The sequence below is a fragment of the Triticum aestivum genome, chromosome 6B (genome assembly GCF_018294505.1).
Source record: "Triticum aestivum cultivar Chinese Spring chromosome 6B, IWGSC CS RefSeq v2.1, whole genome shotgun sequence".
Taxonomy (NCBI): domain Eukaryota; kingdom Viridiplantae; phylum Streptophyta; class Magnoliopsida; order Poales; family Poaceae; genus Triticum; species Triticum aestivum.
In genome coordinates, this window is record NC_057810.1 from 61,335,386 (window position 1) to 61,407,474 (window position 72,089).

General features: G+C 44.7%; 2 protein-coding genes across 2 annotated transcripts; both read right to left on the reverse strand.

The window, feature by feature from the left end:
* Positions 1–26,565: 26,565 nt before the first annotated feature.
* LOC123135780 (uncharacterized) lies at positions 26,566–31,769 on the reverse strand. The gene is made up of 11 exons (XM_044554990.1): positions 31,302–31,769; positions 30,766–31,126; positions 30,621–30,665; positions 29,955–30,041; positions 29,072–29,122; positions 28,434–28,571; positions 28,229–28,348; positions 27,637–27,698; positions 27,491–27,546; positions 27,311–27,414; positions 26,566–27,198 (listed from the first exon to the last, which is right to left on the reverse strand). The coding sequence occupies exons 1-11, from the start codon at positions 31,673–31,675 to the stop codon at positions 26,839–26,841; spliced, it is 1,758 nt and encodes a 585-aa protein (XP_044410925.1). The 5' UTR covers positions 31,676–31,769; the 3' UTR covers positions 26,566–26,838.
* Positions 31,770–44,503: 12,734 nt separating this feature from the next.
* On the reverse strand, positions 44,504–49,066 carry LOC123135781 (uncharacterized). Its single transcript, XM_044554991.1, has 10 exons — positions 48,313–49,066; positions 48,160–48,204; positions 47,534–47,620; positions 46,676–46,726; positions 46,108–46,245; positions 45,906–46,025; positions 45,284–45,345; positions 45,144–45,199; positions 44,964–45,067; positions 44,504–44,851 (listed from the first exon to the last, which is right to left on the reverse strand). The coding sequence occupies exons 1-10, from the start codon at positions 48,997–48,999 to the stop codon at positions 44,504–44,506; spliced, it is 1,698 nt and encodes a 565-aa protein (XP_044410926.1). The 5' UTR covers positions 49,000–49,066.
* Between the last annotated feature and the right edge of the window lie 23,023 nt (positions 49,067–72,089).

The following is a 72,089-nucleotide window of genomic DNA, read 5'->3' on the forward strand; positions in this document are numbered from 1 at the left end:
TTTCATGTTAATGGCAATGAGCATGTCAGGACCCCGACTCAATGCCACATCGATCTAGCATGTAACACCTCATATCACTTTGCGGCCTCACGCACGGTATTCCCACGGGTGTCGCCTTACCTTTGCCCGGGACCGTTTGCGCCTTTAGGCACACGTATATGACAGTGTCGCTAGCATCCATATGATAAGGAGCCCGGGCTGACATGACTAGTCGTAAACCCAAAGTGGCACAGACTTACAGGGACAGGCATCCATGACCCAGCATCGAACGTGTTGGTCATCAGCGAGTGAATCCAGGCTGTAGCACTGGGCTAGCAGGACTCCGGTGAACCGGGCTGTAGCGGGCTAACAGGACTCCGGTATTCATCGCGTGACATTTCCCCGAAGGGACAGACACAGGAACGAAGAAGGACACATGCCAGCCAGCCTAAGTGTTCCGGAGCAGTAGCAAGCTACCATGGATCAGTGGAAACACTAGGAGACATTTCCCGGTAAGAGAGGCTACTAAAGATAAACAACTAGATGGTCAGATCCCACACATACCAAGCATTTCAATAACATACACACAATATGCTCGATATGTGCAATACAACATGGCATCACAAAATGACTCTACGACTCAAGTAGTTTATTCAATAGGCTCCGAGGAGCGAGATATTACAAACATGGGTCTCATGACCCAACATTCAGAGCATACAAATCAAAGCACACGCGGAAGCTATCATGTCTGAGTACAGACATCTATAAATGAAAAAGGCTGAGAAGCCTGACTATCTATCAGATCCTGCCGAGGGCACAAGATCGTAGCTGAGGTAACAAGCTAAACGTCGAAGACCACGCGGAAATACTAGTGAGACTGAGGTCTCTCTGCAAAACATAAAATAGGCAAACGTGAGTACAAATGTACCCAGCAAGACTTACATCAGAACTATCTACATATGCATCATTATCAACAAAGGGGATGGTGGAGTTTGACTGCAGCAAGCCAGCTTTGACTCGGTGGCTATCCTGAACTACGACTGCAAGTAACTCTTTTGAGGTGGCGCACACGAGTCCACATATTCACCATATCAATACACCACTATGGATCCGCTCCCGTCTCCCTACGAGAACGCCATCCATAGCACTCACGCTTATCTTGCGTATTTTAGGGTATCCACTTTCACTTGCCTATGAACTGATATAAGCAACCCAGAAGTCCTTTTCCGCGGACACGGCTATTCGAATAGATTAGGGTAACCCTGCAGGGGTGTACTTCTTCACACACGCTCTCACCACTTACCGCCGTTTACACGACATGTACTCGGCAACCTTCAAGCGGAAGCCCAACGTGGGTGTCGGCCACGGCCTACCTAAACACTCAAGTCTCTAGTCCAGGTTTATCGCCTATTCGGGTTCCATCCATGAGGAGATCCGGCCGGAGTTTCGCTCACAGCCCCAAACGATGTGTACAAGGTTCCGTGACACCAAACGGGTGCCCGGTTTACCCGGCCACGTGCCTACCGCATCACAGCCCACCCCTACGGTCAGCGCTGTCCACGGCCTCCAGCATACTACAAACACCAGAAACTACTTGCAACTCCTGGACAGAGGACAAGGGTGATCAAGAAGCCGAGAGGGTCCATTGGTTTCGGGCCCAATGCGTGGTAGTAGCTGAATCATGGATCACAAACACAGAACTCAGTTCCTGAGGACGGCTGCAATGAGACAACCCACCATGTACTCCTACATGGCCTCTCACCGCTACCTTTACCAAATCGTGTTCACACACTTAGCTCACACACAGTAGGACATGTTCACACGCCTCTGATTCATCCCCGATGAATCAGACCTGACTCAACTCTAAGCAATAGCAGGCATGACAAACAAACATGAATGAGTAGGCACATCAGGGCTCAAACAACTCCTACTCATGCTAGTGGGTTTCATCTATTTACTGTGGCAATGACAGGTCATGCAAAGGATAAAGGGGTTCAGCTACCGCAGCAAGTAACAGATGAATCGGTGTTGTCCTAATGCAGTAAAAGAGAGCAGGAGCGAGAGAGTAGGCTTGTATCGGAATGAACAAGGGGGTTTTGCTTGCCTGGCACTTCTGAAGATAACATTGAGTCTTCATCAGTGTCAACGATCACATCATCGGTACACGTCTATCGAGAGGGGACAAATACCGGCAAATACAGAAAAGACACGATCAATGCAATGCACAATATGATGCATGCTATGACATGGCAATATGAATGTGTTTTGGGCTAATGCACCTAAAACCAGATTAAATGAAGTTGGTTTGAATATAAAATTCAAATTCAAACTCCATATGTGATTATTCAAATGCCATTCACTTCATTTGCCCTAAACAGTAGTGATAAGTTGTTCTAACATGCATGAAAATGGTACAGATGGATTCCTTGAATTTTTCTGATAATTTTTCATATATAATTTATTTAATTTGGAGTTACGGTTAATTTTCTATGATTTATTGAAGTTTAAACAATTTTCTGGAATTTTCTGATTATTTAGAATTAAAACAATTCCAGAAAATTAATTATGACATCAGCACTGCGTCATGCTTGCGTCAGCAAGTCAACAGGGCTGCCCCGGGTCAAACCTGACCAGTGGGGTCCACTGGTCAGTGACCCAGTCAACTAACCGGGTTAGTTAGCCCTAACTAACTTAGTTAGCCGAGCGGGGCCCGCATGTCAGTGGCTCACCTAATTAACTAAATTAATTAACACTAATTAACCTAATACTAATTAAGAAGGCGCCTGGGCCCACACGTCAGTGAGAGAGAGAGGTCAAACCCCGCCGGTCGGAGCGGTCAACGGGCGCCGGCGTTTAGCCGCCGGCGAGTCCAGACGCGGCGGAGGGCTCGGAAATGGCCTACAGAGCGCCGTTTGGCGCGCGGAGCATGACTACGGGATGCGGACGCTCGTCCGCATCCAACCAGGGTGGTGGCGCGGCCGGGGAGTGGCCGGAGAGTGGTCGGCGACGACCTTTAGCGGCGGCCGGAGTTCGGCAAGGTGCGGCGTTGCGGCTAGGGCTCACAGGCGAGGGGTCTGAGCAAGGCAGCGACGAGGGGAGGCGCTCCGGAGCACGCCTATTGCAGGGGAGTAACGAGCGGAGCACGGGGAGCGCACGAGCTGCGGCCATGGCGGAGCAGAGCTTCGGCCGGAGGTGGAGCCGTGGCTAGGGAGCGTGGAGAGGCCGGGGAAGAGGGGTAATCGACGTAGGAGCTCACAGTGATCACGATGGGATGCTCGGCGAGGTCGGGGACGGCCCGGAGCCGACGAATTCGTCGATGGCGACCGGCGGGTCCGAAGAGGGGAAGAACGGCGGGGCGGCGCCTCGGGGCTTCTCCGGTCGCGTGAGATGGCGGGGAGGGTGAGGATGGAGTGGCGGAGCTGGTGGGCTAGTTGGGGGAGCGAGGGAGGCCCTGTGGCCGAGCGATTGGTGGACGGCGGCGACGGCAGCTGTCGGGCGCGAGAGAGAGAGATCCAGGGGAGAGGGTGAGGACGGGGGAGAGAGTGGCGGGGCGTCGGAGCGATCCAGACGGCTCTCGCGGGTCTGTCCGCGGCGCCACGCAAGCTAGCATGCAGGAGGTGGCACGGGCGCGTGTGTGCACACGGCGAGCACACGCTCGGTGCCCTCTGGCGCGGTGGAGACGACGACTGGCAGCACCAGTCAGCTGGGCCAGTGCAGATGGGCCGCCAGGTAAGTGGCCCAGGTGACCCTCTCTCTCTGTGTCTTTTATTTTAATTACTGTTTTCTATTTTTCTGTAACTGTGAGGCTTTATTAAAAATACTTAGGCATCTCTAAAAATCCAGAAAATAATCAGGGGCTCTGTTTAGATTATTTCCAACAGCCCACACTTATTTTTAGAATTATTTGGGCATTTAAGATATTTACTAGCATTTAAATGCCCAAAAGCAAAGTACATATGATTTTATTCAGTGACCAAATATGTCATGGAAAAAATGTGCAACCCTCTGGTTATGGTTTCAAGCATTTTCCAGAAATGATGAACATTTTTGGAAGCCATTTGGATCACTGAAAATATTTTTGGGTTGAACCTATTTGATTTCCATTTGGTACTAGGGTTTAGGCAATCCCCATTTCAAATTTCATTTGAATTTAAACATGATGCAGCAACCAAGCTAGTCCATGGCCAGGGTAAGGCTAGGGATGTGACAACTCACCCCCACTAAACAAGAATCTCGTCTCGAGATTCAAGTGTAGGGTAGGATGAAGGGGAAATGCAAACTAGTATAATCTTCACGATCCAGGTTGCACTTCATAGGAACGTTGATTCGATCACCATCATCGTCTTGAAGTCTTGCTCTAAGAACTCCAGCTAATCATGACAAGAAGAGGAAAGGAAACTCTAGAACAATCGATCTTCGAGAAGACCGAACAACTTAGGATCAACTCATGGGATGAGACATAGCAACATCTCTTGAGCTGAGAGACGAAGCACAGATCCGAAGAAAAGGAGTGAGACAGATGACGAGAGTTCACTAGGTAGACAACAACTTCACGCTTAAGGTGGTAATCGGTTGTCAACGTAGCGAGGAGTTGAATTGCCATGATACCATAACGATACACCTTAGGGAACGGTGACTCGAAGATACATCCCCTTAAGTGGCAAAAAGAATTACTTTTGATTCAAAGATCATTGAAACTCTTTAAACCAGCCTAAGACAATTCTCGAGCGATCGTTTGGAGGGGGTCGGCAGAATGGCATACTCAAACTTGGATGATGTGGATTACCTTGTTGAAGACAACGTAATGGATGATTTTGCTTATCACCGGAGATGGAAGAGACCCATGGTAGAATGACACATTGGCGGTGCAAGCTAGGAACAGAATGCAAATGCTAGGAATGATTCTGGTAACTGGGGAAGAACCCAACAATAGAGAGTGAATTCACTGTTTGAGTAGGTCATAGCATGTCGAGGAAACGGAGAGGATCCCCAGTTAATGCCGAAGATAACACCTAGCGCTTGAGCGTGCTCTCAAGAACTTGAGCATTTCCATATTCATCAAGGTGTTACCAACATCCATGTCAAGGATCCTGGCAACACAACTTGCTACCATGATGAATGATGATGGATGATGCAGATGCAAAGGAAGATAACACTTTCTCAGATTTCACCTTAGCGAGGCCAAGCAAATAAAATCTGGATGATCGACCGAGAGACATTTAGCACTCCGCTTCTAATGTTCTCCTTGATGTGCTAGTATAACCCATTCATAGATATGGTTTGATATCTAAAACATCAAGTAAAAGGTCGGACTTCGGGAACACAAAAATCCATAGGGGCAACTAGGGAGTAAATCCTACGAAATCCCTAGGGGGGGGGGGGTGGCCAACTTCCTCAAACAAGATACTATAATAATAGGTCTACCGGATGGTGTGTTGGCCACGACATCCACCTTACCGGTTATCGAGAGACCAATATTATAGTTTTTTAGGGAAATGTTCCAAACATCACATCTGCCTAAGATTCAGATCTGGTTGGTGTCAGGATATTTCAGACTCATCGAGTCTAGGAAGAAAAATGAAAGTTTGCAACACAAATCGACGAGATGACGTTGCGAGATTCTCGGGAAATGAACTACGATAGCAAGCTCCAAAACATGAGCTGGTTCTGCTACAAACATGTGAACATGTTGTCCCAGACAAGCATGACCACAAGGTAGTCTTATGATAAAACACTACCGAGTTCTGGTTGGGAACCATCATCGAGGATATCACAGTTCTTGATTAAGCCCGGGTTAGCTCTTAAAAGAACTCCTTCTCCTTGAACAAATCAATCAGTGGCTTGGTGTGCTAGGGATACATATAGATTGAAGGTTGCAAGTCTTCAAACCACAGCATTCTTCGCACGTGTGCATGACTGATTTGGAATGATTCCAAAGAAAGCAACATTGACTTTCTCGAATCCACGGCGGCAACTTGCATCAAATGCACATGGACCGGAGGAAGTCACTTCTTACATCCGAACATTTGCTCCATGATCTAGCATGAACAAATGCTTTCAAAAGTTTCCAACACTAGCTTAATGTTCAGCAAAATTATGGAGAAGACAAGGATGTTGTCAATGGGCACAACAACAATTCATCTGGGTTTCCTTTTAAAAGGAATTCCATAGTTAAGTGAACAAGTGATAGCATTGGTCAGACCCAAAAGATATAATGGTGTATGCTCGAGGGATCAACCACGAGTAAGACAACATTACGAATATCGTTGGTTCTGGTCTGATTGGATGATAGCCCATACTCAATCAAAGGTTTGGGTAAGATAATAGATCCAACAATTGTTCACGAGGACCAATTGATGAAGATATCATCTTTCTTCAGCACACACACACACAAAAAGATATCCCTTACCATGAACCAAGTCAGACAAGCTTTTATCTTCTAACTCTCCAAGTTGTTGTTTAGCTTATCCAACTAGCTCAGGGTATCCAACACGGATTCTTGGAGAAGGGGTGGTTTACAGGAATAAACCAACTTGATCACGAACTCAACATAGCGGTCAGGTGACAACCTGGTAATACTTCTGAGAAGATATTCAGAAAATCACGAACCACCGGTATGTTACTAAGCTCGAGAACAATCTTGCTTTTCAGGGCAAGACGATATGATCAATAGAGCAAGGATTTGAAATAATCCTAACTCATCGATCGAGGAGTGAACCAGGAGAATGGACTAAGTAGCACGATCAATCTTAGAATGATGATTCAGTAACCAACACACTAAGAATGAAATTATTGTCCTTTAACTACCCAGCAACGAGGTTGCTAGGCGTATTGACTTCACACATCACAATTCATTTGTCGGTATTCCGGTTGCATCAACACGAGGACCGAGGAATGACTAATGACGGCGAGAAGTATCACTGTACCAGGAGTTCATAGGATGGGGTGCAATTCCTATAACAATCTCGATATAAAATATGTAATACTCCAAGGTAGAGCAGAACCAAAAGCTGGATTAGCAATTAGATCTGCGGAGCACAACTTCTTTGACCCAATCCTGGATATGGAAGAGGTACTGGAGTTTGTTTCTCCAAGTCATTCAGGACAGAATGGCTTGACGGACCACAAGAGTAATAGGCATCGATAAACGAACGCACGCATACTCTTGACTATCAATTGATAGACGAGGGTCAGAATGCAACTACGGAGAACAACTGAAAGGAACATATAATTTTCTGAGTTGTGGATGCATAGATTAGTATGTCGAACCAAGTTCAACATATTTCTTCCGGATAACCCATGCAGAAAGGTAGAACTGGCAGAGTCACGATTTATGAATGGAGAACTCCTCAAGAGTACTCTAATTGTGATCTTTTGATCCAATAAACATCTGCCATAAGCGGTTCATAGTATTTGGAAGAAGGAAATACCACGGACCTCGAGGACTATCGCAAAGTTACTAATATCCTGAAGGAACTAGCAAACACTATCAACATGAAGTAAGTAGAGTGAATCTCGGGTTCAAAGCCCAAGGAATAGAATACCTACTACTAAATGGCATCACGGGATGCTTTCGATAATGACGGCCAGAATCATCACACTGGGAACACAAATCATGGCTAAATTACTAGATGATCCCCTAAGACACCTAGGGTCATAATAGTAACTCCAACATATATGTCAAGGTAACAGAGTACCTCAACTCAACAATTAGTGTGATTGAGCTGGCATAAAGGAACATCGAAACCAGAGGGAAAGGATTTTGCAAATGCATCAAACTATTTAGAAACCTGGAATGACTCGGACAGCATAACGGCTGTAAATGCTCAGAAAAGATTTGAGACATTCACAAAAATGGTGGCATAACCACTCAGAAGCACAATATCAAGGTCTCGAGATCAATAATTAACATACAGAAGTAGTAGGAACTGAAACGAGGCTTAAGTCCAACAATCTTATAAGTCTACGGATTAGTAACACGTGATCCTGATGGAAAGAAGAGATAGCCTAGTTCTTAATCCCCGCAGGAAAGATAAGATGACTCAGATCAGAAGGCATAAGGTATAAGGAGTAAAAAGAGCCTTACGTTCCATCCCACAATCAATTCCCTTATATAACTAAAGAATTTCTAAACTCAACTTCGACCAGTTTGGCTTGGTAATCCTACAGGCAGTCAAGCTCTGATACCAACGCTGTCAGGACCCCGACTCAATGCCACATCGATCTAGCATGTAACACCTCATATCACTTTGCGGCCTCACGCACGGTATTCCCACGGGTGTCGCCTTACCTTTGCCCGGGACCGTTTGCGCCTTTAGGCACACGTATATGACAGTGTCGCTAGCATCCATATGATAAGGAGCCCGGGCTGACATGACTAGTCGTAAACCCAAAGTGGCACAGACTTACAGGGACAGGCATCCATGACCCAGCATCGAACGTGTCGGTCATCAGCGAGTGAATCCAGGCTGTAGCACTGGGCTAGCAGGACTCCGGTGAACCGGGCTGTAGCGGGCTAACAGGACTCCGATATTCATCGCGTGACATTTCCCCGAAGGGACAGACACAGGAACGAAGAAGGACACATGCCGGCCAGCCTAAGTGTTCCGGAGCAGTAGCAAGCTACCATGGCTCAGTGGAAACACTAGGAGACATTTCCCGGTAAGAGAGGCTACTAAAGATAAACAACTAGATGGTCAGATCCCACACATACCAAGCATTTCAATAACATACACACAATATGCTCGATATGTGCAATACAACATGGCATCACAAAATGACTCTACGACTCAAGTAGTTTATTCAATAGGCTCCGAGGAGCGAGATATTACAAACATGGGTCTCATGACCCAACATTCAGAGCATACAAATCAAAGCACACGCGGAAGCTATCATGTCTGAGTACAGACATCTATAAATGAAAAAGGCTGAGAAGCCTGACTATCTATCAGATCCTGCCGAGGGCACAAGATCGTAGCTGAGGTAACAAGCTAAACGTCGAAGACCACGCGGAAATACTAGTGAGACTGAGGTCTCTCTGCAAAACATAAAATAGGCAAACGTGAGTACAAATGTACCCAGCAAGACTTACATCAGAACTATCTACATATGCATCATTATCAACAAAGGGGATGGTGGAGTTTGACTGCAGCAAGCCAGCTTTGACTCGGTGGCTATCCTGAACTACGACTGCAAGTAACTCTTTTGAGGTGGCGCACACGAGTCCACATATTCACCATATCAATACACCACTATGGATCCGCTCCCGTCTCCCTACGAGAACGCCATCCATAGCACTCACGCTTATCTTGCGTATTTTAGGGTATCCACTTGCACTTGCCTATGAACTGATATAAGCAACCCAGAAGTCCTTTTCCGCGGACACGGCTATTCGAATAGATTAGGGTAACCCTGCAGGGGTGTACTTCTTCACACACGCTCTCACCACTTACCGCCGTTTACACGACATGTACTCGGCAACCTTCAAGCGGAAGCCCAACGTGGGTGTCGGCCACGGCCTACCTAAACACTCAAGTCTCTAGTCCAGGTTTATCGCCTATTCGGGTTCCATCCATGAGGAGATCCGGCCGGAGTTTCGCTCACAGCCCCAAACGATGTGTACAGGGTTCCGTGACACCAAACGGGTGCCCGGTTTACCCGGCCACGTGCCTACCGCATCACAGCCCACCCCTACGGTCAGCGCTGTCCACGGCCTCCAGCATACTACAAACACCAGAAACTACTTGCAACTCCTGGACAGAGGACAAGGGTGATCAAGAAGCCGAGAGGGTCCATTGGTTTCGGGCCCAATGCGTGGTAGTAGCTGAATCATGGATCACAAACACAGAACTCAGTTCCTGAGGACGGCTGCAATGAGACAACCCACCATGTACTCCTACATGGCCTCTCACCGCTACCTTTACCAAATCGTGTTCACACACTTAGCTCACACACAGTAGGACATGTTCACACGCCTCTGATTCATCCCCGATGAATCAGACCTGACTCAACTCTAAGCAATAGCAGGCATGACAAACAAACATGAATGAGTAGGCACATCAGGGCTCAAACAACTCCTACTCATGCTAGTGGGTTTCATCTATTTACTGTGGCAATGACAGGTCATGCAAAGGATAAAGGGGTTCAGCTACCGCAGCAAGTAACAGATGAATCGGTGTTGTCCTAATGCAGTAAAAGAGAGCAGGAGCGAGAGAGTAGGCTTGTATCGGAATGAACAAGGGGGTTTTGCTTGCCTGGCACTTCTGAAGATAACATTGAGTCTTCATCAGTGTCAACGATCACATCATCGGTACACGTCTATCGAGAGGGGACAAATACCGGCAAATACAGAAAAGACACGATCAATGCAATGCACAATATGATGCATGCTATGACATGGCAATATGAATGTGTTTTGGGCTAATGCACCTAAAACCAGATTAAATGAAGTTGGTTTGAATATAAAATTCAAATTCAAACTCCATATGTGATTATTCAAATGCCATTCACTTCATTTGCCCTAAACAGTAGTGATAAGTTGTTCTAACATGCATGAAAATGGTACAGATGGATTCCTTGAATTTTTCTGATAATTTTTCATATATAATTTATTTAATTTGGAGTTACGGTTAATTTTCTATGATTTATTGAAGTTTAAACAATTTTCTGGAATTTTCTGATTATTTAGAATTAAAACAATTCCAGAAAATTAATTATGACATCAGCACTGCGTCATGCTTGCGTCAGCAAGTCAACAGGGCTGCCCCGGGTCAAACCTGACCAGTGGGGTCCACTGGTCAGTGACCCAGTCAACTAACCGGGTTAGTTAGCCCTAACTAACTTAGTTAGCCGAGCGGGGCCCGCATGTCAGTGGCTCACCTAATTAACTAAATTAATTAACACTAATTAACCTAATACTAATTAAGCAGGCACCTGGGCCCACACGTCAGTGAGAGAGAGAGGTCAAACCCCGCCGGTCGGAGCGGTCAACGGGCGCCGGCGTTTAGCCGCCGGCGAGTCCAGACGCGGCGGAGGGCTCGGAAATGGCCTACAGAGCGCCGTTTGGCGCGCGGAGCATGACTACGGGATGCGGACGCTCGTCCGCATCCAACCAGGGTGGTGGCGCGGCCGGGGAGTGGCCGGAGAGTGGTCGGCGACGACCTTTAGCGGCGGCCGGAGTTCGGCAAGGTGCGGCGTTGCGGCTAGGGCTCACAAGCGAGGGGTCTGAGCAAGGCAGCGACGAGGGGAGGCGCTCCGGAGCACGCCTATTACAGGGGAGTAACGAGCGGAGCACGGGGAGCGCGCGAGCTGCGGCCATGGCGGAGCAGAGCTTCGGCCGGAGGTGGAGCCGTGGCTAGGGAGCGTGGAGAGGCCGGGGAAGAGGGGTAATCGACGTAGGAGCTCACAGTGATCACGATGGGATGCTCGGCGAGGTCGGGGACGGCCCGGAGCCGACGAATTCGTCGATGGCGACCGGCGGGTCCGAAGAGGGGAAGAACGGCGGGGCGGCGCCTCGGGGCTTCTCCGGTCGCGTGAGATGGCGGGGAGGGTGAGGATGGAGTGGCGGAGCTGGTGGGCTAGTTGGGGGAGCGAGGGAGGCCCTGTGGCCGAGCGATTGGTGGACGGCGGCGACGGCAGCTGTCGGGCGCGAGAGAGAGAGATCCAGGGGAGAGGGTGAGGACGGGGGAGAGAGTGGCGGGGCGTCGGAGCGATCCAGACGGCTCTCGCGGGTCTGTCCGCGGCGCCACGCAAGCTAGCAGGCAGGAGGTGGCACGGGCGCGTGTGTGCACACGGCGAGCACACGCTCGGTGCCCTCTGGCGCGGTGGAGACGACGACTGGCAGCGCCAGTCAGCTGGGCCAGTGCAGATGGGCCGCCAGGTAAGTGGCCCAGGTGACCCTCTCTCTCTGTGTCTTTTATTTTAATTACTGTTTTCTATTTTTCTGTAACTGTGAGGCTTTATTAAAAATACTTAGGCATCTCTAAAAATCCAGAAAATAATCAGGGGCTCTGTTTAGATTATTTCCAACAGCCCACACTTATTTTTAGAATTATTTGGGCATTTAAGATATTTACTAGCATTTAAATGCCCAAAAGCAAAGTACATATGATTTTATTCAGTGACCAAATATGTCATGGAAAAAATGTGCAACCCTCTGGTTATGGTTTCAAGCATTTTCCAGAAATGATGAACATTTTTGGAAGCCATTTGGATCACTGAAAATATTTTTGGGTTGAACCTATTTGATTTCCATTTGGTACTAGGGTTTAGGCAATCCCCATTTCAAATTTCATTTGAATTTAAACATGATGCAGCAACCAAGCTAGTCCATGGCCAGGGTAAGGCTAGGGATGTGACAGAGCACACAGTACATTTTCCGAGCAAACAACCTCAAGTTTATAGTATCAACTCTATTGGAAAAGTTCCATCGATTATATTTGGAGGTTTCGAATTTCCTCTCCTTACTGTCAAGAAAAAGTATGATATTCTTATTGTTGGGGATTTTCATATCCCCGTTGAGGTAACTTAGTGTCATTCGAAATTTCTCCGGTTCCGGGATCATTCGGAATGAGTTTGTTAACAAGACTTGATCAACCTTGTTAGTGGGTTCATTTTGATGATCACGAGATGGATGAAACCAGAAGCACAACTTTCTGTACCCTCTTTATATTTTCTATTATTTAGTAGAAATAAAGTAAAATAATATTTTTCTGCCTGTTTCCTGACTTATCCGTGCAATATAAAAATACCCCGAAAATAAAAGTCCTCAGAATGCAATGCCAATTTAATATGATTTTTTCGGGAATATTTGAGAATTTACTGTGCAAAAATTACCACGGGGGAAGCTGCCACCTGGCCACGAGGGTGGAGGGCGCGCCCTACCCCCTGGGCGCCCCCCTGCCTCGTGGGCCCATGGTGGCCCTCCTCCACTTATCCCTGCACCCATATTCTTCCTCTGCCTCACACAAACACGAAAAACCAACTCAAGCACGAGTTCCAGCCCCCGTTGTTGTGATTTTCGATCTCCTTGCTCAAAGCACCTCTCACAAAACTGCTTGGGGAGATTGTTCCTTGGTATGTGACTCCTCCATCAGTCCAATTAGTTTTTGTTCTAGTGCTTTATTCATTGCAAATTTGTGCTGCATAGGTGACCATGTTCTTGAGCTTGCATGTCAAATTTATATGGTTCCAAGTAGTTCTAATGCTTCGTGTAGGCTCTAGGCACTTGTGGGAGTTGTTACTATCAATTTTATTGAAGTTGGTTCACTTTTATTTGAAGTTACTAAAAATTTCAGAAATCTTTCAGAGAAAATAATATGCTTAGGAGGATGTTCCAAGGTGGTCCTTCAAGGAAGCAAGGTCCCAGGCTTGCAATACGTGATGCTGACGAGGAACCACCAAGAGACGCTCCTGTGAGGCCCTGTGAATGGCCGTCGGAAAATTTTATGAATCAAGTGGGAATCAAAGAAGAATTTAGTGCATATTTGAGTAACGCCGGTCTTGAGGACTTTGAAGCTGACAAATGCCCCAAGTATCATGATCTCACAAGTTCATTTGTGAGGAGGTTTTAGTTTTCAACTTCGCGAAATTCTCCTTCAGTCATGTTTGACCTTTATGACAAATCTTATACCATGGACTTAGAGGATTTTACTTCTGCTTGCAAACTTCCATCTTGGGGTAATGTCAGGGATCCCCCTAAATCCGAATACAGAGACTTTCTTGCTAGAATAACTGTGGGGGAATCTAGAGATATAACACAAGCCACTATAGGGAGCATTCACTTTCCTGCTATACATTATTTTGCTCTCTTCATAGGAAGATGTATAAATGCTAAGGATGAAGCATGTCACATGTGTGTCCCTGATCTCAGTATTCTCAGGAGTGCTGTGTTAGGAGACCAATCTTATCATTTGGGAGACATTGTAGCTCGCAGGTTGCATCAGAATAGACATAGTGGAGATTTCTTTGGAGGAATTTATGCAACCCGTTTAGCTAATTTTCTTGAGGTAGACATTCGTGAGGGTGACATGGAGTTACCCCCTTCTTATTTAGATTTTGATTCTATGGTTTCCCACCAGTTTGTTGAGAGGACTGAACCACCTCTCCAGTATCGACTAATCTTTGACAGACGTCGTGTAGTCCATATTGCTCTTCCTGCTCCTGCTTTCTTTGATTCATAGGCAAAAAGAAGATATATTATAACCAGAGAGGAGGCAGATGAGTATAAAAGGAGAGTGGAGGCTGCTCGACTCCACGCTACAGCTCAGGCGGTGATAGCCGCTGCGTCACGGTACGACCCCAGCTTCACCTACGGATATCCGCCAGGCCATCCCTGGCAATAGACCAACTTAGGCCAAAAGCCTAAGCTTGGGGGAGTACGTATTTCCCACCGACATTACATTTATGTTCACACACACTCATTGCTAGATGTCGGTGCTCATACTCTTTCATTGTATTATCCATGCTAGTTTAAATTTCCTCTTCTAGCTTTCTTCTTTTGTGTTTGATAAACTTTAAGAAAAACCGAAAAATTAGTCAGTTTACTTTTCATGTTTGTAGTAGAATTAAAAAGAAAACCCCAAAAATATTTCCCGTTCTTCTTTTTGCTTGTTGGGAGCTTTCCCGTGTAAATAGTTTTTATTTCGTTTCCTTTCTTTGGGGGTCGAGAAGACTCTATTGAAAATGCTTAGTGGTTCTTACATGCATGATTGATTATTTAAACTTAGAGCCCATATTACTTGTCTTCTCTCTTGAGATGAATGCTTGCAGATTCTAGCTTAGTCCAATGCACGTGCACTCTTATTATTATACACACCGTTCGGTCGTGCAAGTGAAAGGCAATAATGATGACATATGATGGACTTATTAGGAAGAGAAGAGTTGGTATGAAATCGACCTCTCTTGTTTTTGTAAATATGATGATTCATCGTTCTTGATTCAGCTATTATGAAGTAAACATATTTGCAATGACATTTAGAGATTATAGTTGCTTGTGCCATGCTTGATTATCTATGAGTTATAATAGTTTACCTTGCGTGCCAACATGCTATTAGAATGATTATGATGTGGTATGATGGGGTGGTATCCTCCTTTAAATGTATTGAGTGACTCGACTTGGCACATGCTCATGCATGTAGTTGAATCCAATCAACATAGCCTTCATGATATTTATGTTCATGGTGGATTATATCCTACTCATGCTTGTACTCGGTGTGAATTAATTTTAATGCATGTTTACGACTGTTGTCACTCTCTCAGTTGGTCGCTTCCCAGTCTTTTGCTAGCCTTCACCTGTACTAAGCGGGAATACTGCTTGTGCATCCAAACTCCTTAAACCCCAAAGTTATTCCATATGAGTCCACTATACCTACCTATATGCGGTATTGACCTGCCGTTCCAAGTAAATTTGTATGTGCCAAACTGTAAACCTTCAAATAAACATTCTGTTTTGCATGCTCGAATAGCTCATATGTCAACTAGAGCTGCCCTTATCTTCCGTGTTAGGCGGGTTATTCTCAAGAGGAGTGGACTCCGCTCCTCATTCATGAGAAAATGGCGGGTATCCGGGATGCCCAGTCCCATGCTTTGTGCAAACTAAATCAAAATAACTGCAAACAAAACTCCCCTTGGGACCCGTTGAATGTTGGAGGCACTCGTTGTTTCGAGCAAGCCATGGATTGATCCTTGCGGAGGAAGGGGAGTATAAACTTTACCATTCTGTTTGGGAACCGTCTATAATCTGTTTAGCATGGAAGATATCGTCGTCTTTTAGTTGTTATGTTAACAATGAAAGTATGCCGCTCAAAATATGATTTATCTCTATTTCAAAACTGAGCTCTGGCACCTCAACAAATCCCTACTTCCCTCTGCGAAGGGCCTATCTATTTACTTTTATGTTGAGTCATCACCCTTCTTATTAAAAAGCACTCGCTGGAGAGCACACTGCCGTTTGCATTCATTATTATTGGTTTATATTGGGTATGACTTGACTGGATCTCTTTTACCATGAATTACAATGTTTAGTCAGTCCTTGATCTTTAAAGGTGCTCTGCATTTATGTTTTGCAGTCTCAGAAAGGGCTAGCGAGATACCATTTTGTTATATCATGTTATGATTATTTTGAGAAAGTGTTGTCATCCGAGTTTTGCTATTATGGCTCGCTAGCTGATTATGCTATTGATATGAGTAATTGTGAGACCTACGTGTCATTGTGAGTATGGTTAGTTCATAATAATTGCTGAGACTTGAATGCTGGCTTTTCATGTTTACAACAACAAGAGCAAACAGAGTTTGTAAAAGTTTTTCCTTTTCTCTTTCAGTTTGTCAACTGAATATCTTGAGGACAAGCAAGGGTTTAAGCTTGGGGGAGTTGATACGTCTCCGTCGTATCTACTTTTCCAAACACTTTTGCCCTTGTTTTGGACTCTAACTTGTATGATTTGAATGGAACTAACCCGGACTGACACTGTTTTCAGCAGAACTGCCATGGTGTTGTTTTTTGTGCAGAAAATATAAATTCTCGGAATGTCCTGAAACTCCACGGAACACCTTAGAAAAAATAAAGAAAAATCCTCGCAAAAGATGAAGACCAGGGGGCCCACACCCTGCTCACGAGGGTGCCCCCCCCCCGGGCGCGCCCCCTACCTCGTGGGCCCCCTGGTGGCCCTCCGGCGCCAACTCCAACTCCATATATTGGCTTTTGGGGAGAAAAAATCAGAAAGAAGAAATCATCACGTTTTGCGATACGGAGCCACCGCCAAGCCCTAATCTCTCTCGGGAGGGCTGATCTGGAGTCCGTTCGGGGCTCTGGAGTGGGGGATTCATCGCCGTCGTCATCATCAACCATCCTCCATCACCAATTTCATGATGCTCACCGCCGTGCGTGAGTAATTGCATCGTAGGCTTGCTGGACGGTGATGGGTTGGATGAGATTTATCATGTAATCGAGTTAGTTTTGTTAGGGTTTGATCCCTAGTATCCATTATGTTCTGAGATTGATGTTGCTATGACTTTTGCTATGCTTAATGCTTGTCACTAGGGCCCGAGTGCCATGATTTCAGATCTGAACCTATTATGTTTTCATGAATATATGTGTGCTCTAGATCCTATCTTGCAAGTCTATAGTCACCTACTATGTGTTATGATCCGGCAACCCCGAAGTGACAATAATCGGGACCACTCCCGGTGATGACCATAGTTTGAGGAGTTCATGTATTCATTGTGTGCTAATGCTTTGTTCCAGTTCTCTATTAAAAGGAGGCCTTAATATCCCTTAGTTTCCAATAGGACCTCGCTGCCACGGGAAGGTAGGACAAAAGATGTCATGCAAGTTCTTTTCCATAAGCATGTATGACTATATACGGAATACATGCCTACATTACATTGATGAACTGGAGCTAGTTCTGTGTCACCCTATGTTATGACTGTTACATGATGAACCACATCCGGCATAATTATCCATCGCTAATCCGGTGCCTACGAGTTTTCCATATACTGGTTCTCGCTTATTTACTTTTCTGTTGCTACTGTTACAATCACTACAAAATACCAAAAACATTACTTTTGTTGTCTTTACTTTTGTTACCGTTACCACCATTATCATATTACCTTGCTACTAAATACCTTGCTGCAGATACTAAGTTTCTAGGTGTGGTTGAATTGACAACTTAGCTGCTAATACTTGAGAATACTCTTTGGCTCCCCTTGTGTCGAATCAATAAATTTGGGTTGAATACTCTACCCTCGAAAACTGTTGCGATCCCCTATACTTGTGGGTTATCAACTCTCCCCTCTGGTTGCTACGCATCACCATGATCTTGCGTGTGCGTAAGAATTGTTTTTGAAATTACTACGTTCCCCAACAGTGGCATCCAAGCCAGGTTTATGCGTAGATGTGATATGCACGAGTAGAACACAAGTGACTTGTGGGCGATAGAAGTCATACTTCTTACCAGCATGTCATACTTTGATTCAGCGGTTTGTTGGATGAAGCGGCCCGGACCGACATTACGCGTATGCTTACGCGAGACTGGTTCTACCGACGTGCTTCGCACACAGGTGGCTGGCAGGTGTCAGTTTCTCCAACTTTAGTTGAATCAAGTATGGCTATGCCCGGTCCTTGTGAAGGTTAAAACAACACATACTTGACGAAATATCGTTGTGGTTTTGATGCGTAGGTAAGAACGGTTCTTGTTCATCCCGTAGCAGCCACGTAAAACTTGCAACAACAAAGTAGAGGACGTCTAACTTGTTTTTCCAGAGCATGTTGTGATGTGATATGGTCAAGATATGATGCTAAATTTTATTGTATGAGATGATCATGTTTTGTAACCGAGTTATCGGCAACTGGCAGGAGCCATATGGTTGTCGCTTTATTGTATGAAATACAATCGCCATGTAATTGCTTTACTTTATCACTAAGCGGTAGCAATAGTTATAGAAGCAATAGTTGGCGAGACGACAACGATGCTACAATGGAGGTCAAGGTGTCGCACCGGTGACGATGGTGATCATGACGGTGCTTTGGAGATGGAGATCATAGGCACAAGATGATGATGGCCATATCATATCACTTATATTGATTGCATGTGATGTTTATCTTTTATGCATCTTATTTTGCTTAGATCGACAGTAGCATTATAAGATGATCTCTCACTAAATTTCAAGGTATAAGTGTTCTCCCTGAGTATGCACCGTTGCTACAGTTCTTCGTGCTGAGACACCACGTGATGATCGGGTGTGATAAGCTCTACGTTCACATACAATGGGTGCAAGCCAGTTTTGCACACGCAGAATACTCGGGTTAAACTTGACGAGCCTAACATATGTAGATATGGCCTCGGAACACTTGAGACCGAAAGGTCGAGCGTGAATCATAGAGTAGATATGATCAACATATTGATGTTCACCATTGAAAACTACTCCATCTCATGTGATGATCGGACATGGTTTAGTTGATTTGGATCAAGTGATCACTTAGATGATTAGGGGGATGTCTATCTAAGTGGGAGTTCTTAAGTAACATGATTAATTGAACTTTAATTTATCATGAACTTAGTACCTGATAGTATTTTGCATCTCTATGTTGTTGTAGATAGATGGCCCGTGCTGTTGTTCCGTTGAATTTTAATGCATTCATTGAGAAAGCAAAGTTGAAAGATGATGGTAGCAATTACACGGACTGGGTCCGTAACTTGAGGATTATCCTCATTGTTGCACAAAAGAATTATGTCCTGGAAGCACCGCTGGGTGCCAGGCCTGCTGCAGATGCAACTGACGACGTTAAGAACGCCTGGCAGAGCAAAGCTGATGACTACTCGATAGTTCAGTGTGCCATGCTTTATGGCTTAGAACCGAGACTTCAACCACGTTTTGAACGTCATGGAGCATATGAGATGTTCCAGGAGTTGAAGTTAATATTTCAAGCAAATTCCTGGATTGAGAGATATGAAGTCTCCAATAAGTTCTACAGCTGCAAGATGGAGGAGAATAGTTCTGTTAGTGGACATATACTCAAAATGTCTGGGTATAAAAATCACTTGATTCAACTGGGAGTTAATGTTCCTCATGATAGTGTCATTGACAGAATTCTTCAATCACTGCCACCAATCTACAAGAGCTTCGTGATGAACTATAACATGCAAGGGATGGATAAGACAATTCCCGAGCTCTTTGCGATGCTAAAGGCTGCGGAGGTAGAAATCAAGAAGGAGCATCAAGTGTTGATGGTCAACAAGACCACCAGTTTCAAGAAAAAGGGTAAAGGGAAGAAGGGGAACTTCAAGAAGAACGGCAAGCAAGTTGCTGCTCAAGTGAAGAAGCCCAAGTCTGGACCTAAGCCTGAGACTGAGTGCTTCTACTACAAACAGACTGGTCACTGGAAGCGGAACTGCCCCAAGTATTTGGCGGATAAGAAGGATGGCAAGGTGAACAAAGGTATATGTAATATACATGTTATTGATGTGTACCTTACTAATGCTCACAGTAGCACCTGGGTATTTGATACTGGTTCTGTTGCTAATATTTGCAACTCGAAACAGGGGCTACGGATTAAGCGAAGATTGGCTAAGGACGAGGTGATGATGCGCGTGGGAAATGGTTCCAGAGTCGATGTGATCGCCGTCGGCATGCTGCCTCTACATCTACCTTTGGGATTAATTTTAGACTTGAATAATTGTTATTTGGTGCCAGCGTTGAGCATGAACATTATATCTCGATCTTGTTTAATGCGAGATGGTTATTCATTTAAATCAGAGAATAATGGTTGTTCTATTTATATGAGTAATATCTTTTATGGTCATGCACCCTTGAAGAGTGGTCTATTTATATTGAATCTCGGTAGTAGTGATACACATATTCATAATATTGAAGCCAAAAGATGCAGAGTTGATAATTATAGTGCAACTTATTTGTGGCACTGTCTTTTAGGTCATATTGGTGTAAAGCGCATGAAGAAACAACATTCTGATGGACTTTTGGAATCACTTGATTGTGAATCACTTGGTACTTGCGAACAATGACTCATGGGCAAGATGACTAAAACTCCGTTCTCCGGAATAATGGAGCGAGCAATAGATTTGTTGGAAATCATACATACTGATGTATGTGGTATGATGAATATTGAGGCTCGCGGCGGGTATCGTTATTTTCCCACCTTCATAGATGATTTGAGCAGATATGGGTATATCTACTTGATGAAGCATAAGTCTGAAACATTTGAAAAGTTCAAATAATTTCAGAGTGAAGTGGAAAATCATCGTAACAAGAAAATAAAGTTTCTACGATCCGATCATGGAGGAAAATATTTGAGTTACGAGTTTGGTCTTCATTTGAAACAATGCGAAATAGTTTCCCAACTCACGCCACCCAGAACACCACAGCGTAATTATTGGTGTGTCCGAATGTCGTAATCGTACTTTACTAGATATAGTGCGATCTATGATGTCTCTTACTGATTTACCGCTATCGTTTTGGGGTTATGCTTTAGAGATGGATGCATTAACGTTAAATAGGGCACCATCTAAATCCGTTGAGACGACGCCTTATGAACTGTGGTTTGGCAAGAAACCAAAAAAGTTGTCGTTTCTTAAAGTTTGGGGTTGCGATTATGTGAAAAGCTTCAACCTGATAAGCTCGAACCCAAATCGGAGAAATGTGTCTTCATAGGATACCCAAAGGAGACTGTCGGGTGCACCTTCTATCACAGATCCGATGGCAAGACACTCATTGCTAAGAATGGATCCTTTCTAGAGAAGGAGTTTCTCTCGAAAGAAGGGAGTGGGAGGAAAGTAGAATTTGATGAGGTAACTGTACCTGCTCCCTTATTGGAGAGTAGTTCATCACAGAAATCTGTTCCTGTGACTTCTACATCAATTAGTGAGGAAGTTAATGATGATGATCATGTTACATCAGATCAAGTTACTACTGAACCTCGTAGGTCAATGAGAGTAAGATCCGCACCAGAGTGGTATGATAATCCTGTTCTGGAGGTCATGTTACTAGACCATGACGAACCTACGAACTATGAGGAAGCGATGATGAGCCCAGATTCTATAAAATGGCTTGAGGCCATGAAATCTGAGATGGGATCCATGTATGAGAACAAAATGTGGACTTTGGTTGACTTGCCCGATGATCGGCAAGCCATCGAGAATAAATGGATCTTCAAGAAGAAGACTAACACTGACGGTAATGTTACTGTCTACAAAGCTCGGACTTGTTGCGAAAGGTTTTCGACAAGTTCAAGGAGTTGACTATGATGAGACTTTCTCACCCGTAGCGATGCTTAAGTCCGTTCGAATCATGTTAGCAATTGCCGCATTTGATGATTATGAAATTTGGCAAATGGATGTAAAGACTACATTCCTAAATGGATTTCTGGAAGAAGAGTTGTATATGATGCAACCTGAAGGTTTTATTGATCCAAAGGATGCTAACAAAGTGTGCAAGCTCTAGCGATCCATCTATGGACTGGTGCAAGCATCTCGGAGTTGGAATAAACGTTTTGATAGTGTGATCAAAGATATGGTTTTATATAGACTTTTGGAAAAGCCTGTATTTACAAAGAAAGTGAGTAGGAGCTCTGTAGCATTTCTAATATTATATGTGGATGACATATTGTTGATTGGAAATGATATAGAATTTTTGGATAGCATAAAAGGATACTTGAATAAGAGTTTTTCAATGAAAGACCTCGGTGAAGCTACTTATATATTGGAATCAAGATCTATAGAGATAGATCAAGACGCCTAATCACAAAGCACATACCTTGATAAAGTTTTGAAGAAGTTCAAAATGGATCAAGCAAAGAAAGGGTTCTTGCCTATGTTACAAGGTGTGAAGTTGAGTCAGACTCAATGCCCGACCACTGCAGAAGATAGAGAGAAAATGAAAGATGTTCCCTATGCTTCAGCCATAGGCTCTATCATGTATGCAATGCTGTGTACCAGACCTGATGTGTGCCTTGCTATTAGTTTAGCAGGGAGGTACCAAAGTGATTCAGGAGTGTATCACTGGACATCAGTCAAGAACATCCTGAAATACCTGAAAAGGACTAAGGATATGTTTCTCTTTTATGGAGGTGACAAAGAGTTCGTCGTAAATGGTTACGTCGATACAAGCTTTGACACTGATCCGGATGACTCTAAGTCACAAACCGGATATGTGTTTATATTGAACGGTGGAGCTGTCAGTTGGTGCAATTCTAAGCAAAGCGTCGTGACGGGATCTACATGTGAAGCAGAGTACATAGCTGCTTCGGAAGCAGCAAATGAAGGAGTCTGGATGAAGGAGTTCATATCCGATCTACGTGTCATACCTAGTGCATCGGGTCCAATGAAAATCTTTTGCGACAATACTGGAGCTATTGCCTTGGCGAAAAAATCCTGATTTCACAGGAGAACCAAGCACATCAAGAGATGCTTCAATTCCATCCGCGATCTAGTCAAGGAGGGAGACATAGAAGTTTGCGAAATACATACAGATCTGAATGTTGCAGACCCGTTGACTAAGCCTCTTCCACGAGCAAAACATGATCAGCACCAATACTCCATGTGTGTTAGAATCATTACTGTGTAATCTAGATTATTGACTCTAGTGCAAGTGGGAGACTGAAGGAAATATGCCCTAGAGGCAATAATAAAGTTGTTATTTATATTTCCTTATATCATGATAAATGTTTATTATTCATGTTGGAATTGTATTAACCAGAAACTTAGTACATGTGTGAATACATAGACAAACAGAGTGTCACTACTATGCCTCTACTTGACTAGCTCGTTGAATCAAAGATGGTTAAGTTTCCTAGCCATAGACATGAGTTGTCGTTTGATTAACGGGATCATATCATTAGAGAATGATGTGATTGACTTGACCCATTCCGTTAGCTTAGCATTCGATCGTTTAGTATATTGCTATTGCTTTCTTCATGACTTATACATGTTCCTATGACTATGAGATTATGCAACTCCCAAATACCAGAGGAACACTTTGTGTGCTACCAAATGTCACAACGTAACTGGGTGATTATAAAGGTGCTCTACAGGTGTCTCCGATGGTACTTGTTGAGTTGGCATAGATCGAGATTAGGATTTGTCACTCCGATTGTCGGAGAGGTATCTCTGGGCCCTCTCGGTAATACACATCACTATAAAGCCTTGCAAGCAATGCAACTAATGAGTTAGTTGAGGGATGATGTATTACGGAACGAGTAAAGAGACTTGTCGGTAACGAGATTGAACTAGGTATTGAGATACCGACGATCGAATCTCGGGCAAGTAACATACCGATGACAAAGGGAACAACGTATGTTATTATGCGGTTTGACCGATAAAGATCTTCATAGAATATGTAGGAGCCAATAAGAGCATCCAGGTTCCGCTATTGGTTATTGACCGGAAATGAGTCTCGGTCATGTCTACATAGTTCTCGAACCCGTAGGGTCCGCATGCTTAACGTTCGATGACGATCGGTATTATGAGTTTATGTGATTTGATGTACCGAAGGTAGTTCGGAGTCCCGGATATGATCACAGACATGAAGAGGAGTCTCGAAATGGTCGAGACATAAAGATTGATATATTGGATGACCATATTCGGACATCGAAAGTGTTTCGGGTGGTTTCGGAGAAAATCGGAGTGCCGGAGGGGTTACCAGAACTCCCCAGGGAAGTATTGGGCCTTAGTGGGCCTGAAGGGAGAGAGAGGGCAGCAGCCCAGGAGGTGGCGCCCCCCCTCCCATGAGGAGTCCGAATTGGACTAGGGGAGGGGGGCGCGGCCCCTCTTTCCCTCTCCCTCTCCCTCTCTTTCCTTCCTGCTTCCCTCTTCCTAGTTGGACTAGAAAAGGAGAGTCCTACTCCCACTAGGAGGAGGACTCCCCCCCTCCTTGGCGCGCCCCAAGGGCCGGCCTGCCCCCCCTTGCTCCTTTATATACGGGGGCAGGGGGCACCCTAGAACACACAAGTTGATTGTTCCAAGCCGTGTGCGGTGCCCCCCTCCACCATAGTCCACCTCGATCATATCGTAGCGGTGCTTAGGCGAAGCCCTGCAACATCATCACCGTTATCACACCGTCGTGCTGACGGAACTCTCCCGTGAAGCTCTGCTGGATCGAAGTTCGTGGGACGTCATCGAGCTGAATGTGTGCTGAACTCGGAGGTGCCGTGCGTTCGGTACTTGGATCGGTCGGATCGTGAAGACGTACGACTACATCGACCGCATTCTCATAACGCTTCCGCTTATGGTCTACGAGGGTACGTGGACGACACTCTCCCCTCTCCTTGCTATGTATCACCATGATCTTGCGTGTGCGTAGGAAATTTTTGGAAATTACTATGTTCCCCAACAGCATGTAGAGCCTTCAGGTAGGTGCCCAGGTGTGCTATAGTACAAAATATTTTGCAGTTCAAGCTTGCACTGATATGTTGCATTGAATTACATGTTGGCTCAGCTATGCACGTGTACGGTTTTAGATGGCAAAGTACAAGCACCTATAAAATCTAGAGACACTATGGCTGTAGATATTTCTGAGTTACACCTGTCCAGCTCCAATAGAGGAGCAGGACCATGCTATAGTAACCATCACCACATACGAGGACGCGACTCTTCTGACGTGCTGTGGTGTTCACTGACATGTGGCCCCAGGCCCACACGCCAGTGGCTCAACGTCAGGGTGTCGTACGTTAGAGGATCCGATTTATAAATTTGAGATTTATCATGTGGCGATTGTCACGGCTAAGACCCATTTGGGGTGTGACATATCCGCACATAATTACCCTAGTCGACAATATGTTGGCTCGGTTCATAGGAAATTGTCGAAGTTGTCTTGCGAAGTAGTGGCCCAGTTTATGTTTGGTAGATGTCTCATGGTAAAATGGGGTAGGAGTGGATGACAGAGGTGATCCAGGTCATGCATGTCTGAATTGGATGAGCGGGAGTGCCTAATCGCCATGGAGAGGCATAGCTCGCTACGTCTTACTGTTTCTTAATTGTGTATCAGCAAACTCGATCAATCTATCATATTTTGTGTTTTTCTTTACGGTTTCCATTGATTTTTTTATTGTGTTTTTCTTATTGTGAGACGTAGCTCCGCCTCGGCATTGGCGTTAGCAGATGCGTCACCTTAGTGGGCCGACCTAGTGAAGTGGTTTTCGTGAAGGTTCTGAGGATTTGTTCATGGAACCTTTCATTGGTTTTAGGAAGGTTCCATGTGATTTTTCTTTCTTTTTGTGTTTTTCTTTACGGTTTTCATTGTTTTTTCTTTTTCTTTTGATTTTTGACTTGTTCTTTTTTCTAATACATGTTGATTTTTAATACATATTTTAAATTCTTCGTACAAATGTTGCACATTTGTTTGATATACGACGAACTTTTAAAAATTGTTTAAACATATTTTAAAAAAGTCTCTAACATATTATCAAAACGTGTGAACATTTTCTTCATGCAAATATTTTTCTTATAATTATGCGGACATTTTTTTACATTGTATAAAATTTTATAAAAATGTCACGAACATATTTTAAAAATGTGTGAATATTTTTTTTAATGTCACAAACTTTTTTATTGCTAAAAGAACTTCCTCCATCCCAAAATATAAGATCATTTTTTACACTAATCTTGCATTTTAGGACGGATGGAGTATCTTTTAAATTACTCAAACATTTTTCTACATTGTATAAATATCCTTTAAAATGTCAAGAATATTTTTTTGAAGCACGTGAACATTTTTTACATTGTATATTTTTTGAATGACACAAACATATTTTTGAGAAGTGTGAACATTTTTTGAATGTGTGCCATTTTCCCTTCTTGTAGATTGTATTGATGTGTTGAACCTTATTCCAAAGCTGGAGCCCACACTGGATGACACCACATCTGCAAAGATTGCGGTTTCTACAACTTCCACTGATGTAGAAATGTGCCTCATGCCTGAATCAATAGGTACAACAAGTTGTCTTAACCACGTTTTGGCAGTTTGGTACATTACAAAGTAATACCAGCCAGGTTGTTGTGATTCGAACAGCTTCACAAAGCAGGCAGGGTAATATGAGTAAATTCTTCGAAAACAGCTTCATCCTTAGCACCAAACTGATCAATCAATTATACCAGCCAGTGGCATCAGCAGTATGTATCGCTGCCAACATTAGAAAGAAATTCTTTCAAAGAATGCACAAGTATACCAGCCAACAATTCAAACAATACCACAAGTTTTTCTCCCTATCGAAGAAGAGCACACAAGTGTATATGCTATGCCTACCCCAACTTCATCACTGCATGTAGATATCTGGAGGATGATATGCCTACCACTAATCTCATTCATATGCAGCAGCCCTAGTCAACTTTAATCCAGTGGAATCTATTCACTTCAACTCTGATCAGCAGGATCGTCTCTCTGGGAAGCCTGATGACTTGAACTCTGATCAGCAGGATGTTTTCTCTGGGAAGTCTGTTGATTTGAACCCTGATCAGCAGCATGTTCTATCTGGGAAGCCTGATGACTTGAACTCTCAGCAGAAGGAGCACGTGGGTAGATGATTTCGTAGTGATTTGCCGAGTACAGCAGGGTCACTCTCGCACGGGGAACTCCAGGACCAGTGTAGATATCTGGATCACATCCTCCTCGGACTCGCTCCACTCTGAGGGGTACCTCAAGCGCTGTTGCCAAGGCCAACATCATAACATGATCCGTGAACCGACGAGCTGGAGTGACGCGCCAAAAGCACCACTGTACATACAACAACAATAACAGGTTAGGTAAATTGAGTGTCATGTATCGAACAATGGATGCATCGGAAATCAGCACAACGGTAATGTAAGGGAGAATATGCATCACAGACATCTTCCAGATTGTAATTTCCTCTGAGCCCTGGTATAAGCGGTTCATACACCTCCCTGTGCGAGCACATCTGGATAGCTACTACTAATCTGAGGAAAATGAAAACTAACCAAGAAAATGTGTCAGAAACATGAATTGTGACGGACAAAAGGAAATATGACTTCAAGGGTGTTTCTCTCACTGTCTAGTGTCGTATCATCCTTGCTGAAGAACTTGAGAAGTTTCTCTTTACGGTGGCTAAAAATGGCACATATTATGTCAGTGAGATGGAATGCATTCGGCCACAATACTATGATGGAATTACAGAAAACCAAGCAAGTCAAAAACCTGCTAGTTGATTCTCTGCCATGTTTCCGTCTCATTATTTTCTTGATCAGATTCTTAAATGCCTGAAAGAACCAGCGACTCAATAATTCGCAGTTGATAATCATATATCATAGGTTAAAATGATACATACAGAATACTGATCAATGGCAAGATATAAAAGAACACACCTAAGATAACTCGCCTGAGAAGCTTTAGTCGTTAAGCATATACTATAGCTAGTAACAGAACAGTGAGGTGGCTATACAATAATAACCAGTAGGTGAGCATTGTTGCAGTGCTCAAACAAGCATAAAATTATGTTACTTCCTTATTGTATTGACGTTCCTTTGCAAGTAAATTTTCTTAAGGCCATTGCTACAATCGGGTCGTTAACTTTACAATAAACTTCAAATTTGAGTTTCTGCCAACAGTGCATAAAACTGTGATGACCACTACTGTTAAGCAATTGTGAATCTCCTGCAAATGACAAACAAAGTGTTGTACTGTAACCTGAATGGAATCATCATCCCTTGCAAGCATGTTTATCCAAGAAAGAACATTACCCTCAAAAAAAGAGAAGGAAAGAACAAGTATGGAGAAGGCGAGAACTTACTTTGCTGCTCCTGCGAAAGTCAGAGTTCCATCGAAGATTTGCATGTTGCATGGACATTCTTTCAACAACACGAAGGAGACGATGTTCCTCATGTGTGTCCTGCCTATCAATAACTTGCTCCTGTTGTACATTCACGAAAACAGAGAAAGTTAATAAATAACTAAACCTACATCCTATGATGATGAAAAGAGGGGAGGACGATTACAAGGTACGAAAATATGAAGCTCCTGTAGAAACACTCCCCATCTCCAATCACTGATCTATATTCTGAATAGGCATCAAGATGGTTTGCCTCGTCAGAAGCAAGCCTATGATGCCTTCTGACTTCAGTGATGGGATGTGTCTGCAACGAACGCACAAATATGAGAATTCAAATTACGCTGAGTTGAACATGGAAACAACATATCTAAAAATGTGATGGAAATTTTGTTTTCATTCAAATCTTCAGGTTTCCATGTTCTCTGGAAATGTTTGAAACTGCTAGTATATAATCCCATCATTGATACTGATTGGTTGTTGTTCAGTAAGAAAACAAGAAGATGTCTATTAACACATGATAAACACAAGAACAGTTTATAAAGAGAACAATTCAGGTCCCATCAGATTATCACAACCAAGACTTAATACACAATTTAGTACTAACTCTGTAAACTAATATAAGAGCTTTTAGATCACTAAGGTAGTGATCTAAACGCTCTTATATTAATTTACGGAGGGAGTATTTATAAAGAGAACATAATCCTTCTGAACCACTAATCACAGTATCTTCTGATATAGGGCTTTGATCCTGATTTTTCTTGCACTTCCATTTTGAAAATTACATCAGGCAAAATGGAGACAAACCTGGTGGTTCACATGTTCCGAACATATTTCCCTTCCTTCTCTACGAAAAATCTATTTGACAGGAAATGAAGAAAACGAAGTTAAAGACCATACATCCTGCCAGTCTTACAATTGTACAGAATCAACAAGATCGAGTATTTAAAAACAAAGAAATAAGGGAATGAAAAATAATGGAATTAACAAACAAGCAGTCAATTTTTTTTCCTTTTCCCTGTCAAAAGGAAAAATAATACTGTATAGCAAGACCACAAAACATGTGCATCCAAAGCTTCTTTATTTTTGGCAACTATTTACATGAATTATATTCTGGGGCTTCTGAACCAGTTCCAGGTACCAATCGACATAATGGCGGAACTTCTCGAGCAAATCCTAAAGTGGTCGCCGATTTTGCATGTGAATGGCAAACGATTTACAGGAATTATGTCCAATTATGCAGTCTTGAACTAATGTCTAGATCAAAGTTCCTGATAACAGCATCTGTTTGCAAAGGAAGCTCATACATTTGACTTCAGGCCCTGTTGCCAAAATATTGCAGTAGGACATGACCTCATGATTTCCCCACATTTTACAGACAACAGTTTCGACAAGATAGCCATTTGCTTCAAAATACAATGCCAGATTGTGGAAAGATCCACGAGCGCCAAGGGCATTTGTACTTCTGCCAACATTTGCCCAAGATTCCTCCTCTACACTAGGATGCCACATGACGCTCTAACCAAGATTTCATGCCTTGATTACACTAACAGGTCCAAGAATTTAACATGAACAAACAGAAACCAAAGAAAACCAAAAAATCCCAGTTCTATTTTCTATGCACAGAAAATCCCAGTTCATACCACCCGAGAATCACAAGTGAGAAGAGCGGACAAGATTCAGGCCATACCTTGTTCTTGATCTGAGTCCAGTTTATACCTAGTTTGCCTTGCTTGGGTTTCACCTTTACCACAACCTTTACTTGTGATAGTTTCTCCTGCTCCACAGAATTAGCATGAAGATCACATATTCCGGATTAGCAAGGGCGAAAGGGCTAACAAGATTGAAATATTTGAGTTATTCCTATGAATCGAGTTTTGAGGCTTCGGAGCCAGTTTCAGCCTTTTAGGCAACAGATGACAAAAGACAAAAGCATAGAGCAATGTAATCCCGAGCAAGCATTCGGATTAACTTCCCCTATAACATTAACACCATTCATCTACACTGGAAACTGATACATTTTGGCATCAAGATTTCTTGCCCAAATATGACAGCAACCACTGCCAAGACATGATCCTCATATCTCCCCACATTTTTCACTTGCAGCAAAAGTGCAAAACATGCTATCATACCAAACCAAATAGAAGAATCAATTAGCACAAGCCTGGACGCCTAAATCTTGAACAGTTGCGAATAATCACAACAAGATCCGTGCCTACCTCTAAATTTCATAACGCACCGCAAGAAGAACTCAAGTAATAATCAGGAAATGCTTAATCGCCAAACTGCCCCCAACATTTTAACAGACTACAGCAAGAAATTCCGAGCAAGCAAGAAGACCAGATTGATGCCATACCTGTTCCTTCCTATACATCGCCTCTTCCGCGCGCAACGAGTCGTACTGCCCAAGAGGAAACCAAGAAACGCTCAAGAACGCACTACAGAGACAGAGACTCCAAGAACTCCAAGAAACAACAAGAGCACGTCGCAGAGGCCGTCACCTGCTGTTCCCGTCGCCTGTTGTCCTCGTCGACGGCCGCCTGCACTCTCGCCAGCCGCTCGAGCAACGACTGCGCAACCAGCTTGGGGTCGACCGACGGCGCCGCCTCGTCGGGCTCTTCCCGTAGCCCGATCGCCCCGTCGACGGCCGCTTGCTCTCGCACCAGCCGATCGATCATCCCGTGGTCGAACGACGGATGCGCCGCCGCGTTGGGCTCCTCCCTCGTGTCCGCCACCAAGGGGTCGCTCCACGTAGCCCGCGCCCTGCCGCCGCGGGCTCTGAGTTCGGCGGCGGCGCTCGACTCCGTGACCCCGTCTCCGAAGGCCCCGGCTCTGAATGCCGCGGCGTAGTCGGGGGAGGAGGAGGACAGTGGCGTAGCTAGGGGGTGGCCAGGGTGGTCCATGGACCACCCTGGAATTCCCCCATAGCTTGTGTATAGTGTAGTAAAAAAATATTTCTTTTAAAATAAACAAAACTTGTGTAAATATTTCTATTACCGGACCACCCTGGCAAATCGGGCTGGCTACGCCACTGGAGGAGGAGGAGCTGCTGCTGCCCGCGGGGCTCGGAGGAGGAGGAGGAATGACCCAGGGCGGCAGCGGGGGCACCGGATCCTTGCCCTTCCGGGGGTCAAACACCGTGGCGGGGCTCGGAGGAGGAGGAATGACCCAGGGCGGCAGCAGGGGCACCGGATTCTTGCCCTTCCGGGGGTCGAACACCGTCGCGGGGGTCGACCCATCGGCGCCGCCTCCGGCCTGCTCGAGGTGGAGGGGCGTCGTGCGGGGAGGTGGCGGCGCAGCGGCGGTTGGGGAGGAGGCGTTGGAGTTGGAGCCCCCATTGGAGGCCGGTTCTTCGACGCGGTCCTCCTCGACCGGTTCTGCTGCTCCTGTGCCCGAACCGGGTGGCTCCATCGCGGCGGGAGGAGTCGCGTGGCAATTCCGCTAACTCGCGGGGGGCGTGGAGAAGAAACTTGTGGAGGGTGCCGGATGGAAAATGGGAGAAGCTTTGACGGCTATTTATTTGGAAAACCCTGATGGCGGTTTGGTCCCTTGGGAGTTTTATTTTCTTCAAACAACTCCACGTTGAACCACAAAAAAAAAATCCACGTTGAGCCATATTAGTGCAGGGTAGGCACACAGGTCCATTTGCAGATACAACCCACATGAAACATATATTTGTTTACAAGAAAGGCATTCGGGGACACGTGACCAATCCACCGCCAATGGGCGGGATGCGTGTTACATAGGTTGCATCCCTGCACAACGCCAGCACCGGGTAGCCATCGGGCGATGCCTCCGCTCAAAATATTCAATCTGCCACTAGTAAGTCGGGCTCTCGTTGCCACCGCGAAGAGCTGAGATTAAACAAACAGTACCAGAAAAGGGCAAGAACCAAGAAAAACGAGAAATGAGATTATAAAGTCTTGGTTTGCCAAAAGCAGCAATGAAGTCGCCAATGATGCACATGGTGAATAAAGCATAGTCTTGGTAAACTCGGACCAGATGCGAACAATTCTTGGATGACAACAAATGATGAGACAACGAGTAAATGTCACCATGATCCCATCCTTCCACCCAAGCCAAGTACCCTAGAGAGGGCCTCCAAAATCGGAAGCAGAAGAGGATAACATAAGAAGAACAAAGGATCCACGTTGATTCACAAAAATATGCTCCATGTTGAACCACATTAGTACAGGGTAGGCACACAGGTCCATTTGCAGATACAGCCCACATGAAATATATTTTTTATGAGAAAGGCATTCGGGGACACGTGACCAATCTGCCACCAAAGGGCGGGATAAATGTAATTAAGACGCGATACATGACAGCGGCTGAGAGCGCGCCAAGTGACACGCTCTCAACCCACCCCAAGTGACTCTTGGGGGCTCTCGAACGAGCGCTCCTCAATTGAGTTGCTCTTTCAATTTGACGCAAAACGCGTCCAATAGGAGCTCCCGCATGAGAAGTTGTTTCTAATAATTGCGAGAAGGTGTTTCTATGTATAGGTTTGGGATGTATCTGGTGCACGGGGGCAATTGGTGCTGCCGGTGCACCCTCCCCGTTGCAGATTAAAAAATGTTCGAAAAAAATTAGTGCATTGACACAACATCAATGTATGTTGTTAAAAAAATTAAAATCAAAATTCAAAACATTGTTTGAGATACCAAAATGACAAATTTGACACTGAATAGTACATAACACAAGTTTTTTCGCTTACACCCCACATCATTTTATTAAAGCTCACCCATAAAGATACAAAAGGTTCCTCAAGGAGAGGAAGAAAAACAGAAAAGAAAGGGCTATACAAGACAGGCTACACTAAGCTAAAAAGGAAAAGGACTAGGGACTAACACTAAGAAAAAGGAAAATACATCTGTGGAACACCTCAAGGAGGTAAGAAGTCATACATAACACAAGTTGGGCTTAAGTTTTGGCCCATTCATACATTCATGTCAAATTTGTTATTTTTGTATCTTGACCAATGTTTTGAATTTTGCTTTGAATTTTTGTGACAAATTGTTGTGTTGATCCACTAATTTTTTTTCCCGAATTTTTGCAAAGATGTTTGAATGCGCAACGGGGTTTAGTGCACTGGTGCACATGTTTTTACCAAGTGTTCAGGGGCCCCAGTATGAAGGCACGGGCCCATTACCTTGCTTGTTTAGCGCGTATGATCGTGTATATACAGCCTGTAACCGTCATGATTCCCAAAGCAATTAGTTAAAGAGCGCTCCTTCGGGAGCCTCGCAACAATTAGCGTCATTTGGTGCGTTCTCAGCCATTCGCCACGGGTCGCGTTTTGGACGCTTCCTTTGGATTTTGTTTTCTTTTTATTTTTCCGCACGCGTTTTCGGCTTTTTAAACGGTTTTTTTTCGGGTTTTTTCGACGTTTTGGGTTTTCCCCCGGTCTTCCTTAGCTTTTCGATAAAAAAAATTGGAAAAAAATATTTTGCGTGAAAAAACGTGTTTTCTTTTTTCTTTCTTTCACGAGAGTCACGGTTTTTCTTCCGTGAGAGGCACGGTTGTGCTTTAGCGAAAGTCACGGCCGTGCCTCTCGGAAACGGAAAAAAAATGCGTTTTCTGTTTTTTTTCTTTCGAGAGAGTCACGGTTTTTCTACCGCGAGAGGCACAGTTATGCTTTAGCGAGTGTCACAGCCGTGCCTTTCGGAAACAGAAAAAAACACGTTTTTTTCTTTCGCGAGAGTTACGGTTTTGCTTCTGCGAGAGGCATGGTTGTGCTTTCGCGAGAGTCACAGCCGTGCCTTTCAGAAAGGGAAAAACAAAACGCGTTTTTTTGTTTTTCTCTTTCGCGAGAGTCACAATTTTGCTTCCGCGAGAGGCACGGGTGTGCTCGTGACTCTCGGAAAGAGAAAAACAAAACACGTTTTATTTTTATTTTCTTTCACGGGAGTCACGGTTTTGCTTCCGCGAGAGGCACGGTTATGCTTTCGCAAGAGTCACGGATGTGCCTCTCGGAAAGGGAAAAAACCGCGTTCTCTGTTTTTTTTCTTTCCCGAGAGTCAAGTTATTGCTTCCGCGAGAGGCACGGTTGTGCTTTCGCGAGAGTCACGGCCGTGCCTCTCGGAAACGAAAAAAACGCGTTTTCTGTTTTTTTCCTCCACGAGAGTCATGGTTTTGCTTACACAAGAGGCACGGTTGTGATTTCACGAGAGGCACGGGCGTGCCTCTTTCAGAAAGGGAAAAACTCGTGCTCCTGGTTCGGTTTTTTCATCCGATTTTTTTCGTGAAAATAAAGTTTGTCAAAACCTATCAACATGGGATCTAGTTTTGAAGATCTCGACGCGAGGAACCCAACGGTGAAAATGTTTCGAGATTTGGACGCAGGGTTTGAGAGATAAAACGTTTTGAATAAACGAATCTACGAAAAAAGGAAAAGTTCCATGTTGCGACAAGTGGCATGCTTCATGTGCACCACTTGTCGCGACCCGGGAAGGTGAAGTGTTCTTTGCAAGGAGTACTTCTTAATTAGTGATATCACACAATCCCACGTAGTAAGGACGATCCAGTCTTTTATACTCTGTTTATTTACAAAGTTAGTTACGATTGTATCGTTGTTGCCAAGGCTCCTCATATAAAAGGATCAACAAAGGCCCTGTTTGTTTCTGATTCTGAGATCAGATTCAGCTTTGCCAGTGAAGCCGAATCTGGAATTTGAAACAAACAGCTATTTGGAATCAGCTTTGCCAGTGAAGCTGAATCTGGTTTTAGGCCATTTTTAGTGCAATTTCCTGAAGCACCTCAAAGTGTACTTCGGTGGCGAAGCTGATTCACAGAATCAGCTTCGTCACTGAAGCAAATCCATGGGTGACTAAAATCCAAGTGAAGCAGAAACAAACAGTGCCAAAGTCGTTGTCATAGCCTGGTTTTTGCCCTCTTTTTCTTTGCTTGATTTTCATCTGAATTGGTTTTGGATTTGGAGTTTTGAATCATTCCATTTGGACTTGATCACCTGGGTATCCCTTGATTTTCACCCAAGTGCCCCCTCTCCTCTTCTAATCCATCATTTCACCCCTGGCCAACCCAACAATATTGCTTGGAATATTTTTCTTAAATGAAAAATATTCATTTTGCTTCTTAAACCCTAGCTAAACTCTTTAACCTCCAAAGCAACCCTCATTTCTGTTGCCCTAAAAATCCTGAGAAAAATCCCAAATATTCTTTGGACCCTAGGGCACATTTTTGAGCAAAAATATTGCACCACTTTTTGGAGTATTTTGGCTACAGAAAATATTTTCACTTCTGGGCTGAAATGGTAGTTTCCACAGCAACTACCTTTTTACTAGCTCCAACGTAGCTGATTTTCCCTGTGCTTATTCACCTTAGTAAAAGTTAGTAAAACCCCAAAGCTCAGCCCTTGAATCCCTGTGGTTTGACCACAGTAACTATTCAAAGTTTCTGTTCACAGTAGCTAAAAATGTTCGAAAAAAATTAGTGCATTGACATAACGTCAATGTATGTTGTTACAAAAATTAAAATCAAAATTTGAAACATTGTTTGAGATACAAAAATGACAAATTTGACACTGAATAGTACATAACACAAGTTGGGCTTAAGTTTTGGCCCATTTATACATTCATGTCAAATTTGTTATTTTTGTATCTTGACCAATGTTTTGAATTTTTGTGACAAGTTGTTGTGTCAATCCACTAATTTTTTCTGAATTTTTGCAAAGATGTTTGAATGTGCAACGGGGTTTGGTGCACTGGTGCACAGGTTTCTACCAAGTGTTCAGGAGGCCCAGTACGAAGGCACGAGCCCATTACCTCGCTTGTTTAGCGGGTACGATCGTGTATATACAACCTGTAACCGCCACGATCCCACGTCGTAAGGACGAGCGAGTCTTTTAGAGTAATGCTACTCATACATAAGTTTACATGGGTTTTAAAAATAGGTGGGTTGTGATTGGAGGTTAAGGGGGAGGAGGGGCCTACCCCATGAAAATCAGGGGATGGTTAGTTACAAATGGTACGTTTACAATTATTGATCTGTTTATTTACAAAGTTTTTTCGAGAGTACGTTTATTTATAGAGTTAGTTACGATTGTATCGTTGTTGCCGAGGCTCCTCATATAAAAGGATCAACAAAGTCAAACCTTCAGTTCACCCAGCCCATCGACAGCGCACGCACGTGCAATGGCTAGCCAGGAGGAGCAGCCCGACTGGTTGGACCTCCCCTCCGATCTACTCACCATCATCGCGCGGAGGTCCCGCGACGCCGTCACCGGGCTCGCCGCGTTCCGCTCCGTGTGCCGGGCATGGCGCGCCGCGGCAGGGCCAGCGCCGCGCCTCCTGCTCCCCCGTGTCCGCGCCTCCCACACGGTTGTCTTCCCCTTGTCCCGCGGCTGGTCCCTCGTCCTCGACACTCGCGACGCCTCCTGCCACGTCTCGCACCTGGCCACCCGCGCCACGGCGGCCCTGCCCAAGCTCAACGCCGTCCGCGACGGCCCAGGCAGCGACGTCGTCCGGCACGTAAGGTACGTGTACTGCAACGACCTGGACACGGCGCAGTGCAGCAACTATATGTTCCCGATCTACCTCGACTTCACAGACTACTTACGCTTCGCCGTCAACCTCCCGACCGGCGCCCCGGCGCCGGCGGCGGGCATGACGGTCATGATGTACCACGTGATGCACGGGCACACGGGCATGCTCTTCTGCCGCCCCGGCGACGCGGCATGGACCAAGGTGGAGAAGCCCCGCCGCGTAGGCTACGGCTACTTCGACTTCGCCTACCATGACGGGAAGATGTTCGGCATGGACACCAACGGCGAGATGGCGGTGTTCGACGCCGCCACGCTCGGCGCCCTACAGCTGGTCGCGCGTCCGCCGGACATGCCCGACCTCAGCAGCAAGATGTACGGCTCCAGCTGCCCTCGGAAGGAAGAGTTGGATTACGTGCACCTCGTCGCGTTGCCGAGCAAGCTGGTCCTGGTCGTGGCAAGGACCACCGTCAAGTCGTCCCGGCCGGTGGCCTTCGACCTCTTCGAGCTGGTCGCTTCTCCGGCGCCTGACGGGCAGCTCGCATGGCGCAAGGTGGCCGAGGCTGGTAACTACGAATTGTTCGTCGATAGGTACCACGCAACCTTCTGGGAAAATGACGGCGCCAATGGGGGCGGAACTCGGATCTACTACGTCCATGACAAGAAGAAGGTTTCTACCGTCGCGGCATACTGCTACAGCACGCAGGAAAACAAGTTGGAATGCGTCTACAGGTCACCGGAGGATGATGGCCTTCCCGACTGCTTAACTAGGCCTAGTTGGTTTGTTCCTTAGCTTGCTAGCTATTTTAATTATGTAATTATTGAGTATTATCAACATGCCCGTGCGTCCGAAGATATTTTTTCCTAAACGGTGGTAAAAGTTTTGCCTCGTCGATTAATTAAAAAGAAAAAAATTGTCCAGTTATTTAATGGAAAATCGATACAGAACGATCATATGTGAATTACTCACAAAGTATGAACCCTATGACCGCATATTTGAACCAACAAACACTCCAAACACGCAACAACCACAAACGCCACGCAATCGAAAAAGATACTCTGAATAAGAACACCGCAAGTGGAGACAAAGGATACCACCAAATCCACTCTAACAAACCAAACCATGAGGACGATCTAAGAGACTAGGACCGTCCATGAAGCAGCCAGGGGCACCTATCCGAAGTTGCAGTTGTAAAGAGGGCACAACCAAAATTTGATTCTCCATCTAAGACTAGGCACTGTTTATCCACAGATATTCACTAATGCCAAGGGTCAAAGAGGTTTATGATTTATTAGCTGTTCGAGTTTCACCGTATTCAAAGCCATGTTGCTGATATAGCTTATTAGGCATTTCATTACTGAAGATATGTTTAGGCAGATGCGGTTTTACAAAATTTGCAATCAGAAAACCAATTTCGGGGGGGGGGGGGGGGGGGGGGGGGGAGGGGGCAGTAATTGCCTTTGTTGTACTTCAAACAGTACAGTTTGCAAGCAGATACGGCAACTGACCTTTTTTATAATCTTCAGTCAAGCTGCATTTATAGCCTGTTAGGCAATTTTTTCATCAGGATTTATTAACCTATATGCATTTATACTATACTCAAAAACCTACAGGAAATGTGAATCTATGAGAAGATGATAAGGAATGCAAGCATATATGATCCTTTTGGCCAATCGATTCTTTTATGATAAGAAATTTTCAGTGCAAAAGATATTATTTGGGCCATTCAGAAATTTGTGCCAAGAGATACCAGGACATTTCACTCCGGTAACCAGAACACACTCACTCAGATCCTCACTCAAACCAATCGTTACTGGACCATCTACCATTACTCAATTACATATGAACCACAATAAAGAAAAGAGTATTCAAGTTTTTCACTAAGCATATGAAAGAGGAAGTGTTTCGTTCTGCTACCACTTAACATGACAGACTCCTCATCTATAAGAAGGCACGGAAGCAGGGCCTGGAGAAAACATCCAGGATGCAGCAATCCATGAAAGGATGATGGGAGGTCGCTAGGTGGGCAATATTTGGTACTTGAGAAATGGTACTAAAAAATAAAGTGATACACTTTGGTATAAGAACAGTTCGATACCCCAATTTGCATGTACCTGCTCGACCGATACATCACAATAGCATATCTAAGAGCAATTCCAAAAGGCCGACCCATTTCATCCGCCTGCGTTCGTTTGGGTCGGCGCGGACAAAAGTGGCGGTCCAACGCGCCGACCCAAACCCAAATCACGTCTGCGTCGCGTCCGCGCCGACGCATTTGCGGCCCAAATTTGCGCCCCAAATGCGTCGGCGCGGACGCCGAACGGACACTTCGCGTGCCTTCTCGCTATCCGCCGCGTCCCCACATGCGGCCGTCCAACTACCCGCTGCCCACGCGGTCAGCTTAATTTATGACGACGGGCCCACACGTCAGCGGCGGCGCTCGTCCTTTTTTAAGCCGACCGTGCGACGGGGCCGTCCTCATCCAAACTCGCCGTCCACATCTGCCATCCTTTGCTCCCTCGTCGCCAGCAAACCCTAGCCACCACAACCACAGTGAGATGGGCCTCTTCTCCGGCGCCAGCGGCAGCAAGGCCAAGGGCAAGTCCCCCGCCACCCCTTTCCCCTCAGAGTTCCTCCCACCTCCACCGGCGCCGGCGCCTCGCCAGCAGAGGCAGCGCGTGAACGTGCCAGTGCACCAGGCGGAGTGGCATTGGCAGCACCGCCAACCTCTACCGTATCCCGACGTGACGTTGTCGCACGACTGGCATCTGGATCCAGATAGGATCCCAGTGCCGGCGGTGCCGCGGACGGCTCGTGCTCACGCGAAGGAGGTGCGGCGCCGGCGGGCGCTGCTGACGCCGAAGCAGCGCCGTGACCAGGCCTACGCAACCGACTTGCCCAACTGGGCGAGGTGGTTCGCCTTCGAACACGAGGAGGCGAGGCGACGGGGCGTGCGCGAGGTCGATCGGAGGTCGCCGCCACCCGCGCTCGTCGTCCGCGAGGAGGACTAGGCGGCGAAGGACGCCTACCAGGCGGCCCTTGCGGCCGTCTACCGGGAGAGCGAGGAGGACGAGCGATACAGAGCAGAGGCGGCAGAGGCGGCGGAGGCGGAAGAGGAGGCTCGGTACGAGGCGGCAATGGCGCAGGCCCTTGCCCTCTCCGCGGCGGGAGACAACGTGGTGCCATCGGTGGCCCCGCCGTCCCCCATCAAGCCGGAGCCGGAGCCGGAGCCCGAGCCCATTGCGCGCTTCTCCTGGACGGGATTGGTGCGCGAGTGGGTGTCCGCGCCACCGGTTTGGATGGGGGCGACGCCGGCGCAGGAGCAGGCGTACCTCGAGATGTGGCGCCAGCGCCGGCTGGCAGAGGAGCGCCGTCGCGGCGAGTACGAGGAGATGCTCGAGCGCGACCTCGAGGAGGAGCAGCGCGAGGCCGAGGAGGAGGCGCGCCAGGCCGCGGCTGCATAGGCGGCCGCACACCCTCTCCCCCCTCCCCCGCGCCCCGGCACTGCCTGCGCCGGCACAACCCGACATGACGGCGCTCTGGAACATGACATTCGCCTGGGCCGGGCCGGCGCCGACGCTCATCAACCTCACGGACCCCGAAGACGACGACGACGACGCCTAGGGCAGCGCGCCGCCTCGTAGTTTAGGTTGTTTTTATTTTTTCTAAATGCAAATATGGACGCGTGGACTCTCGCCGGCCTTCATGGCCGGCTTTAATGTTTAATTAATGTTGTTTCCTTTTTTTTAATATGCATGCGTTCATTTTTTTTTGCGCCGTCAAAATGAGTTCAGGCCAGCGTTGGACGCACGCGTCGATCCAAATACGGAAGCGGGCATCCGTGTCCGCCTAGCCGACCCAAACGGATAAAAAGCGAACGAAATCGCCGTCCGTTTGGGTCGGCCCGTTGGAGTTGCTCTAATAGACTAACCGTTTTAAGTATTGTCTCCATCGTGTCCACCAGGGATGCCTCACAGCTTCAGCCCCCTCGTGTCCACCACCAATGCATGTTATACAAACATAAGTTAAATGACCAATGAGATCCAAAAGAGAAAGCCAAATAGATATGAGGATGCATAAAGAAGATACTTAGATCAACTCGGAACTGTAATTTAAAAAGAAAAAATAAACTCAATTCATTAAACACTTGCCATAGGACTCTACTACAAGTGATAAAATAACAATTATTTAGTAAATTTGAAATAAAGTCACTATTATGGATTTAAGATTGTTAGCAAGCTCAGCAGAGATAACAATATTTAAATATTGAAAGATAGAAAATTAACTAGATTTTAAGCTTCAAAATGTACCAATTGAGCTACTTATTCGAAATTTTAGTAGCTTCAAGCAAATTTTTCGTATAGTTGGTCAACTGAAAACTGCTATGTACATCATCTTGAAAAGAACAGAAAGCTACAATGCAGCTATATCTATATGTTCTAACATTACCATTATACAGATACAGCTCTTGCATATTTCAGTAGGCAAGCAAGAGCGAACTTTTTTTCAATTATTAATTTATTACAGAACTAACCAATCTTAGTGTCCATTGCATATATTTCCATATTATGTATATATCATGTATTCATATTTAACTAATCTGCAGTCAATCCACAGCATCAACAAATTAGTTGGTCCATTTGATTATTTCACGAATGCATAGCAATTGGATAAACCACTCTAGTAAGTTCACATAGTTTTTATTCTTCCTACATAGCACTGAGTTGAAGCAGACGGCGGAAGCTCGCGGAAGGGAGGAGGGCTGCGGGGGGGGGGGGGGGGGGGGGGGGGGGGGGGGGGCGGAGGAGGATCTCGGAGAGCAGGTCGTCGTCTTCCAGCGGCGCCGGTGGCGGGGAGCTGGGGAGGGGGAGGCGGCGGCTGGCCGTCGTCATTCCGCCTCTTGCGGGTGGGTGCGGGTGTGCAATCTTTTTTTTTTAAGTCTGTGCGGGTGTGCAATCAGTCAAAGGGAAATCACGCTGCCAGTCAGAGCCCATCACTAGACGAACGTCAAAGCCCACATTCGTCCTTTCGTTTTTTTTCTCTATAAGGCAAAACCCACAATTCCTCGCTCTTCACTATAGCTTGATCGTGGCAGAAGCACTGAACAAGAATGAAGGCTACTCCTTAGTAGCAGCATCAATCCTCAATGAGTGTCGAAGTCTACTGAAAGATTTCGGGAATGTTTATATTGAACACTGTAATAGGGAGTCTAATACAGTTGCCCATGAGCTAGCTAGTTTTGGAAGGAATAATCCACCATTTGTTTGGTTGGATACCCCTCCTAGTTTTATTCTTAAGTTCCTAGCGGATGATGTAAGTGTGATTCGATTTAATAAAGCTAGCCATGAAGGCCTTTCCGTCAAAAAAAACCCCCCTAAAAAGACAGAAAAAAGAGAGGAAAAAAATCTAAGGATGTGTTTTGTTACAGGGAGATGTTAGGGTGGTTATGGGTATCTCTATTCAGTTGGCTAGGGATAGCCGTTTTTTCTGTTTGGTTGATGGGTGAGGTTATCCCATATTTTCTTTGGTTTGAAGGATGAATTATGATTGGGTATAACCCTTGAGTTCCTGTTCCTTTTCCCCTTGAGTCTACAATGCAGCTATATCTATATGTGCTAACATTACTATTATACAGATACAGCTCTTGCATATTTCAGTAGGCAAGCAAGAGTGAATTTTTTTTCCAATTATTAATTTGTTACAGAACTAACCAATCTCTGTGCTCGTTGCATATATTTTCATATTATGTATATATCATGTTTAACTAATCTGCAGTCAATCCACAGCATCAACAAAATAGTTGGTCCATTTGACGGAAATGCCCAATGGTGGACGGGCACTATGTGGACTTTAACAAAAATCAATTTTCCACAACGAAAAAAAGTCGAAAAAAATTCTACATACACAAATACACATATAAAACATTCATTAAAATTTTCGTAACAATATACTTTCATATGTGGCGTAGACAAAAAAAACAAATATGTACATGAAAATGGGCCAATCTATTTTTATTGTTGGGCCAGGATTTTGTTTTGTGCAGCATGCAAATTATAATATTTTTGAACGAAAATCCACAGATCCACGGTGAATATGTTTAAGTTTTCACGGTTTTCTTTTCGATTTTTTAATCTTGAAAAAGTGATTTTTATTTCATTTAAAAAATCAGGAGCCAATGCCCCCGTCCACCGAATTATTTTCCTCCGCATACCCTATCATTTCCGGGGGCTGTTTCTTTGAATTTAGTCCAAGTAAATTGTCCAGTTCAATAATTCTTCTCGGCTCCCATATCACAACACCGTCGCCATCGGTCTCTATACTACATAGTTGGGCGGTGAAGCCTGACAATAAAAGGAAACCCATCCCACCACCATCTGCTCGGATGACCGTGACCGCGAATCTGCCCGGGGTATACATGTCCCCTGGCAGCAATTCCAGGGCTAGGCTCTGCCTATCCAAATCAAACCCAAGAGTACTTCTTGGCGACCCCGCCGTAAAAATCGACCAGTGAAGGCAATCCCCGGCCAGCACTGCGGGCTCGCTCGTAAAAACAAAAAAAAGCCATCGAATGGAAGCGGCGCCGAGATGAGGTCACCCCATATGCCTGTGTCCGACGAGTGTTGGCTAGGGATACTCATTTTTTTTTGTTTGGTTGATGGTCGAGATTATCCCACATTTTGTTTTGGTTTGAAGGATGAATTATAATTGGGCATAACCCTGAGTTCCTGTTCCTTTTCCCCTTTCAGCTGCTTCAGGAATTAACCAAAGGATCACTATGGGAGATAATCAAGGGAAGAAGCAAAGGCAGCAAAAACAATTTTCTAAAATTACCCGAACATTTCTTTACATTGTATAAACAGTTTCTAAAAATGTCGCAAACATATTTTTGAAATATATGAACGTTTTTTTAATGTAACCACCTTTTTTAATGGTAAAAAATATGTTTTAAATTACTTGATTTTTTTACATTGCATAGAGATTTTTTTTCATGAATATATTTTGGAACGTGTGAACATTTTTTTACATTGTATAATTATTTTTTTGATGTCACGAACATATTTTTGAAAAGCATCAACATTTTTTGAATGTTGTTCCATTTTCCCTTTTGTAGATTGTATTGATGTGTTGAACCTTATTCCAGAGCTGGAGCCCGATGACGCTAACATGTGCAAAGATTCTACAACTTCTGCTGATGTAAGCGAAAGGGATCACTAGAAAAGATCCCGGCCGGTCTGCTATTGGAAGATCATATGGTGTGATATGTGCCTCATGCCGGAATCAATCAGTGCAACAAGCTGTCTTAACGCATAGTTAACATAACAAGTTGTCATTGAGTACTCCCCCTTGCGACAACCTATTGATGCGATCTAGAAACTATATGGTTTCTTGCAGCTTTGGAAGCCGCTCAGCCGCCTTCCCGACCGAGGCGCTATCGATGCTACCACTGCAGGACCCAGGACCTTGGCGATTCGGCTGTCACTGCCCCTTCCTCCGCCACCTCCGGAGCCGGATTAGGTGTTTCCTCAGATCGCCTTCTGTTTAAAAAAAAAATGGGCCTGTTGAGCTGGTACCCTCAGCAGAACATTTTATGTGGTACTTTGTGTGTGTTTGCATGCTGCTGGACTCTGTGTGGGTGCGTTTGTATCATGTGTGAACTCTGTGTGGCTTGTGATGGTTTGCTTTTATATATAAAGCGGGACGAAAGCTTTTTTCAGTAAATGTAAGACATTTTGGCGGTTTAAAACCCTTCGTTTCTAAATGTATGACATTTTGGCAGTTTAAAGAAACATAGGTAGTACATTGCAAAGTAGTACATTGAACCCTGATCAGTAGCATGTTCTATCTGGGAAGCCTGATGACTTGAACTCTCAGCAGAAGGAGCACGTGGGTAGATGATTTCATAGTGATTTGCCGAGTACAGCAGGGTCACTCTCGGATGGGGAACTCCAGGACCAGTGTAGATATCTGGATCATATCCTCCTCGGACTCGCTCCACTCTGAGGGGGACCTCAAGCGCTCTGGCCAAGGCCACCATCATAACATGATCCGTGAACCGACGAGCTGGAGTGACACGCCAAAAGCACCACTGTACATACAACAACAATAACAGGTTAGGTAAATTGAGTGTCATGTATCCAACAATGGATGCATCGGAAATCAGCACAACGGTAATGTAAGGGAGAATATGCATCACTGACATGTTCCAGATTGTAATTTCCTCTGAGCCCTGGTATAAGCGGTTCATACACCTCCCTGTGCGAGCACATCTGGATAGCTACTACTAATCTGAGGAAAATGAAAACTAACCAAGAAAATGTGTCAGAAACATGAATTGTGATGGACAAAAGGAAATATGAATTCAAGGGTGTTTCTCTCACTGTCTAGTGTCGTATCATCCTTGCTGAAGAACTTGAGAAGTTTCTCTTTACGGCGGCTAAAAATGGCACATTAAGTGAGATGGAATGTATTCGGCCACAATACTATGATGGAATTGCAGAAAACCAAGCGAGTCAAAAACCTGCTAGTTGATTCTCTGCCATGTTTCAGTCTCATTATTTTCTTGATCAGATTCTTAAATGCCTGAAAGAACCAGCGACTCAATAATTCGCAGTTGATAATCATATATCATAGGTTACAATGATACATACAGAATACTGATCAATGGAAAGATATAAAAGAACACACCTAAGATAACTTGCCTGAGAATCTTTAGTCGTTAAGCATATACTATAGCTAGTAACAGAACAGTGAGGTGGCTATACAATAATAACCAGTAAGTGAGCATTGTTGCAGTGCTCAAACAAGCATAAAATTACGTTACTTCCTTATTATATTGACGTTCCTTTGCAAGTAAATTTTCGTAAGGCCGTTGTTACAATCAGGTCGTTAACTTTACAATAAACTTCAAATTTGAGTTTCTGCCAACAGTGTATAAAACTGTGATGGCATGCCACTACTGTTAAGCAATTGTGAATCTCCTGCAAATGACAAACAAAGATTGGGAGATGCCAGATGCTGATTTAAGTGTACTGTAACCTGAATAGAATCATCATCCCTTGCAAGCATGTTTATCCAAGAAAGAACATTACCCTCAAAAAAAGAAAAAGAAAGAACAAGTATGGAACAAGTATTGAACTTACTTTGCTGCTCCTGCGAAAGTCAGAGTTCCATCCAAGATTTGCATGTTGCATGGACATTCTTTCAACAACACGAAGGAGACGATGTTCCTCATGTGTGTCCTGCCTATCAATAACTTGCTCCTGTTGTACATTCACGAAAACAGAGAAAGTTAAATGCCTAAACCTACATCCTATGACAATGAAAAGAGGGGAGGACAATTACAAGGTACGAAAATATGAAGCTCCTGTAGAAACACTCCCCATCTCCAATCACCGGTCTATATTCTGAATAGGCATTAAGATGGTTCGCCTCGTCAGAAGCAAGCCTATGATGCCTTCTGACTTCAGTGATGGGATGTGTCTGCAACGAACGCACAAATATGAGAATTCAAATTACGCTGAGTTGAACATGGAAACAACATATCCAAAAATGTGATGGAAATTTTGTTCTCATTCAAAATTTCAGGTTTCCATGTTCTCTGGAAATGTTTGAAACTGCTAGTATATAATCCCATCATTGATACTGATTGGTTGTTGTTCAGTAAGAAAACAAGAAGATGTCCATTAACACATGATAAACTCAACAACAGTACAAGTACGATTCAGGTCCCATCAGACTATCACAACCAAGAGTTAACATACAATTTAGTATTTATAAAGAGAACATAGTCCTTCTGAACAATTGATTTTACAGGAACCACTAATCACAGTATCTTGTGATATAGGGATTTGATCCTGATTTTTCTTGCACTTCAATTTTTAACATTACATCAGGCAAAATGGAGACAAACCTGGTGGTTCACATGTTCCGAACATATTTCCCTTCCTTCTCTATGAAAAATCTATTTGACAGGAAATGAAGAAAACGAAGTTACAATTATACAGAATCAACAAGATCAAGTATTTCAAAACAAGAAATAAGGGAATGGAAAACGGGTGGAATTAACAAACAACCAGTCATTTTTGTTCCTTTTCGCGGTCAAAAGGAAAAATAATAATGTATAGCAAGACCACAAAACATGTGCATCCAAAGCTTCTTTATTTTTGGCAACTATTTACATGAATTATGTTCTGGGGCTTCTGAACCAGTTCCAGGTACCAATCGACAAAATTGCCGAAACTTCTCGACCAAATCCTAAAGTGGTCGCAGATTTTGCATGTAAATGGAAAATGATTTACAGGAATTATGTTCAATTATCAAGTCTTGAACTAATGTCTAGATTAAAGTTTCTGATAACAGCATCTGTTTGCAAAGGAAGCTCATACATTTGACTTCAGGCTCTGTTGCCAAAATATTGCAGTAGGACATGACCTCATGATTTCCCCACATTTTACAGACAACAGTTTCAACAGGATAGCCATTTGCTTCAAAATACAATGCCGAATTGTGGAAAAACCCACGAGCACCTAGGGCATTTGTACTTCTGCCAACATTGCCCAAGATTCCTCCTCTATGCTAGGATGCCACATGACACTCTAACCAAGATTTCATGCCTTGATTACACTAACAGGTCCAAGAATTTAACATGAACAGACAGAAACCAAAGAAACCAAAAAAAATCTCAGTTCTACTTTCTATGCACAAAAAATCCCAGTTCATACCACCCAAGAATCACAAGCGAGAAGAGTGGACAAGATTCAGACCATACCTTGTTCTTGATCCAACTCCAGTTTATACCTAGTTTGTCCTGCTTGGGTTTCACCTTTACCACAACCTTTGCTTGTGATAGTTTCTCCTGGTCCACAGAATTAGCATCAAGATCACATATTTCGGATTAGCAAGGGTGAAAGGGCTACCAAGATTGAAATATTTGAGTTATTCATATGAATCGAGTTTTGAGGCTTCGGAGCCAATTTCAGCCTTTCAGGCAACAGATGACAAAAGGCAAAAGAATAGAGCCATGTAATCCCAAACAAACATTCAGATTAACTTCCCCTATAACACCATTCATCTAGACTGGAAATTGATACATTTTGGCATCAAGATTTCTTGCCAAAATATGACAGCAATCACTGCGAAGACATGATCCGCATATCTCCTCACATTTTTCACTTGCAGCAAAAGTGCAAAACATGCTATCATATACCAAACCAAATAGAAGAATCAATTAGCACAAGCCTGGACACCTAAGTCATCCTTGCCTACCGAGTAAGATCCTTGCCAACATTTGCCCGAGATTCCGTTTCTACTGCCAAATCATCCCCAACCCCAAGATTTTGACAGACTACAGCAAGCAATTCCGAGCAAGCAAGAAGACCAGATTCATGCTCATACCTGTTCCTTCTTGTACATCGCCTCTTCCGCGCGCAGCGAGTTGTACTGCTCAAGAGGAAACCAAGAAACGCTCAAGAACGCACTCCAGAGACTCTAAGAACTCCAAGAAACAACAAGAACTCCAAGAAACGCTCAAGTCGCAGAGGTCGTCACCTGCTGTTCCCGTCGCCTGTTGTCGACGGCCGCCTGCTCTTTCGCTAGCCGCTCGATCAACCGCTGCCTAACCAGGTTGAGGTCCAACTCCAACCGCTGCCCAACCAGGTTGGGGTCCAACTCCAACGGCTGCGCCGCCGCGGCGGGCACCGCCTCCTGTCCCCATAGCTCGTTCGCCTCGTCGATAGCCGCCTGCTCTCGCGCCAGCCGGTGGTCGAACACCAGCTTGGAGTCCAACGGCCGCGCCGCCGCGTTGGGCTCCTCGCTCGTCTCCGCCACCGCCACCGCCACCAAGGGGTCGCTCCACGCCGCCCGCGCCCTGCCGTCCGCTGTGGAGGTCGACTCCCTGCCGCCCGCCGCGGAGGTCGACTCCATGCCGCCTAAGGGCCCGGCTCTGAGCGTCGCGGCGATGGCGTTGTCGAGGAGCTGCTGCTGCTCGCGGAGCTCGGAGGAGCTGCTGCTGCTCGCGAAGCTCGGAGGAGAAGGAATGGTGGCGACTCCCTTGCCCTTCCGGGGGTCGACCACCGTGGCGGGGCTCGACCCATCGGCGCCGCCTCCGGCCTGCTCGAGGTGGAGGGGAGGTGGCGGCGCAGCAGCGCTCGGGGAGGAGGCGTTGGAGTTGGAGGAGGCCGGTTCTTCGATGCGGTCCTCCTCGACCGGTTCTGAACCGGGTGCGGGTGGCTCCATCGCGGTCGCGGCGGGAGGACTCGCCTGGCAATTCCGCTAACTCGCGGGGGGCGTGGAGAAGAAATGTTTGGAGGGTGCGGGATGGAAAAGGGGAGAAGCTTTCACGGCCATTTATTTGGAAAACCCTGGGGGTGGCGGTTTGGTCCTTCAGAGTTTTCTTTTCTGCAAACAACTACACGTTGAACCACAACAAAAAACTCCACGTTGAACCACATTAGTACAGGGTAGGCACATAGGTCCATTTGCAGATACATCCCACATGAAATATATTTTTTTACAAAAAAAGGAATTTGGGGACACGTGACCAGTCTGCCGCCAAAGGACGGGATACGTGTCAAATCATACAAAACATAGGTTGCATTCGTGCACTATGTGAGCACCGGGGTAGCCATCGAACAATGCCTCCGCTGACAAAATTCAATCTGTCACTAGCAAGCTGGGCTCTCATTGCCATCGCAAAGAGCAAAGATCGAACAAAACAATACCAAACAAAGGGCAAGAACCAAGAAAAATGAGAAATTATATTACAAAGTCTTGGTTTGAAGCAACAACGAAACCACTAAGGATGCACATGGTGAATAAAGCATCGTCTTGGCAAACTCGGGTCAGATGTGAACAATCCTTGGAAGACAACAAACGACGAGACAACGACTCAACGGCACCATGATCCCCATCCTTCCACCCAAGCCTAGTAACCCAAAGAGGGCCTCCAAAATCGGAAGTAGAAGAGGCTAACAAAAAAAGAACGGATCCAACACTAGAGAGTAGCCTCATAGCCGCGCATGAAAAAAAGGAAGATCATCACTACGGTGAGACAAGAGAAGTGCCAAGAACATGATATGATCACGCGAACCTCCATCAAACTAGTTCGACTCTATATGCAATTGACCTGATGCAAAAACAATCGATTAGAAGCACACGATATCTAATGTTTTGCCAGTGCACAAGGGTAGTTGAAGCATGAATCAGGAAGTGTCGTTTCCCAATTTAATATTGATTCCTCAAGGTATAAGAAGAGTGTTGCTATTGTTGTTTCAACAATGCTTGATATGTCATTTATCTCAAATGTGTCGACTAATGAAGAGTACCTATCAGACTAGAGTAGTGATGGTTGTTGAATAGATGATTAAATTCAAGTAATAAACATTACATGGAAAGTAGATAATGGTGATGAGACTCTATTTTTCCTGCAATGAGATCACTATGTGTAACGATTTATAGTAAGCAATACAAATGCCTTCAACTGATAGTATGTTGTTGATCTTTGTCTTAGATGCTCGACAGACAAGCCACCCATGAATAACTGAACGCCCTTTCTTCCGGGTTTGTTCAACGCTTCCCCCCTTTGCAAATAATTGAAGTTCTAGGTTTGAAAAAGTCAAACTTCATTAAGTTTATTTTAAAATGTATCAACATCTACAACACCAAATTTGCTTCACTCTATTCATTATGATATAAATTTTATATATGTATTATATATTGTGTAGATCTTTGGAGTTTTTTTGTAACTTTTTAAAGTATGATTCAGGATAATCCTATAAGTTCAATTATTTTGAAATGAAGGGAGTACTATTGCCCCCCTTCATTGCCATTAGCAATGGTCGGTTTGGTGTCTAAAATCAATATATTGAAACAACGCCTTAAGTGATGTCGCTTCTCGTGCTCCTCATATCGCGTTCACTCCTCGTTGATACCAACACCTATCACATGAAAGCTCGAGGAATCACTATACAACGTGTGCTTAACCACGTAGGTCTTTAGATCATGTTGCCTAGGCCTTAAATTAGACAACACACAATAAATATAACAATACAAACATAGTAAAATCCCTATTAAACTTCAAAAGCTATATATACATTTAGGATGTATCAGAGCCAGAGGATGGGGCCGATGGACACGATTAAGGCCACGACGACACGTCGCATCGACGCATCCAACGAGGTAATGATACACATAGGTGTCGTCATCCCCCTAACCTCCAACTCCTTGTCCATCCTAGAGAGGAATATGAGGGAGGCATGCTGGATATGGGCAAGTTCACCAAAGGTGCTTCTGTGGTAGGGAGGAGAGCACCATGTCGTCATAGATGAGGATCAGGACGTCGTCTACTAAATTACGTTGCATACATGGTGGAGTTGGCGAGTGAAGCACCAAGGGCATCATCACCACCACCTAGCCCACAATGTGTCAACATGGCCCACCCGACTAGTTGGCACAACCTTTATGCCTCCGCTACAAAGAGGAATATAAACCTCGCACCACAAGGAGGAGGGGCGGAGGACAGTTATCGCGGCCACTACCAGGAACAATGGTGAGGGAGGCAACACACGGGGCGGAAGACGATTCTAGGGTTAGTGCTTGGAGAATCACTCTGCAAGATACCAGAGGGGAAGGGGGCTCATGCCCTTATAGATAGCCAACTTATTTCAGCTCCCTATTTTTAACTGTATGTACTTCTCTTGAAGGAAATCATGCACTGAAATTACCAAATTACACTAGTACATGTAGCTCTAAAGATCAAACGATCGTTGAACTAAAGACATTGTTATAAACTCTTTTTCCACCTATATATCGATTCTTGGTATTACTCGGTAGACCCCAAAACTCTTCCGGTAACCCCGAAACGCTTCTAGTTTCTCTCGAAACTATTTCTAGCATTCCCAAAACTGTTTCGTGAATATTTTCTCGTAACTCTTACTCCACTGGCACTCAACAGATCATGATTCCCTTAAGCGTGTGACCTTGTAGGTTTGGTAAAACATAGACATGAACGAAACTCCCTTTCGTTCAATGACCAATAGCGGAACCGTGGACATCCATATTGATCACTATGAATACACGAATTATATTCTAGTGAATGTTTGGTTATCATATGCTATCATATTTGGTTCGTGATACTTTACAAAACCTGAGGTGAGATATATCGGTATCCACTTGACCCATTCTCATGCTCACTATACCGGTCTCCTCATTACCGGGTTTGTTCTTCTTTCTTGTTGACATGTTCCAGCATCCCTCTGGCCTAGTCACCTGTATCTGGCCATACGATGATGGATGTCGTCACACAAAGAGGGCCCAAAGAATATCTTTTCATCTTCGAAGGAGCAAATTCCGCTCTTGGGCTATCTAGCCCCTTGCCATATATACTTTCCGATCAACCTGAAAGTTGTTGTTATGATCACCATGCTACTGTTGGAAATATGCCCTAGAGGCAATAATAAAATGATTATTATTATATTTCCTTGTTCATGATAATTGTCTATTATTCATGCTATAATTGTGGTATCCGGAAATCATAATACATGTGTGAATACATAGACCATAACATGTCCCTAGTGAGCCTCTAGTTGACTAGCTCGTTGATCAACAGATATTCATGGTTTCCTGACTATAGACATTGGATGTCATTGATAACGGGATCACATTATTAGGAGAATGATGTGATGGACAAGACCCAATCCTAAGCATAGCACAAGATCGTGTAGTTCGTTTGCTAGAGCTTTTACAATGTCAAGTATCATTTCCTTAGACCATGAGATCGTGTAACTCCCGGATGCCGTAGGAGTACTTTGGGTGTACCAAACGTCACAACGTAACTGGGTCACTATAAAGGTATACTACAGGTATACCCAAAAGTATCTGTTGGGTTGACACGGATTGAGACTGGGATTTGTCACTCCGTATGACGGAGAGGTATCTCTGGGCCCACTCGGTAATGCATCATCATAATGAGCTCAATGTGACCAAGTGTTTGGTCACAGGATCATGCATTACGGTACGGGTAAAGTGACTTGCCGGTAACGAGATTGAACGAGGTATTGGGATACCGACGATCGAATCTCGGGCAAGTACCGTACCGATTGACAAAGGGAATTGTATACGGGATTACTTGAATCCTCGACATCGCGGTTCATTCGATGAGATCATCATGGAACATGTGGGAGCCAACATGGGTATCCAAATCCTGCTATTGGTTATTGGCCAAAGAGCTGTCTCGGTCATGTCTGCGTGATTCCCGAACCCGTAGGGTCTACACACTTAAGGTTCGGTGACGCTAGGGTTGTAGAGATATTAGTATGCGGTAACCCGAAAGTTGTTCGGAGTCCCGGATGAGATCCCAGACGTCATGAGGAGTTCCGAATGGTCCGAAGGTGAAGAATTGTATATAGGAAGTCCAGTTTCGGCCACCGGGAAAGTTTCGGGGGTCACCGGTATTGTATCGGGACCACCGGAAGGGTCCCGGGGGTCCACCGGGTGGGGCCACCTATCCCGGAGGGCCCCGTGGGCTGAAGAGGGAAGGGAACCAGCCCCTGGTGGGCTGGTGCACCCCCCTTGGGCCTCCTAGTGCGCCTAGGGTTGGAAACCCTAGGGGTGGGGGGGCGCCCCACTTGGCTTGGGGGGCAAGTTTCCCCCCTTGGCTGCCCCCCTTGAGATTAGATCTCTAGGGGGCCGGCACCCCCCTAGGGCCCCTATATAAAGAGGGGGGAGGGAGGGCAGCCGCACCTAGTCCCTGGCGCCTCCCTCTCCCCTTGTAACACCTCTCCCTCTCGCTGAGCTTGGCGAAGCCCTGCCGAGATCGCTGTTGCTTCCACCACCACGCCGTCGTGCTACTGGATCTCCATCAACCTCCCCTTCCCCCTTGCTGGATCAAGAAGGAGGATACGTCTTCCCCAACCGTACGTGTGTTGAACGCGGAGGTGTCGTCCATTCGGCAATAGGATCTTCGGTGACTTGGATCACGACGAGTACGACTCCCTCAACCCCGTTCTTTTGAATGCTTTTGCTCGTGATCTACAAGGGTATGTAGATGCACTCCTCTCTCGCATTGCTAGATGACTCCATAGATTGATCTTGGTGAAGCGTAGAAATTTTTTATTTTCTGCAACGTTCCCCAACAGTGGTATCAGAGCTAGGTCTATGCGTAGTTTCTATGCATGAGTAGAACACAATCTTGTTGTGGGCGTAGATGTTGTCAATTTTCTTGCCACTACTAGTCTTATCTTGTTTTGGCGGCATCGTGGGATGAAGCGGCCCGGACCGACCTTACACGTACGCTTACGTGAGACAGGTTCCACCGACTGACATGCACTAGTTGTATAAGGTGGCTAGCGGGTGTCTGTCTCTCCCACTTTAGTCGGATCGGATTCGATGAAAAGGGTCCTTATGAAGGGTAAATAGAAATTGGCATATCACGTTGTGGTTTTGGCGTAGGTAAGAATCGTTCTTGCTAGAACCCTATAGCAGCCACGTAAAAACTTGCAACAACAATTAGAGGACGTCTAACTTATTTTTGCAGCATGTGCCTTGTGATGTGATATGGCCAAAAGGATGTGATGAATGAAATATATGTGATGTATGAGATTGATCATGTTCTTGTAATAGGAATCACGACTTGCATGTCGATGAGTATGACAAACGGCAGGAGCCATAGGAGTTGTCTTTATTTATTGTATGACCTGCGTGTCACTGAATAACGCCATGTAATTACTTTACTTCTTTGCTAAACCGTTAGCCATAGTAGTAGAAGTAATAGTTGGAGAACAACTTCATGGAGACACGATGATGGAGATCATGGTGTCATGCCGGTGACGAAGATGATCATGGCTCCCCGAAGATGGAGATCAAAGGAGCAATATGATATTGGCCATATCATGTCACTATTTGATTGCATGTGATGTTTATCATGTTTTTTCGCATCTGATTTGCTTAGAACGACCGTAGTAAATAAGATGATCCCTCACAATAATTTCAAGAAAGTGCTCCCCCTAACTGTGCGCCGTTGCGAAAGTTCGTTGTTTCAAAGCACCACGTGATGATCGGGTGTGATAGATTCCAACGTCCACATACAATGGGTGTAAGATGGATTTACACATGCAAAACACTTAGGTTGACTTGACGAGCCTAGCATGTACAGACATGGCCTTGGAACACAAGAGACCGAAAGGTCGAACATGAGTCGTATGGAAGATACGATCAACATGGAGATGTTCACCGATGATGACTAGTCCGTCTCACGTGATGATCGGACACGGTCTAGTTGAGTCGGATCATGTATCACTTAGATGACTAGAGGGATGTCTAATCTGAGTGGGAGTTCATTAAATAATTTGATTAGATGAACTTACTTATCATGAACTTAGTCTAAAAACCTTTTGCAAAATGTCTTGTAGATCAAATGACCCACGCTCATGTCAACCTCAACTTCAACGCGTTCCTAGAGAAAACCAAGCTGAAAGATGATGGCAGCAGCTATACAGACTGGGTCCGGAACCTGAGGATCATCCTCATAGCTGCCAAGAAAGCATATGTCCTAGAAGCACCGCTAGGTGAAGCACCCATCCCAGAGAACCAAGACGTTATGAACGCTTGGCAGTCGCGTGCTGATGATTACTCCCTCGTTCAGTGCGGCATGCTTTACAGCTTAGAACCGGGGCTCCAAAAGTGTTTTGAGCAACACGGAGCATATGAGATGTTCGAAGAGCTGAAAATGGTTTTCCAAGCTCATGCCCAGGTCGAGAGATATGAAGTCTCCGACAAGTTCTACAGTTGTAAGATGGAGGAAAATAGTTCTGTCAGTGAGCACATACTCAAAATGTCTGGGTTGCACAACCGCTTGTCCCAGCTGGACATTAACCTCCCGGACGAGGCGGACATTGACAGAATCCTTCAGTCGCTCCCACCTAGCTACAAGAGCTTTGTGATGAACTACAATATGCAGGGGATGGTGAAAACTATTCCTGAAGTATTTTCAATGCTGAAATCAGCGGAGGTGGAAATCAAAAAGGAACATCAAGTGTTGATGGTCAATAAAACCACTAGTTTCAGGAAAGGCAAGGGTAAGAAGAAATTCAAGAAGGACGGCAAGGGAGTTGCCGCGCCCGGTAAGCCAGTTGCCGGGAAGAAGCCAAAGAATGGACCCAAACCTGAGACTGAGTGCTTTTATTGCAAGGGAAACGGACACTGGAAGCGGAACTGCCCCAAATACTTAGCGAACAAGAAGGCCGGTAACACTAAAGGGATATGTGATATACATGTAATTGATGTGTACCTTACCAGTACTCGTAGTAGCTCCTGGGTATTTGATACCGGTGTCGTTGCTCATATTTGTAACTCAAAACAGGAGCTGCGGAATAAGCGGAGACTGGCGAAGGACGAGGTGACGATGCGCGTCAGGAATGGTTCCAAGGTCGATGTGATCGCCGTCGGCACGCTACCTCTACATTTACCTATGGGATTAGTTTTAAACCTCAATAATTGTTATTTAGTGCCAGCTTTGAGCATGAACATTGTATCTGGATCTCGTTCAATACGAGATGGCTACTCATTTAAATCCGAGAATAATGGTTGTTCTATTTATATGAGAGATATGTTTTATGGTCATGCCCCGCTGGTCAATGGTTTATTCTTAATGAATCTCGAATGTGATGTTACACATATTCATAGTGTGAATACCAAAAGATGTAAGATTGATAATGATAGTCCCACATATCTGTGGCACTGCCGCGTTGGTCACATTGGTGTCAAACGCATGAAGAAGCTCCATACAGATGGACTTTTGGAGTCTCTTGATTTCGAATCATTTGACACGTGCGAACCATGCCTCATGGGTAAAATGACCAAGACTCCGTTCTCCGGAACAATGGAGCGAGCAACCAACTTATTGGAAATTATACATACTGATGTGTGCGGTCCAATGAGCGTTGAGGCTCGCGGTGGCTAACGTTATGTTCTCACTCTCACTGATGACTTAAGTAGATATGGGTATGTCTACTTGATGAAACACAAGTCTGAGACCTTTGAAAAGTTCAAGGAATTTCAGAATGAGGTAGAGAATCAACTGTTGGGGAACGTAGTAATTTCAAAAAAAATCCTACGTACACGCAAGATCATGGTGATGGCATAGCAACAAGAGGAAAGAGTGTTGTCCACGTACCCTCATAGACCGTAAGAGGAAGCGTTATGACAACGCGGTTGATGTAGTCGTACGTCTTCACGATCCGACCGATCCAAGTACCGAACGTACGACACCTCCGAGTTCAGCACACGTTCAGCTCGATGACGTCCCTTGAACTCCGATCCAGCCGAGTGTCGAGGGAGAGTTCAGTCAGCACGACGGCGTGGTGATGATCTTGATGTACTACCGATGCAGGGCTTCGCCTAAGCACCCTACGATATTATCGAGGTGGATTATGGTGGAGGGGGGCATCGCACACGGCTAAGAGATCCAAGGGATCAATTGTTGTTGTGTCTAGAGATGCCCCCCTGCCCCCGTATATAAAGGAGCAAGGGGGGAGGGGGCGGCCGGCCTAGTAGGGGCGCGCCAAGGGGAGTCCTACTCCCACCGGGAGTAGGACTCCCTCCTTCCTTGTTGGAGTAGGAGAAGGGGAAAGAGGGGGAGAGGAGGAAGGAAAAGGGGGCCGCACCCCTTGTCCAATTCGGACCAGAGGGGGGCTGCGTGCCTCCTTCCTTTCGGCCTCTCTCCTCTATTCCCGTATGGCCCAATAAGGCCCATATACTCCCCGGCGAATTCCCGTAACTCTCCGGTACTCCGAAAAATACCCGAATCACTCGGAACCTTTCCGAACTCCAAATATAGTCGTCCAATATATCGATCTTTACGTCTCGACCATTTCGAGACTCCTCGTCATGTCCCCGATCTCATCCGGGACTCCGAACTCCTTCGGTACATCAAAACTTATAAACTCATAATAAAACTGTCATCGTAACGTTAAGCGTGCGGACCCTACGGGTTCGAGAACTATGTAGACATGACCTAGAACTATTCTCGGTCAATAACCAATAGCGGAACCTGGATGTTCATATTGGTTCCCACATATTCTACGAAGATCTTTATCGGTCAAACCGCATAACAACATACGTTGTTCTCTTTGTCATCGGTATGTTACTTGCCCGAGATTCGATCGTCGGTATCCAATACCTAGTTCAATCTCGTTACCGGCAAGTCTCTTTACTCGTTCCGTAATACATCATCTCATAACTAACTCATTAGTTACAATGCTTGCAAGGCTTAGGTGATGAGTATTACCGAGAGGGCCCAGAGATACCTCTTCGACAATCGGAGTGACAAAACCTAATCTCGAAATACGCCAACTCAACATGTACCTTCGGAGACTCCTGTAGTACTCCTTTATAATCACCCAGTTACGTTGTGACGTTTGGTAGTACCCAAAGTGTTCCTCCGGTAAACAAAAGTTGCATAATTCTCATAGTTACAGGAACATGTATAAGTCATGAAGAAAGCAATAGCAACATACTAAACGATTAAGTGCTAGGCTAACGGAATGGGTCATGTCAATCACATCATTCTCCTAATGATGTGATCCCATTAATCAAATGACAACTCTTTTGTCCATGGCTAGGAAACATAACCATCTTTGATAAACGAGCTAGTCAAGTAGAGGCATACTAGTGACACTATGTTTGTCTATGTATTCACACATGTATTATGTTTCCGGTTAATACAATTCTAGCATGAATAATAAACATTTATCATGAAATAAGGAAATAAATAATAACTTTATTATTGCCTCTAGGGCATATTTCCTTCAGTCTCCCACTTGCACTAGAGTGAATAATATAGTTCACATCGCTATGTGATTTAACACCAATATTCACATCTGCATGTGATTAATACCCATAGTTCACATCATCATGTGATCAACACCCAAAGGGTTTACTAGAGTCAATAATCTAGTTCACATCACTATGTGATTAACACCCAAAAGAGTACTAAGGTATGATCATGTTTTGCTCGTGAGAGAAGCTTAGTCAACGGGTCTGTCATATTCAGAGCCGTATGTATTTCGCAAATATTCTATGTCCACAATGCTCTGCACGGAGCTACTCTAGCTAATTGCTACCACTTTCAATATGTATCCAGATTGAGACTTAGAGTCATCTGGATTGGTGTAAAAGCTTGCATCGTTGTAACTTTTATGACGGGCTCTTTTATCACCTCCATAATCGAGAAACATCTCCTTAGTCCTCACTAAGGATATTCTTGACCCATGTCCAGTGATCTACTTATTAGATCAAAATTGTATTCCTTTGCCAAATACAGAGCAAGGTATACAATAGGTCTGGTTCACAGCATAGCATACTTTATAGAACCTACGACTGAGGCATAGGGAATGACTTTTCATTCTCTTTCTATTTTCTGCAATGGTCGGGTCTTGAGTCTTACTCAACTTCACACCTTGTAACACAGGCAAGAACTCCTTCTTTGACTGTTCCATTTTGAACTATTTCAAAAAATTTATCAAGGTATGTGCTCATTGAAAAATCTTATCAAGCGTCTTGATCTATCTATATAGATCTTGATGCTCAATGTGTAAGCAGCTTCACCGAGGTCTTGCTTTGAAAAACTTTTATTCAAGTATCCTTTCATGCTATCCAGAATTTCCATATCATTTCCAATTAACAATATGTCATCCACATATAATATTAGAAATGCTACAGAGCTCCCACTCACTTTCTTGTAAATACAGGCTTCTTCAAAAGTCTGTATAAAATCATATGCTTTGATCACACTATCAAAGCGTTTATTCCAACTCCGAGATGCTTGCACCAGTCCATAAATGGATCCCTGGAGCTTGCACAATTTGTTAGCACCTTTAGGATTGACAAAACCTTCTGGTTGCATCATATACAACTCTTCTTTAAGAAAACCATTAAGGAATGCAGTTTTGTTTATCCATTTGCCAGATTTCATAAAATGCAGCAATTGCTAACATGATTCAGACAGACTTAAGCATAGATACAAGTGAAAAACTCTCATCGTAGTCAACATCTTGAACTTGTCGAAAACCTTTTGCGACAATTCTAGCTTTGTAGATAGTAACACTATCAGCGTCTGTCTTCCTCTTGAAGATCCATTTAATCTCAATGTCTCGCCGATCATTGGGCAAGTCAATCAAAGTCCATACTTTGTTTTCGTACATGGATCTTATCTCAGATCTCACGGCCTCGAGCCATTTTGCGGAATCTGGGCTCACCATCGCTTCTTCATAGTTCGTAGGTTCGTCATGGTCTAGTAACATAACTTCCAGAACATGGATTACCGTACCACTCTGGTGCGGATCTTACTCTGTAAGACCTACGAGGTTCTGTAGCAACTTAATCTGAAGTTTCATGATCATCATCATTAATTTCCTCACTAATTGGTGTAGTAGTCACAGGAACAGATTTCTGTGATGAACTAATTTCCAATAAGGGAGCAGGTACAGTTACCTCATCAAGTTCTACTTTCCTCCCACTCACTTCTTTCGAGAGAAACTTCTTCTCTAGAAAGGATCCATTCTTGGCAACGAATGTTTTGCCTTCGGATCTGTGATAGAAGGTGTACCCAACAGTTTCCTTTGGGTATTCTATGAAGACGCACTTCTCCGATTTGGGTTCAAGCTTATCAAGTTGAAAACCTTTTTCATATAAGCATCGCAACTCCAAACTTTAAGAAACGACAGCTTAGGTTTACTGCTAAACCATAGTTCATACGGTGTCATCTCAACGGATTTAGATGGTGCCCTTTTAAACGTGAATGCAGCTGTCTCTAATGCATAACCCCAAAACGATAGTGGTAAACTGATAAGAGATATCATAGATCGCACCATATCTAGTAAAGTACGATTACGACTTTCGGACACACCATTACATTGTGGTGTTCCAGGTGGCGTGAGTTTGTGAAACTATTCCACATTGTTTTAATTGAAGACCAAACTCGTAACTCAAATATTCGTCTCCACGATTAGATGCAGAAACTTTATTTTCTTGTTACGATAATTTTTCCACTTCACTCTGAAATTCTTTGAACCTTTCAACTATTTCAGATTTATGTTTCATCCAGTAGATATACCCATATCTGCTCAAATCATCTTGTGAAGGTCAGAAAATAACGATACTTGCCACGAGCATCAACACTCATTGGATCACATACATCGGTATGTATTATTTCCAACAAGTCAGTAGCTCATTCCATTGTTCCGAAGAACGGAGTTTTAGTCATCTTGCCCAAAAAGGCACGGTTCGCAAGTATCAAATGATTCATAACCAAGTGATTCCGAAAATCCATCTTTATGGAGTTTCTTCATGCGCTTTACACCGATATGACCCAAACGGCAGTGCCACAAATAAGTTGCACTATCATTATTAACTTTGCATCTTTTGGCATCAATATTATGAATATGTGTATCACTACGATCGAGATCCAACAAACTATTTTCATTGGGTGTATGACCATTTGAAGGTTTTATTCATGTAAACAGAACAACAATTATTCTCTGACTTTAAATGAATAACCGTATTGCAATGAACATGATCAAATCATATTCATGCTCAACGCAAACGCCAAATAACATTTATTTAGGTTTAACACTAATCCCGAAAGTATAGGGAGTGTGCGATGATGATCATATCAATCTTGGAACCACTTCCAACATACATCGTCACTTCACCCTCAACTAGTTTATGTTTATTCTGTAACTCCTGTTTCGAGTTACTAATCTTAGTAACCGAACAAGTATCAAATACTCAGGGGCTACTATAAACACTAGTAAGGCACACATCAATAACTTGTATATCAAATATACCCTTGTTCACTTTGCCATCCTTCTTATCCACCAAATATTTGGAGTAGTTCCACTTCCAGTGACCATTTCCTGTGCAGTAGAAGCACTCAGTTTCAGGCTTAGGTCCAGCTTTGGGCTTCTTCATGGGAGTGACAACTTGTTTGCCATTCTACTTGAAGTTTCCCTTTCTTTCCCTTTGCCCTTTTCTTGAAACTAGTGGTCTTGTCAATCATCAACACTTGATGCTCTTTCTTGATTTCTGCCTTCGTTGATTTCAACATCACGAAGAGCTCGGGAATTGTTTTCGTCATCCCTTGCATACTATAGTTCATCACGAAGTTCTAGTAACTTAGTGATGGTGACTAGAGAATTCTGTCAATCACTATCTTATCTGGAAGATTAACTCCCACTTGATTCAAGTGATTGAAGTACCCAGACAATCTGAGCACATGCTTACTAGTTGAGCGATTCTCCTCCATCTTTTAGCTATATAACTTGTTGGAGATTTCATATCTCTCAACTCGGGTATTTGCTTGAAATATTAACTTCAGTTCCTGGAACATCTCATATGGTCCATGACGTTCAAAACATCTTTGAAGTCCCGATTCTAAGCCGTCAAGCATGGTGCACTAAACTATCAAGTAGTCATCATATTGAGCTAGCCAAACGTTCATAACGTCTGCGTCTGCTCCTGCAATAGGTCTGTCACCTAGCGGTGCATTAAGGACATAATTCTTCTGTGCAGCAATGAGGATAAACCTTAGATCATGGATCCAATCCGCATCATTGCTACTAACATATTTCAACACAATTTTCTCTAGGAACATATCAAAATAAACATATGAAAGCAACAACGCAAGCTATTGATCTACAACATAATTTGCAAAATACGACCAGGACTAAGTTCATGATAAATTTAAGTTCAATTAATCATATTACTTAAGAACTCCCACTTAGATAGACATCTCTCTAGTCATCTAAGTGATTACGTGATCCAAATCAACTAAACCATGTCCGATCATAACGTGAGATGGAGTAGTTTCAACGGTGAACATCAATATGTTGATTATATCTACTATATGATTCACGCTCGACCTTTCGGTCTCCGTGTTCCGAGGCCATATCTGTATATGCTAGGCTCGTCAAGTTTAACCTGAGTATTCCGCGTGTGCAACTGTTTTGCACCCGTTGTATTTGAACGTAGAGCCTATCACACCCGATCATCACGTGGTGTCTCAGCACGAAGAACTTTCGCAATGGTGCATACTCAGGGAGAACACTTCTTGATAATTAGTGAGAGATCATCTTATAATGCTACCGTCAAACAAAACAGAATAAGATGTATAACAGATAAACATCATATGCAATCAAAATATGTGACATGATATGGCCATGATCATCTTGCGCCTTTGATCTCCATCTCCAAAGTACTGTCATGATCTCTATCGTTACCGGCACGACACCATGATCTTCATCATCTTGATCTATATCAATGTGTGGTCACATGGTCGTCTCGCCAACTATTGCTCTTGCAACTATTGCTATCGCATAGCGATAAAGTAAAGCAATTATTTGGCACTTGCATCTTATGCAACAAAGAGACAACCATAGGGCTTCTGCCAGTTGCAGACAAAACATGATCATCTCATACAACAACTTATATATCATCACGTCTTGACCATATCACATCACAACATGCCCTGCAAAAACAAGTTAGACGTCCTCTACTTTGTTGTTGCAAGTTTTACGTGGCTGCTACGGGCTTAGCAAGAACCGTTCTTACCTACGCATCAAAAACCACAACGATAGTTTGTCAAGTTGGTGTTGTTTTAACATTCGCAAGGACCGGGCGTAGCCACACTCGGTTCAACTAAAGTTGGAGAAACAGACACCCACTAGTCACCTGTGTGCAAAGCACGGCGGTAAAACCAGTCTCGCGTAAGTGTACGCGTAATGTCGGTCCGGGCCACTTCATCCAACAATACCGCTGAACCAAAGTATGACATGCTGGTAAGCAGTATGACTTGTATCGCCCACAACTCACTTATGTTCTACTCGTGCATATGACATCAACGCATAAAACTAGGCTTTGATACCACTGTTGGGGAACGTAGTAATTTCAAAAAAAATTCCTACGTACACGCAAGATCATGGTGATGGCATAGCAACGAGAGGGGAGAGTGTTGTCCACGTACCCTCGTAGACCGTAAGCGGAAGCGTTATGACAACGCGGTTGATGTAGTCGTACGTCTTCACGATCCGACCGATCCAAGTACCAAACGTACGGCACCTCCGAGTTCAGCACACGTTCAGCTCGATGACGTCCCTCGAACTCCGATCCAGCCGAGTGTCGAGGGAGAGTTCGGTCAGCACGACGGCGTGGTGACGATCTTGATGTACTACCGACGCAGGGCTTCGCCTAAGCACCGCTATGATATTATCGAGGTGGATTATGGTGGAGGGGGGCACCGCACACGGCTAAGAGATCCAAGGGATCAATTGTTGTTGTGTCTAGAGGTGCCCCCCTGCCCCCGTATATAAAGGAGCAAGGGGGGAGGGGGCGGCCGGCCTAGTAGGGGCGCGCCAAGGGGAGTCCTACTCCCACCGGGAGTAGGACTCCCTCCTTCCTTGTTGGAGTAGGAGAAGGGGAAAGAGGGGGAGAGGAGGAAGGAAAAGGGGGCCGCACCCCTTGTCCAATTCGGACCAGAGGGGGGCTGCGCGCCTCCTTCCTTTCGGCCTCTCTCCTCTATTCCCGTATGGCCCAATAAGGCCCATATACTCCCCGGCGAATTCCCGTAACTCTCCGGTACTCCGAAAAATACCCGAATCACTCGGAACCTTTCCGAACTCCAAATATAGTCGTCCAATATATCGATCTTTACGTCTCGACCATTTCGAGACTCCTCGTCATGTCCGCGATCTCATCCGGGACTCCGAACTCCTGAGGTACATCAAAACTTATAAACTCATAATAAAACTGTCATCGCAACGTTAAGCGTGCGGACCCTACGGGTTCGAGAACTATGTAGACATGACCTAGAACTATTCTCGGTCAATAACCAATAGCGGAACCTGGATGTTCATATTGGTTCCCACATATTCTACGAAGATCTTTATCGGTCAAACCGCATAACAACATACGTTGTTCCCTTTGTCATCGGTATGTTACTTGCCCGAGATTCGATCGTCGGTATCCAATACCTAGTTCAATCTCGTTACCGGCAAGTCTCTTTACTCGTTCTGTAATACATCATCTCATAACTAACTCATTAGTTACAATGCTTGCAAGGCTTAGGTGATGAGTATTACCGAGAGGGCCTAGAGATACCTCTCCGACAATCGGAGTGACAAAACCTAATCTCGAAATACGCCAACTCAACATGTACCTTCGGAGAAACCTGTAGTACTCCTTTATAATCACCCAGTTACGTTGTGACGTTTGGTAGTACCCAAAGTGTTCCTCCGGTAAACGGGAGTTGCATAATTCTCATAGTTACAGGAACATGTATAAGTCATGAAGAAAGCAATAGCAACATACTAAACGATCAAGTGCTAGGCTAACGGAATGGGTCATGTCAATCACATCATTCTCCTAATGATGTGATCCCATTAATCAAATGACAACTCTTTTGTCCATGGCTAGGAAACATAACCATCTTTGATAAACGAGCTAGTCAAGTAGAGGCATACTAGTGACACTATGTTTGTCTATGTATTCACACATGTATTATGTTTCCGGTTAATACAATTCTAGCATGAATAATAAACATTTATCATGAAATAAGGAAATAAATAATAACTTTATTATTGCCTCTAGGGCATATTTCCTTCATCAACGTGACCTAAAAATAAAGTTCTTACGATCAGATCGTGGAGGAGAATATTTAAGTCACGAATTTGGTACGCACTTAAGGAAATGTGGAATCGTTTCACAACTCACGCCGCCTGGAACACCTCAGCGTAACGGTGTGTCCGAGCGTCGTAATCACACTCTATTGGATATGGTGCGATCTATGATGTCACTCACCGATTTACCACTGTCATTCTGGGGATACGCTCTAGAGATAGCTATATTCACTTAAAATAGGGCACCGTCTAAATCTGTTGAGATGACACCGTATGAATTATGGTTTGGGAAGAAACCCAAGCTGTCGTTTCTAAAAGTTTGGGGATGCGATGCTTATGTCAAGAAACATCAACCTGAAAAGCTCGAACCCAAGTCGGAAAAATGCGTCTGCATAGGATACCCTAAGGAAACCATTGGGTATACCTTCTACCTCAGATCCGAAGGCAAGATCTTTGTTGCCAAGAACGGATCCTTTCTGGAGAAAGAGTTTCTCCCGAAAGAAGTAAGTGGGAGGAAAGTGGAACTTGATGAAGTACTACCTCTTGAACCGGTAAGTAGTGCAGCTCAGGAAGATGTTCTTGTGGTGCCTGCACCGACTAGAGAGGAAATTAATGATGATGATAAAGGTACTTCAGATCAAGTTACTACTGAACTTCGTAGGTCCACGAGGACACGTTTCACACCAGAGTAGTATGGCAACCCTGTCCTGGAAATCATGTTGTTAGACAACGGTGAACCTTCGAACTATGAAGAAGCAATGGCGGGCCCAGATTCCAACAAATGGCTTGAAGCCATGCAATCCGAGATAGGATCCATGTATGAAAACAAAGTGTGGACTTTGACAGACTTGCCCGATGATCGGCGAGCGATAGAAAACAAATGGATCTTTAAGAAGAAGACGGACGCGGATGGTAATGTTGCCATGTATAAAGCTCGACTTGTCGCTAAGGGTTATCGACAAGTTCAAGGGGTTGACTATGATGAGACTTTCTCTCCCGTAGCGAAGCTGAAGTCCGTCCGAATCATGTTAGCAATTGCCGCATACTATGATTATGAGATATGGCAGATGGACGTCAAAACGGCATTCCTTAACGGCTATCTTAAGGAAGAACTGTATATGATGCAGCTGGAAGGTTTTGTCAACCCTGAGAATGCTAACAAGGTATGCAAACTCCAGTGATCCATTTATGGGCTGGTGCAAGCATCTCGGAGTTGGAACATTCGCTTTGATGAGATGATCAAAGCGTTTGAGTTTATGCAGACTTATGGAGAAGCCTGCGTTTACAAGAAAGTGAGTGGGAGCTCTATAGCATTTCTCATATTATATGTAGATGACATAGTTTTGATGGGAAATGATATAGAACTTTTGGACAGCGTTAAGGACTACTTGAATAAGTGTTTTTCAATGAAGGACCTTGGAGAAGCTGCTTACATATTAGGCATCAAGATCTATAGGGATAGATCGAGACGCCTCATAGGTCTTTCACAAAGCACATACCTTGATAAGATATTGAAGAAGTTCAATATGGATCAGTCCAAGAAGGGGTTCTTGCCTGTGTTGCAAGGTGTGAAATTGAGCTCAGCTCAATGCCCGACCACGGCAAAAGATAGAGAAAAGATGAGTGTCATCCCCTATGCCTCGGCTATAGGGTCTATTATGTATGCCATGCTGTGTACCAGACCTGATGTAAACCTTGCCGTAAGTTTGGTAGGAAGGTACCAAAGTAATCTCGGCATGGAACACTGGACAGCAGTCAAGAATATCCTGAAGTACCTGAAAAGGACTAAGGATATGTTTCTCGTCTATGAAGGTGACGAAGAGCTCGTCGTAAAGGGTTACGTCGACACTTGCTTCGACACAGATCTGGATGACTCTAAGTCACAAACCGGATACGTGTATATTTTGAATGGAGGGGAAGTAAGCTGGTGCAGTTGCAAGCAAAGCGTCATGGTGGGATCTACATGTGAAGCGGAGTACATGGCAGCCTCGGAGGCAGCGCATGAAGCAATCTGGATGAAGGAGTTCATCACCGACCTAGGAGTCATACCCAATGCGTCGGGGCCGATAACTCTCTTCTGTGACAACACTGGAGCTATTGCCCTTGCCAAGGAGCCCAGGTTTCACAAGAAGACTAGGCACATCAAGCGTCGCTTCAACTCCATTCGTGAAAATGTTCAAGATGGAGACGTAGATATTTGCAAAGTGCATACATATCTGAATGTTGCAGATCTGTTGACTAAACCTCTTCCGCGAGCAAAACATGATCAACACCAGAACTCTATGGGTGTTCGATTCATCACAATGTAACTAGATTATTGACAATAATGCAAGTGGGATACTGTTGGAAATATGCCCTAGAGGCAATAATAAAATAATTATTATTATATTTCCTTGTTCATGATAATTGTCTATTATTCATGTTATAATTGTGTTATCCAGAAATCATAATACATGTGTGAATACATAGACCATAACATGTCCCTAGTGAGCCTCTAGTTGACTAGCTCGTTGATCAACAGATAGTCATGGTTTCCTGACTATGGACATTGGATGTCATTGATAAGGGGATCACATCATTAGGAGAATGATGTGATGGACAAGACCCAATCCTAAGCATAGCACAAGATCGTGTAGTTCGTTTGCTAGAGCTTTTCCAATGTAAAGTATCATTTCCTTAGACCATGAGATCGTGTAACTCCCGGATGCCGTAGGAGTGCTTTGGGTGTACCAAACTTCACAACATAACTGGGTGACTATAAAGGTATACTACAGGTATACCCAAAAGTATCTGTTGGGTTGACACGGATTGAGACTGGGATTTGTCACTCCGTATGACGGAGAGGTATCTCTGGGCCCACTCGGTAATGCATCATCATAATGAGCTCAGTGTGACCAAGTGTTTGGTCACGGGATCATGCATTACGGTACGAGTAAAGTGACTTGCCGGTAACGAGATTGAACGAGGTATTGGGATACCGACGATCGAATCTCGGGCAAGTAGCGTACCGATTGACAAAGGGAATTGTATACGGGATTACTTGAATCCTCGACATCGTGGTTCATTCGATGAGATCATCGTGGAACATGTGGGAGCCAACATGGGTATCCAGATCCCGCTATTGGTTATTGGCCGGAGAGCTGTCTCGGTCATGTCTGCGTGATTCCCGAACCCGTAGGGTCTACACACTTAAGGTTCGGTGATGCTAGGGTTGTAGAGATATTACTATGCGGTAACCCAAAAGTTGTTTGGAGTCCCGGATGAGATCCCGGACGTCACGAGGAGTTCCGTAATGGTCAGGAGGTGAAGAATTGTATATAGGAAGTCCAGTTTCGGCCACCGGGAAAGTTTCGGGGGTCACCGGTATTGTACCGAGACCACCGGAAGGGTCCCGGGGGTCCACCGGGTGGGCCCACCTATCCCGGAGGGCCTCGTGGGCTCAAGAGGGAAGGGAACCAGCCCCTGGTGGGCTGGTGCACCCCCCTTGGGCCTCCCCGTGCGCCTAGGGTTGGAAACCCTAGGGGTGGGGGGCGTCCCACTTGGCTTGGGGGCAAGTTTCCCCCCTTGGCCGCCGCCCCCCCTTGAGATTAGATCTCTAGGGCCCGACGCCCCCCAGAGCCCCTATATAAAGAGAGCGGGAGGGAGGGCAGCCGCACCTAGTCCCTGGCGCCTCCCTCTCCCCTCGTAACACCTCTCCCTCTCGCTGAGCTTGGCGAAGCCCTGCCGAGATCGCCACTGCTTCCACCACCACGCCGTCGTGCTGCTGAATCTCCATCAACCTCTCCTTCCCCCTTGCTGGATCAAGAAGGAGGAGACATCTTCCCCAACCGTACGTGTGTTGAACGCGGAGGTGCCGTCCGTTCGGCACTAGGATCTTCGGTGATTTGGATCACGACGAGTACGACTCCCTCAACCCCGTTCTCTTGAACGCTTCCGCTCGTGATCTACAAGGGTATGTAGATGCACTCCTCTCTCTCGTTGCTAGATGACTCCATAGATTGATCTTGGTGAAGCGTAGAATTTTTTTATTTTCTGCAACGTTCCCCAACAGTTACATATAACATTTGAGCAACCCCAAAGACAATCGTCCGATATGAAACGACTACGATACTCTCATGGTCTAAGCAACTAAAGAATACATTAACTCTTCATGTAATATCAATAAACTTGTGATGATTGCATCTCAAAGTATAACAAACAAGTTGGGTCAATTTAATATGATCGTTCTTCTAACATCATACCCTCAATGTTGTTTTTGGGACTATTGTTACACTTAATGAAATCCCAAGATCAGGAAAACATGATCAACATACAATACTTGAGCTAGTCCTAGAGGCAAGACTAAGAATCAGGTTTTACTATTTAACATTCCACACGTGCTTATGAGTTTTTCTCTTAATCACATATCCCAGAATCATAGTGGTTATAGCATAGAATATTAACTCTTAATTATAAATGTGAAAATAAATAATACAATATTATTGCCTCTAGGACATATTTCCAACAATTTTGTCGTAGGGGGAGACAGTAATGTTTGTGAGGTCAAGGGACGGGAGATCCCAAAGCATACAAGTTTGCATACAAAGCTAGTGTCGAGGAGGCAATTTTTAGGCTTTAGGTCTCCATGGGTGATTCCTTTTTGTTTGTTGGAGTAGAGAAAGATAAGCCCCGTGTAGATGTTGGCGACCATTCTAATACGCATCCTCCAAAGAGGGGCTCCGTCTGGTGCTTGCACTGCAGACAATCCTCTAGGCTTCCATTCTACCAGAATTCAAAGACTAATGCGTAGGCCTCCTTGCACACTCCTATTAGAGTGACAAGGTCAGATGTCTCTTCTTGCAAAGTGTTTCTACCTGTAATATGTAGGAAACATATACATTTAGATGCACCATTCTAGTTTTTCTAATTTGAAAACATTTCTTACTGCTAATATGATGGCATGACAGTATGTTTGCAAGAATAACAAAAACTACCTCATCATTGAACTCTTTATCTCATGTTGCATCTTCATGGTTGAGTTTTTTTTTGTGGCACAATATTGTGATAGATAAGTCCCTTATAGACGGTTCTGCACCCACCATCGATCCCCAATCTTTCTAGAGCCATGAAAGTTGTTTGTCGTATCTTTTATCTCCGTGTAGGTGAACTATGTTAAGGAAACAATGCTACTAGAGCCGAATACACCATTCCCATTTTTTTGATGCATCTCTTCAGCTTGTCCAACAACATGCACTTTCTTGCGCTGCAAATTTTCTTCTAACAGTTGAATTAGGGAATTCATCTGGAGAGCCTTTTTCCACAGTTCTTATCTTTGCTCATTTGCCTTTTGCAATTCGTTGCATATATGGTGGCCCTCTTATTCGAGGCTAGTCTTTTCCCTTGCCAGTCTTTCACCTACCTCCTTTCTTTCTTTGAGGATTGATTTTTCTCTTGCTTGGAACTACAAGAAAACAATTTTCTTGCTTGAGAGACACATTTACCAAGTAACATAAATTTGTTGTTCGAGAGGCTTTTTCCACGGTTCTTATCTTTGCTCATTTGCCTTTTGCAATTCGTTGCATATGTGGTGGCCCTCTTTTTCGAGACCAGTCTTTTCTCTTGCGAGTCTTCCATTTACATCCTTTCTTTCTTTGAGGAATGATTATTCTCTTGCTTGGAACTACAAGAAAACAATTTTCTTGCTTGAGAGACACATTTACTAAGTAACATAAATTTGTTATTACTCGCAAAAAAAGAATAAATTTGTTGTGTTTAGGGAGAAAGGGTTGGAGATACACACACTCACACACAGAGACAAAGACACACACACACACACACATTAGATTAAGGAAACATAATTGATAAATAAAAATTGGGTGGAGGAGGAGGGGAAGGAGGTGGAGGGTGGCAGAGGCTTTCAGATGGCGTCAGTGTTGGCGAAGCACGTCGCCGCGAGGGCCAAATCGTTACAGAGTTGGTAGACGTCGTCTCAACGCCGCCATCCTCATGGTCCCTGAAGTGGTTGTGGAGGACCGTACCATCACATAAATTGATCGCCGACTAGCGTGACGTCACTGCCAACCGTTGCCTGCCAACATGAGGTGCGAGACAGAGGAGATGCTTTGCGACCTCGGTGACCCGACGACGATGGTGGCAATGACAAGCACCACCTGATGGGGAGCATGCCGGTCAGCACCCACGACCACGAGGCCTTTGGGTCCAATGTCATTGACATCTCCTCCTCCAACGAGTGGTACAATAGTTTATCTAGCTAATCTTGTACAAATTCTAGTAGTTGTGGTACCAATGAATAGATGTAGCACTAATGAATGACATCTACCTATTTGTATAATTAAGCACTGCAATCTATCTAGGTCGATTTTTTGTGTGTGGGTGATTTGTGTGTGTGTGTGTGGGGGGGGGGGGGGGGGGACTGGGAGGAGATGTACAGGCTTGGAGCACTAACCTTACTCGTTGAGATCATAACGGTGGTGGCCGCGACCACGGTCAGCTGCAGCAAGTCGGCGAGCACACACAACTCGACAACTGCTTGAGGGTTGGCGTCGCAAGGGATCTGAGATGTAGGGGTGACCCAAGACTGGGATGAATGAGGAAAATAGATATAAGTGAAGTGATCGATCACATAGGCGGTTATAGCTACAAAGCCGCCTCTAATACTTA

What these genes read in the sequence shown, in the direction of transcription:
- LOC123135781 (XM_044554991.1), bottom strand. Translation starts at nt 48,999, where the DNA reads ATGGAGCCACCCGCACCCGGTTCAGAACCGGTCGAGGAGGACCGCATC. An exon ending in ACAGGCGACGGGAACAGCAG is followed by an intron (nt 48,205 to 48,312) that starts GTGACGACCTCT and finishes CCTCTTGAGCAG; the next exon opens with TACAACTCGCTGCGCGCGGA. An exon ending in GCTTCATATTTTCGTACCTT is followed by an intron (nt 46,026 to 46,107) that starts GTAATTGTCCTC and finishes AATGTACAACAG; the next exon opens with GAGCAAGTTATTGATAGGCA.
- LOC123135780 (XM_044554990.1), bottom strand. Translation starts at nt 31,675, where the DNA reads ATGGAGCCACCCGGTTCGGGCACAGGAGCAGCAGAACCGGTCGAGGAG. An exon ending in GGCAGCAGCAGCTCCTCCTC is followed by an intron (nt 31,127 to 31,301) that starts CTCCAGTGGCGT and finishes GCCACTGTCCTC; the next exon opens with CTCCTCCCCCGACTACGCCG. An exon ending in GGATGATACGACACTAGACA is followed by an intron (nt 27,415 to 27,490) that starts GTGAGAGAAACA and finishes TTTCTTGGTTAG; the next exon opens with TTTTCATTTTCCTCAGATTA.